Source organism: Aegilops tauschii, chromosome 7 (assembly GCF_002575655.3).
Source record: "Aegilops tauschii subsp. strangulata cultivar AL8/78 chromosome 7, Aet v6.0, whole genome shotgun sequence".
Classification (NCBI taxonomy): Eukaryota; Viridiplantae; Streptophyta; class Magnoliopsida; order Poales; family Poaceae; genus Aegilops; species Aegilops tauschii.
In genome coordinates this window covers 583592911-583664999 of record NC_053041.3, presented here as the reverse complement: position 1 = coordinate 583664999, position 72089 = coordinate 583592911, and the positions used below count along the sequence as shown (strand labels likewise).

Below are 72089 nucleotides of genomic sequence, written 5' to 3'. Positions count from 1 at the left end.
GTTGATCAGAAAAAGTGAAATATTATTATTTGCAACAAAAATCTAAATTGTTAACAAATCATCTAATGAAATACACATTTCCATCTATTAGTCGAATATAAAGGATACAAAAATCACACTCATTATTTAATATCCTTTTTTAGGGGAACTCATTATTTAATATCACTCATTAAGCTTTCAATTTGCGCGTACATGCATGATTGCATGCCATTTGAGCGTGATAGGTATGAAGGCTCCTGTTTTTTTTCTAAACACCAGTTCGACTCAGACAACACACACATTCACATGAGGACACGGCAACAGAATAGCTCGGTCGTGGCCATAATTTAAGCATCCCTGCTTCTTTTTTATGGGAGGTCTGCTATTTGATCTACTACATAAAAACGTAGAACAGGACATGGTAATGGGAAAGAGAAGATGTTTAAACGTCAATGTGTTCCATGTTAATGAAAGAAACCTATTAGTGTCCACAAGCCGTGTTAATTTGTCGTTCATGAAAACTGCAAGTACACATCACTAATTCCTCCAGCCTGTTCGTCGCTGCTACCACAATCGTCTACTTATCCTCTGAACCCCGCCGCCCCGGCAACGCCACCTCTGCCTCCCGCTGTGCTGTCTTGGCCGCTGCCGCCGGGCACGAGACGGCTGGAGTGCGGATGCAGTCCGTGGAGGTGTCTTACATGCGAAATCATTGTCCTCCTACGGTGCGACCTGATCGGGAAGGACAGGCGTGCGCAGTCGTGGCCACACACGATGCCGAGTGTTGTACGATATCTCGTTCGACCAGTGCATCGGCTGGCGGCGTTCATCGCGGACCGGGACCATGCAGGCATGGCACGACGGCGAACCGTCTGTTGGCGAGGCGGATGGAGGGCATCTTGCTCATGCGCCGGCGGATAGCATGACGGCGGTCCGACTGTCGGCTAGGAGGAGGGAGATCCTCTGGCTCCTCGACTTTCAGCTGATGATGACACAACGGACGACATCGGCAAGTTCCTATATGGCACCTATCATTGCCGGCACGGCCGTCTGTTGCTGCACCGCCTTCACATATCCAGGCCTCCGTCTCTGCCGAGACGATATTTATGGGAGGAATTGGGAAGTCGGCCAGGGATATCGGTGTTCGACTCCACCTGTCCTCGTCCTCTAGAGTCATGAAGAAAAAATAGTACGTGTTGGGTAACACGGTAGCAGGGAGCGATGTACGAAAAGACCAAGCAGATAAAGTCAGGTCGTGGTTATCTCCAATTCATCGTTCGTCTAGCTTAACTAGACGTGGCCTTGTGGGCCAGTCTTAGTTAGAAAAAAGAATCGAATTTGGCATATAACTTGGCTGGATGAGTTGCCCGACTGCGTGAACAATCGTGAGGTGGGCAGAAAAATAGTACCATCGAAAAAATATAAGGACTTTTTCGCAAGCGTTTTAGTACCACCTCGTTTATTTTACGATTTTGTCTATACAAATCGTAAAAGCATATTATTACATAAGAAAAAAGCATATTGTGACGGTGAACCCGACAAAGTGAATCCGTGCTTATATATATATATACTAGCAAAACATGCCCGTGCGTTGCAACGGGAGAAAAATAATATCACACATCCCTGACGAGCATATCCTAAGACCTCAAGAATGTGCACCTCCCTATTTCAGCACCACCACATTTTAAAAGTAATAGCTGGCTCAGTTATATTGGGTCAGACTCTAACTGATTAATTCTTTTTTTGTGGTAAACGGTTTAATTCCTTTAAAAGTTATAATAGTATTTTTATTCCTTTGAATAGTGAGGCTTATCTTTCAAGATGCTTGGATTGGATGGTGAACTTGAACATTACATCAACATTCAATTGTTTTCAGTGTGGTACACAAATTAATATTTTTGGAATGGTAAATAAATATCATAAGATTGTTTCTAGTCTATAAAAAATTATCAAACTACTGGATGAGATGAATTGCTGAAAAATCTAGAATTATTCGATTGAAGCTACCAGAATTGATTCATGAAGCTGCCGTATGTTAAGTTGGCAAAAAGGGAATAAAATCTTCCAGTAGGTCCGTTCACATGAAATCAATCCACATATTTGGCATGTTGTGGACGGTTTACCTCTCTTAACTAAGAAATTTATATTACCAAAAATAGTTGATTTCATTCATCAAGGAAAAGCAAACAAAATCAACCAAAAGGATAGGCATCCCTTCATCCGTCCCTCTTATTATTCCCTCTCCCGGCCTTACGCCGATTAACATTACCCAGAGTTCATAACGTCACCAACAGTTTCTGGACACATACACAGGCTGATTGATCTTTGCGGCCGGCTGGAACACACAAGCACACACGTACAATACACCAAAATCGTTCCTTTAATACCTCCCTGAAATCCAGTAGATTTAATTTAAATACCCAGCCCTCCCTCCTTTTGCCTCGGTGTGGATTGCTTTCCTTATTATCTATCCCCCGTCTCAATTCCTTTTCCTTCCTTATTATTTCCCTTGCCGCACAAATTTGCTTCGGCGTGGAAGGCCTTCCTTATTAGTATCCCCCGTCTCAAATCCTTTTCTTTCCTTATTATTTATCTAGCTGCACGTTGCAATGTCGGCTGAAATCATATATAAATTAGGAGGATGAGATATAAAGTGGCGAGGTGGGATTAATCAAAACACTCGGCTAGCTAAGTTGGTGGCGGATTAATTACAGGAGAGGGAGGTTGCGAGTTCGAAATCCTGCAGTGGCAAATATATTCTATAACGGCCTTTTACCCCTTTTGTGGGCCGCCTTCGTTGGGCTAGACTCGCTATAGGACGCGGCTAGACGAACGACTTCATGGGCCAGCCTCGTTGGGCTCATATCGGCCTATGTTAGTGCGATCTTAAGGCATAAGGAGAACGCAAGCCATTAGATTAAAGTAAGTACGTAACCTCTACGGGCACGGACTGCTGGTTTGATTAACAAAAAAGAGACGGTTCCCGAATTAGTACCACCTTGTGTATATGTTTTAATATCAAACTGAAAACGTAAATTCACAGGAAGAAAGCGTATTGTGACGGTGAACCCGACAAAGTCGATCCGTGCTTTATTATTTAAAAAATTAATTATTATTAGGGATATATATAGATTATATTTATATATATATATATATATATATATATATATATATATATATATATATATATATATATATATATATAAAGTCTATTAGTAACCCAGGGTGAAGAATTACTCATGCCTCACCCGGGTCGAACGGCCGCACCCAACCGAGACCCTGGCTCCATCGCAATCGCTCTACACGGCTCAAGCCGCACCGCTGTCCGGTCAAGTTTTTTTTTGAAGGCGACGGTTAACCCACTCTTCCCGTCGATCAAAAGTAAAAAAAGAAAAAAGAAAAGAAGAATGGATAACCCCGGCATTTTGGATCTAACCGGCGAGCAGTTTTTCGGAGGCGAGCGGCGGGAGGTTTCGACGGCGAGCTGCCGGCAGCTGCTGCTGGACACGGATGCGTGTGGCACTGGTGGTGCCCCGTTTGCCGGAGGCAGCACCGAGGCGAGCGGCTGGTGCTGCAAGAGGCTTCACGGCGGGTGGCGGCCTCTTCGGCGGCGACAGTGTGGCGACCCGCCTCCATCCCCCGCTCCCTTCCTTGCCCGTGGCGATGGACGAGGACCATGGCCCGACCTCCTTCTCCATAACCCGCACCCGTGCTCCCCTATTTTTGCCACTGGACTCTCGTCGCCACGGCGGCGGCGGCCCCTGCCTCCACTCCACGCTCCTCTTCTCTTCGTCGCGCACGGCGGCAGAAGGAGGGGTTCTGATGGGAGCAAGGCTTGCGACCCCTCCGTCACAACTGCTCCGGAGCCCGGACAAAGCCGAGGCCGTCTCTGTGAACTCTCCAGCGAGCTGACCATTGCCCTCCTCCATCTAAGATGCAAGGTAGCAGCAGCAACACAGGTTCCATGGCCTCTGTCGCATAGCTGCCACCCAAGCCGTCCCCAGGTTCTCTCTCTCTCTCTCGATGCTTGTCTGTATCTTCTTATTAGTCACTTTGCTACTGCATTTAGATTAATTAGCATATTATATAGGAAGAGAAGTGTGCACCAAGCCTCATCAGTGAAGTGATAAAGAATTGCAATCATATCTGACTACCTTAGACATTTACTTACTTACTTGCTAGGTTCATGCTTCGGCTGTGCTTTCTTGTATAAGGTTGTTCCCAGTAAGGAAACATCTACTGTATATTCAGGATCTAGGAGAATGTTTTCTCACTCAAGTTCAGGTTGGGTTGTTGATTAAATATCAGGCTGCTGAGGCGGGGGTAGACAGACCCAGGGGGGCCTTCTAACTCCCTCCTTTAATCTCCTATTGCTCTCCCCATCATTTGCCAAACATGCCATATATGAGGTGCTCTGTTTGATGGTAGCCTGAACCTGAAGCAAAACCAGAACCATTGGTATTCCGAATGTTAGGAGTGTTGTTTGAATGCTCTTCGGTTTATTAGTCCCAAATTTTGGTTTGCATCAGCCGCTTCAGGAGATGGCCATGGTGCGCCACAAAATTAGCTTGATCTTAAGATAGTACGAGTAGGCATACTCCCTAGCTCCTAGTGTAGCAGGCTGTACTATGCAGCTATCTAATTGGAATTCGGAACTATTGTCTTTGGTTGTTCCAACAAATCAGGGATTCAGTATAAAGCTTATGGGTGTTTTTCTGTATTCGAGTTTGCTCTCCTTAGTACAGGGATAGCTTTGCCTCCAAAATATATAGTGATAACTTTACAAACCAATGAAAAAAAATTGTTTGCTCAAAGTTCCACCATTATCCTGTTCAAACTGTAATATTTAGATGACATGAATCGTGATCTAAGAGTTCAGTTCAGATTTAAGGCGTGGAGAAAAATAATAATCAAATAGACTTATGACCATCGCCGTGTTCACTTTGTTTTGGTTTCAGCTAGCCTGATGTCTCTGCGTAAATACTGAATTAGCTGCCTGAAACTTTCTTCATAACATGAAAATTTATGAAGGGCTACCAGGTCATCTATAACTGGATTAAGGAAGTGCTGAGTTAGCTCGAACAGTCTCCACATATATTACTGGATAAATAAGAAATTGTATGAAGTAATAACTTCAAAAAGGAAATCCCAGTGCACTTTTACTTATCACTTGCTATGACCATAGTAATACAATCAGTATCGCCCCCTCTCCATCAATTTATATGAGCATGTGTCTTATTCTCCCATCCAATATATCTGCTCGAATTATGTGTTTATTTGCTGTTTTCATATAGAACTTCTGTTCTTGTATAATATTTTAACATCACTGGCAATCATTGTTAGGGTACGGTGGTGGTTGGCATTATGTTTGATGCGGGCTGCATCTACTCCCACGACAACAGTCAGCAACTAGGTGTTCACCATCGGAGTTCTTCAGTATCGCCCCCTCTCCGTCATGTATGTGTAGTTTACTCTCCCATGCCAAGTATCTGCTTGAATTAAGTTAGATTCAGTAAGAAAATTGGTTAGCTATATTTGGATGGATTGTGTCCCCAAGTGCAGAGCTGAAACATTATGTATTTTATTTTGGTCTCGTCCCCAAATATATTTGTTTTGGGCATAGCTATCCTACAAGCTTAGTACTCGGGCTGTCATAATTTCTTTTGCGTAGTTTGTATGTGCTTAATCAGATATCTTATTACTTTTGTTCATAGATAGAGTCATTTATTGAACCATCAAACAGAGCACCTCATCTATGGCCTGTTTGATGGTGGCCTGAAGAAAAACAAGAACCATTGGTATTCGGATTGGTTAGGAGTGTGGCTCGATTCATCTTCATTTTAATAGTCCCAAATTTGATTGCATCAGCCGCTTCAGGAGATGTTCATGTGCGCCACAAAATTAGCTTGATCTGACGATAGTACGAGGCTACCAGCCAGCTACTCTATAGCTCCCAGTGTAGCTGGCTGGACTATGCAGCTATTTATTTGGCGTTCAGAACTAGTGCCTTTGGTAGTTCCAGCAAATTGGGGATTCAGTAGCGCTCTTCCGTTTTCGAGTTTGCTCTCGTTAGTACAGGGATAACATTGCCTCCAAAATATATAGTGATAGCTCTACGACCGAAGAAAAAAAAATTGTTGGCTGAAGGTTCTACAATTGTCCTGTCCAAACTGTAATATTTAGATAACATGAATTCTGATCCCAGAGTTCAGTTTTGATTTTCAGGAGTGCAAAATAACTGTAATATCTGCTTGAATTAAGTTAGATTCTATAAGAAATATAGTTTCCTGAATTTGGATGGATTACGTCCCCAAATGCAGAGCTGAAGCATTTTGTATACTATTTTGATCTCGTCCCCGGATATATGGCGTTTTGGGCATAGCTCTCCGACAAGCTTAGTACTGAGACTGTCATATTTTTTTTCCCAGTTGTATGTGCTTAGTCAGAGTTTTTTCTTGTTTTTGTTCATAAATAGTGTCATTTCTAATTTAACTTTACTCGACATGTACATGTCAATTCATAGTTTATGACTATGGTTATACATTCATATTACTTTGCGCCCATCTCCTTATAATAAGAAAATGCTATTGTTTCCATCCTCCATTGATTACGGGAGGAAGAGTGTTCAGCGTTGTCATATACCACACACGTGATGTCTTAAAAAGCTTGATACAGTGCATGATTGAGGGGGGAAGAGGGGGGGGGGAGTATTAGTACCATTTCACAGAACCAAACCTACCCTAGGGCCCTTTATAAACTCTTTTGTAAATTCTCTAGTTTAGAGCTCCTTCTCTTTGCGGTTACTCTATAACCTTTTCCTCAGTCATGGGGAGAGAAGGAATAGGGTGAGACTCCAGCATTTAATTGTAAATTGTGATTCATGAGTTAATACATGTCAGCAGGATTGTACGAATCTTTCCTACTGTCTTTGATGCTTCAAAAAAAAAGGTTTGATTTCTCAATAAATGAAACTGTAGATTTAGGTGACCGAAAAGAGTAGGTTTTGTCCCCAAAAATCAATCTTCAGTGACTTCGGGCTTCCTGTGATGGTTTATTTTGACTACTAGCTTGTTTTAATCTAGACTAGATAGACTGATGGCATGCATCTCCATTACTGATTGAAATTCCCGGCTACAGACTAGTTTGTATGATTCCTTTTCTTATGTTCCTTGAAAAAGAAAATGTTGTGTACAAATTTGGGTATGAGTTTAAATTATCATGACAAGCTTTTAGCTCATAATCTTACAGAATTTTTATTAGTATACGAAGAGGAAATCAGAAGTTTAAGGTTCCCTTTGTTCTTGTATAATCTGCTCATTTTGATCATTTGCATATTTATATTAGTTTTTGCTCTGTTTGGTTTACTGCATCATTCAGATAATCCACGAATGTTATATGTTCTTGCGTGTTGGCGCCTTGGCGGCCTCTACCTGTTTGTTGGTATACTTCTCACAGCGGAGTATGTTTTTTCAAGTGTCTATTCAAGTGGATGACTGCTAATATACAAGGGATAGAATGTACAGTATTTTATTTCAAACTGGAGTGGATTTCTGGAATATGTCTTCTTATTTTATTGTTTGGCGGGTGCAAGTAATGTTAGATTCAAATTTTGGGACCTTCCTTTACAGTAGCAAAATTCAGGATTGGCGAGAAGAAAAGTGAACATAAAGGCTTCAGATCTATTAATAGGATACGATGTTGCTTCCAACCCATGGATATGAATGTTCCGGTCGCCGGAGAGATTGTTGGACAGATGAAGTTGATGAGAAATCTTTGCCCCCCTGCAAATTAAGCAGCTTGAAGACCAAGCTGAAACCTGTACGATGGCACTGAAGTTGCGCCTCCAAATCTCTTTGCATCTTGATGTAATTAGCCCAGTAGTATTCAGTTCTGTAGTAATGATTTGTGATTTTTCCTGCTGCTGGTTACCGAGTGCCAAGTGGCATTTAGTTTCTCCAATGGAATTTCATTTGTACTCGTATGGATGATTTTTATTACGTGAGATATTTTGTGGAATCATCAGTTTTTTTTTCTACATGGAATATATTTATTTGGCTTTGTTATTCCTGGGCCATGTCGTTGTTATTCCATGCAGTGTGATTTAAAGGCCACCAGGTTAGTTCTTGTCTTGCTCTCAAATTCTGTACATTAATGCCTCTCACGGGCCTGATTATCACCTTTTAAGAGGTTCCAATAATCTGTACGTTGGCTACAGATTTTTCTTACGTCATGGTTGTCCAAATGCCTCCTGTACAGATTTTTCTCACGCCATGGACGTCCAAATGCCTCATGTATGCTATTTTATACGGGTCATAAAATTACTTAAGAGAAAATACAATATAGGAATGCAGGCTTCTTATATCATATAAAGAAAATTATGAACACCTCCGCATTCATTGCCGTAACTATCTTTCGTTTTTATAGCATGATTTTGGTGCACGTTTCATGGACATGACGTAACTTACAAGCATGCATTCCGTAAGATTACGTGTTTCTCTTTGTGCGATGGGAGACCAGTCTCTTTTCTCCCCACTGTAATCTTACCTTAAGTATTTTCTTTCTCACGCTTTCAAGTCTTGCCGGTGAGATTGGACTGGGGTGAGGAATAAGAATTCCTCACCCTGGGTGACAAATAGCGCGACCCTGGATTGACTATTCGTCACCCTGGGTGAGGAATAGTTATTCTTCACTCCCTTCTATTTTACCACCAATGATTTTACGTTCCGTAAGTTTTGTCTTATTTTTGACATAAAAAGAGGCCGTAAGAAAATATATAATCACCGTCAAAAATATTTTATGTAATATAAATTACAAACGTAAAAACATAGTGTAAAATATACATAAACTTCTAATTTTCTTGTCTTATGACCTATATTTTTTTCTCATATACCAATTTTTACGTAGTGAATCAATAGGAATGTAACTATTTGAATTCCAAATGTAATTTAATTATGAAGTGATCGTAAGATTACCTCGGGTGAAGAATAACTTATTCTGCACCCTGGGTGATGAATAGCATTAATATATATTTTTTGTCTTATTTTTGACATAAAAAGAGGCCGTAAGAATATATATATATATATATATATATATGTATATATATATAGAGAGAGAGAGTAACACTATTCTAATCCAGGTTAGAATAACTATTCGGATCACAACCCCCTATATAGGGCCCAATAGGGCCCTCCCGAACTTCCCAAAACAAAAAGAACACCCCGTCTTATCTCCCTAGATCCCCCGCTGCCGCGGCGACCTCCCAGATCCTCGCCACCGCGCCCAAGCAGCCCCGTGCCCGCCCCGCCACATCCCTGCGTCGTCGCCTGCGCACCACCGCCGCCGCGACCCACCTTCCTGCACCGCCAACTTCTCACCAACGCCGCCACCGGGATCCACACACCTCCACGCGTCGCTGGCACCTGTGCTCGCACGTGTCGTCGTTCCTGAGCTAGTGCGCCGCCATAGCCATTCCTGAGTTCGCCCGCCGCCGCCGTTCCCGAGCTCGCGCCCCGCCTCTTTCCACCACTCGCCTCTCTTGGATGATGCCGGCGCTCCAACCTCCCTCCCCCAAGCGAGTCGCCATACATCACCGTGGATCCCCATGGCGAACCACGCCGAGACCCTGATCTGGACTTCCAGCTCCTCCCACCTCACCATGGGTTGGCCCCGTATCCCGCCTCCTTTCTCGGGTCACCTGCGCACCGGGCGCCGTGCGCCACCCCCGCAGTCTGCCTTCTCCCATGCACCGCCTCTGAGCTGGTCATCGCGCGCCGTCCGAGCTTCCAGCCTCGTCCCTCCGCCGTCTGACGCCTCCGCAGGTCGCCTTAGTCATCCCTTGTACAGGTCGTTGTCGATGATGCTGTTCTCAGCCCCTCCTACCTCATCCACTCCATGCTCCCCTTGGTTCCTCTGCATCTCTCGTGCGCAGCCACGACTTGTCCTCTAATGGTTAGCGTACGACAGTGGTTGTTAATGGAAAATTAGACCCACCTGTGCTACTGTTGTTGTTGGTCGTCAGGTTGGCCGTGCCCAAATCCAACGAGGAGCAGTAGTAGTAGCAGGTACCAGAGGAGATCAAAGTATGTGCTGTGGCGAGGAGTGTTGTTTGCAAAATTTCCGTTGGCCTTTGATACGTCTCCGTCGTATCTATAATTTTTTATTGTTTCATGCCCATATTATACAACTTTTACATACTTTTGGCAACTTTTTATATGATTTATTGGACTAACCTATTGATCCAGTGCCCAGTGCCAGTTCCTGTTTTTTGCATGTTTTTTGTATCACAAAGTATCCATATCAAACAAAGTCCAAATGCAATAAAATTTTACGGAGAATTATTTTGGAATATATGTGATTTTTGGGAGTTTGAATCACCGCAATCAGAGGCCCACACAACCCACAAGACACCAGGGCGCGCCAGAGGCCCCTGGCGTGTGGTGGTGGGTTGTGCCCTCCTCGAACGTCGGTTGGAGCTCTACTTCGGGCGCAAGGAAGTTTATATCCGAAAAAAAATCGTGTTAAAATATCAGCGCAATCGAAGTTACGGATCTCCCGGAATATAAGAAACGGTTTTCGGCCAGATCTGGGGAACGCGTAACAGAAGAGAACAGAGAGGGAGATCCAATCTCGGAGGGGCTCCCGCCCCTCCGCCGCCATAGGAGACCATGGACCAGAGGCAGAATTCTCCTCCCCATCTAGGGGGAGGCCAAGGAAGAATAAGAAGTAGGGGGGCTCTCTCCCCCTCGCTTCCGGTGGCGCCGGAGTGCCGCCGGGGCAACGATCGGGACGACGATCTGCATCAATAATCTTGCTACCGTCAACACAAACTTTCCCCCCTCTATGCAGCGGTGTAACACCTCTTCTCCCCGCTGTAATCTCTACTTAAACATGGTACTCAACTCCGTATATTATTTCCCAATGATCTATGGTTATCCTATGATGTTTGAGTAGATCCGTTTTGTCCTGTGGGTTAACCGTGATCTTGTTGGTATGATTGTATATTTTATTTATGGTGTTGTCCTACGGTGCCCTCCATTCTCGCGCAAACGTGAGGGCCCCCCGCTGTAGGGTGTTGCAATATGTTCATGGTTCGCTTATGGTGGGTTGCAAGAGTGACAGAAGCTTAAACCCGAGTAGGTGGGCTATGGCATATGGGATAAAGAGGACTTGATACTTAATGCTATGGTTGGGTTTCATGACCTTAATGATCTTTAGTAGTTGCGTATGCTTGCTAGAATTCCAATCATAAGTGCATATGATCCAAGTAGAGAAAGTATGTTAGCTCATGCCTCTCCCTCATATAGAATTGCAAGAATGATTACTGGTACTTGTTATCGATTGCCTAGGGACAAATAACTTTCTTGTTGACAAAAACCCTTTTACTAAACACCTAACTTTTATTATCTTGCAAAATACTTCTCGTTTTATTCTCGCAAAGTACTCGTAGTTTTATTATTGCAAACTAGTTTCATAGTTGTTCTAGGTAAAGCAGACGTCAAGTGTGCGTAGAGTTGTATCGGTGGTCGATAGAACTTGAGGGAATATTTGTTCTACCTTTAGCTCCTCATTGGGTTCGACACTCTTATTTATCGAAGAAGGCTACAAACGATCCCCTATACTTGTGGGTTATCAAGACCTTTTTCTGGCGCTGTTGCCGGGAGCAATAGCGTGGGGTGAATATTCTCGTGTGTGCTTGTTTGCTTTATCACTAAGTAGTTTTTATTTCCTGTTCTAAGTTGTTCTCTATCTTTAGTTATGGATATGGAACACAAAACACCAAAAAAATAGTGGTACTTGCTACTCACGAGATGGGGAACCTCCTAAAACCCTCGATGCTTGTTATGTGAAAAATATTATGCACTTCTTTAATAATCCTGAGAAAACCCCATTCAACATGATAATGGGAGTAACGTTGGATCAACATGAATACTTTAGGGATTATCGCTTGACACAAAAAGGGAAACTTTTATGGGATCAAATTTATATGTTGCATTGGTATGCTCGGGATTTATGCTTGAGATATGATTTTACTTGTTGCTCTAGGATGAATGCTCCACACCTTCCCTTTTCATGCAAATTTAATGATAATGAAAGCTTGGCTTCTTATGCTAATGGTATATATGATTATTATGATGTGGAACGAATAGAAGAATTTGTTGCTTTTAAGGATGCTTATGAAATTGAATCTTTGTTTGAAAAATATGAAGCTTTTGATGATGATGTTTATAGACCTGAAAATTTTGCCATCCTTAAATATTGCTATGATAATTATAAATATAATTCCGATATTGATGAATTTATTGAGAAAGTCTCCACTGTCCAAGAAGAGACTAATAATTTGCCGGAGTCTATGGAAGAAGGAATTGATGAAACTGTGAGCTCATTGGATGAAAAAGATGATGAGGAGAGTGAAGAACAAAAGGAGGAAGAGCGGATTAGCTACCCGTGCCCACCTTCTAATGAGAGTAACTCTTCAACTCATACATTATTTAATTTCCCTTCGTTCTTACCGAAGGATGAATGCCATGATAATTGCTATGATCCCGTTGATTCGTTTGAAATATCCCTTTTTGATGATGCTTGCTATGCTTGTGGCCAAGATGCCAATATGAATGATGCTTATGGAGATGAACTTGCTACTGTTCCTTATGTTAAAAATGAAATTTTTGCTATTGCACCCACATATGATAGTCCTATTATCTTTTTGAATTCTCCCGACTACACTATATCGGAGAAGTTTGCACTTATTAAGGATTACGTTGATGGGTTGCCTTTTACCGTTGCACATAATGATTTTGATGAATATAATAGGCATGTGCTTGCTGCTCCTACTTGCAATTATTATGAGAGAGGAACTACATCTCCACCTCTCTATGTTTCCAACACGATAAAATTGCAAGAAACTGCTTATGCTATGTATTGGCCTTTACTTGATGTGCATGAATTGTTCTTGTATGACATGCCGATGCATAGGAAGAGAGTTAGACTTCGTCATTGCTTGATATATGTTGCTTTGTGCTCACTACTAAATGCCAAATCATTGTTAATTAAAATTGGCTTTGATATACCTTGGGATCCGGGTGGATCCATTACTTGAGCACTGTATGCCTAGCTTAATGGCTTTAAAGAAAGCAATGCCAGGGAGACAACTCGGAAGTTTTAGAGAGTCATTTATTTCTATTGAGTGCTTTTATAAAGTTTAAAAACAAAAAAAAATATAGAAGGGAACTTAAAACTTCACAAAAAGAAAAGTGAAAGTGAGAAGGACGAGCACCGTGGAAGCGGGAGCTAGCCTTGAACTTTGTTCATGCCCTTGGAAACTTTGTGAATCTTAATTACAGAAAATTTTCAAAAAAAATAATTATCCCCTTGTACAATTCCATTGTATTATAAAAATAATGTGCCAAGATTTGCCTTTAGGATGTTTAAATTGCTTGTTGGTTTGTGCGGTGCAAAACAGAAACTTTGGCTGTAGTGTGCGATTTTACATTTTTTACTGGAATATCAAACGGTTCTGAAACCTTTTGCACTGTCTTGCTATACGAAATTTTTATTTTTCCTATTTTTTCAGAATTTTTTAAGTTACAGAAGTATGGTGGATGTTCAAATCTTTACAGACTGTCCTGTTTTTACAGATTGTTGTTATAGCTTCATTATTTGCATATGTTTGAATTCTTGTTAAAGCCTCCTTGACTTGAGGCCATAGAATTGTGATAGCATACAGTGGGTAATGTTTTTTATAATTATACAATAATGTTTTGGCAGTACATGATGGGATTTCATTGCCATATTCACTAACCCCGCCACTAAAAGTTCGGTTAAGTTTTGTGTGGATGAAGTGTTCGAAGATCGAGGAGGTCTCGATGTGAGGAGAAGGAAGAGAGGCAAGAGCTCAAGCTTGGGGATGCCCAAGGCACCCCAAGTAAATATTCAAGGAGACTCAAGCATCTAAGCTTGGGGATGCCCCGAAAGGCATCCCATCTTTCTTCAACAAGTATCGGTATGTTTTCAGATTCGTTTCATTCACGTGATATGTGTAAATCTTGGAGCGTCTTTTGCATTTAGTTTTCATTTTTCTTTTATGCTCCATGCTGGTATGAGATAGTCCATGGTTGATTTATAGAATGCTCATTGCACTTCACTTATATCTTTTGACTATGGCTTTATAGAATGCTTCATGTGCTTCACTTATATCGTTTGAAGTTTGGATTGCCTGTTTCTCTTCACATAGAATACCATTGTTTGAAGAATGCTCTTTTGCTTCACTTATATTTATTAGAGCATGGTCTTTTGTAGACAGAATTAAACTCTCATGCTTCACTTAGATCTATTTAGAGACTCAACAGGAATTGGTCAATTGCATGGTTAGTCATAAAATCCTACATAAAACTTGTGGATCACTGAATATGATATGTTTGATTCCTTACAATAGTTTTGCGATATAGAGATGGAATATGTGGGAGGTACTAGTAAACGGTTGTGGTTAGTAGGAATATTGGTGTTAAGGTTTGTGATTCCCGAAGCATGCACATATAGTCTCTCGTTATTCTATGAAGTTGGAGCATGATTTATTATTGATTGTCTTCCTTATGAGTGGCGGTCGGGGACAAGCGATGGTCTTTTCCTACCAATCTATCCCCCTAGGGGCATGCATAGTAGTACTTTGCTTCGAGGGCTAATAAACTTTTGCAATAAGTATATGAGTTCTTTATGACTAATGTGAGTCCATGGATTATACGCACTCTTACCTTTCCGCAATTTGCTAGCCTCTACGGTACCGTGCATTGCCCTTTCTCACATCGAGACATGGTGCAAACTTCGCAGGTGCATCCAAACCCCATGATATGATACGCTCTATCACACATAAGCCTTATTATATCTTCCTCAAAACAGCCACCATACCTACCTATTATGGCTTTTCCATGGCCATTCCGAGATATATTGCCATGCAACTTCCACCGCTTCCGTTTGATGACTTAAGCATTCATTGTCATATTGCTTTGCATGATCATATAGCTGACACAGTAGTTGTGGCTCAGCCACCGTTCATCATTTTTCATACATGTTACGCTAGATCATTGCACATCCTGGTACATGCCAGAGGCATTCATATAGAGTCGTATTTTGTCATAGGTATCGAGTCGTAATTTTTATTTATTTTGAGTTATAAGTAAATACAAGTGTGATGATCATCATTAATCATTTTTAGAGTAGTGCCCCAGTGAGGAAAGGATGATGGAGACTATGATTCCCCCACAAGTCAGGATGAGACTCCGGACAATAAAAGAAAAAAAAAGAAAAGAAAAAAAGAAAAAAAAGAAAAAAAGAAAAGAAAGAAAAAGAAAGAAAGAAAGAAAAGAAAAATAAATAAATAAACAAAGAGAGAAGGGGCATTGTTAGTATCCTTTACCACACTTGTGCTTCAAAGTAGCACCATGGTTTTTATATGGAGAGTCTCCTGTGTTGTCACTTTCATATACTAGTGGGAATTTTTCATTATAGTATTAGATGCACACCCACTTAGTTTTCATATTGAGCTTTCATACACTTATAGCTCTTAGTGCATTCGTTGCATGGCAATCCATACTCCTCGCATTGATATCAATTGATGGGCATCTCCATAGCCCGTTGGTTAGCCGCATCGGTGTGAGACTTTCTTACTTTTTTTCTTCTATATACTTACCCCTATCATCATACTCTATTCCACCCGTAGTGCTATATCCATGGCTTGAACTCATGTATTGCGTGAGGGTTGAAAAAGCTGAAGCGCGTTAAAAAGTATGAACCAATTGCTCGTCTTGTCATCGGGGTTGTGCATGATAAATACTTTGTGTTAAGAAGACAGAGCATGACAAGACTATATGATTTTGTAGGGATAGCTTTCTTTAGCGTTGATATTTTGAAAGACATGATTGTTTGTTGGGATGCCTGAGTATTGATGTCTTTATGTCAAATTATAGACTATTGCTTTGAATCACTTATGTCTTAATATTCATGCCATGATTAGATATATGATCAAGTTTATGCTAGGTAGCATTCCACATCAAAAAATATCTTTTTTATCATTTACCTGCTCGAGGACGAGCAGGAATTAAGCTTGGGGATGCTTCGTATCTATAATTTTTGATTGTTTCATGCCAATATTATACAACTTTTACATACTTTTGGCAACTTTTTATATGATTTATTGGACTAACCTATTGATCCAGTGCCCAGTGCCAGTTCATGTTTTCTGCATATTTTTTGTATCGCAGAGTATCCATATCAAACGAAGTCCAAATGCAATAAAATTTCACGGAGAATTATTTTGGAATATATGTGATTTTTGGAGTTGGAATCACCGCAAACAGAGGCCCACACAGCCACAAGACATCAGGGCGCGCCAAAGGCCCCTGGCGCGTGGTGGTGGGTTGTGCCCTCCTCGAACATCGGTTGGAGCTCTACTTCGGGCTCAAGAAAGCTTATATCCGGGGGAAAATCGTGTTAAAATCTCAGCGCAATCAGAGTTACGGATCTCCCGGAATATAAGAAACGGTTCTCGGCCAGATCCGGGGAACGCGGAAGAGAAGAGAACAGAGAGGGAGATCCAATCTTGGAGGGGCTCCCGCCCCTCCGCCACCATAGGAGACCATGGACCAGAGGCAGAATTCTCCTCCCCATCTAGGGGGAGGCCAAGGAAGAATAAGAAGTAGGGGGGCTCTCTCCCCCTCGCTTCCGGTGGCGCCGGTGTGCCGCCGGGGCAACGATCTACATCAATAATCTTGCTACCGTCAACACAAACTTTCCCCCCTCTATGCAGCGGTGTAACACCTCTTCTCCCCGCTGTAATCTCTACTTAAACATGGTACTCAACTCCATATATTATTTCCCAATGATCTATGGTTATCCTATGATGTTTGAGTAGATCCGTTTTGTCCTGTGGGTTAACCGTGATCTTGTTGGTATGATTGTATATTTTATTTATGGTGTTGTCCTACGGTGCCCTCCATTCTCGTGCAAACGTGAGGGCCCCCCGCTGTAGGGTGTTGCAATATGTTCATGGTTCGCTTATGGTGGGTTGCGAGAGTGACAGAAGCTTAAACCCGAGTAGGTGGGCTATGGCATATGGGATAAAGAGGACTTGATACTTAATGCTATGGTTGGGTTTCATGACCTTAATGATATTTAGTAGTTGCGTATGCTTGCTAGAGTTCAATCATAAGTGCATATGATCCAAGTAGAGAAAGTATGTTAGCTCATGCCTCTCCCTCATATAGAATTGCAAGAAAGATTACCGGTACTTGTTATCGATTGACTAGGGACAAATAACTTTCTTGTTGACAAAAACCCTTTTACTAAACACCTAACTTTTATTATCTTGCAAAATACTTCTCGTTTTATTCTCGCAAAGTACTCGTAGTTTTATTCTTGCAAACTAGTTTTATACTTGTTCTAGGTAAAGCAGAGGTCAAGTGTGCGTAGAGTTGTATCGGTGGTCGATAGAACTTGAGGGAATATTTGTTCTACCTTTAGCTCCTCATTGGGTTCGACACTCTTATTTATCGAAGAAGGCTACAAATGATTCCCTATATTTGTGGGTTATCAGCCTTCTCTACTTGCGTCCTCGTTACTGCTGCTCCAGACAAGTATGGACTGCAGGACGCCTTCGCAGCATGACCAAGTGTCAGTCTTTTTCTCTGAACCTCTTCCTTTCTGCTTGCACACTCTGAACTTGTTGCACCTGCCGTTATGTGCTCCACCAAGGATGGCAAAAGAAATTTCTATTTTTCCTTTATAGTGTGTGTTTTTATTAGAAAAAAAAGAGAAGTTCAGTTTGTAACGATGACATAAAAAGGGCATGAATTCCACTTAGAGAAACCAAGGATTGTTCCCTGTTGTAACCTCCGTTAGTTCAAGACTAAAAATGTATTTGTATTGGGAATTTGATTTTGTATCCCTCCAATTTAATGAGAACTAGCGGTAGCATCTGGAATCTCTTCCAAAACATTTTCTAATGCAGGGCAAACAAAAATGGGCACATTATTTTGCTCGGCACTGATGTGCATGTCGTCGCCGCCATTGCATCCTCCAGCTCAACCCCACCGTTGCAGTCCAACGACTCCAGTTGCAGTCGTTCGTCACTGTCGTGCGAGGTAAGATGGATCTCAACATCTTGCTCATCCCTGTCGCAGCCATGGCTCCCGGCAGGCCGCTGCCTTGTGACGAGGATGTCGGTGTCCCGCACGAACCCCACAGTGCTCCGCCACCGGGACCCGGCCTGCAAAGCACTGGTTGTTCACCGCCGTCGGGCCACCACTCCCTGGATCGGGGCCGCTATGCTCGCGAGATGTGTGTGCGCTAATTGACGCTGATCGATGCTCATCTCCTCCCTCATGTATGCATCAACAAAAATTGTGTGGGTCGTTGCAGTCCAAGTCGTGCCACAGCAGCAGGGCGACTCTTCCAGGACGCATCTCATCTCAACCAGCTCCAATTTTGCGTGCACGGGGTGGTGGGTGCTGCTCTAGCGAGCTCCTTCGTCCCCGGCCCGTCCCTGAATGTGGATGCATCACCGCAGGTTCCCTACCCACCGTGCCTCCTCTCTGCTTCTTCACTCTCCAATTCTCTAGTTTTTTGTGTGTGCACACAAAATGTTGGCTAAAATGTCTCAGTGCACTAGTACTAGTTTTGTGTGTTCGTTTTCCCTTCTAGCTTAGTCCTTACCTGCTAATTGATATGGCTTGGATTACTTAAGAGTGTTTTTCATGTATGTTCTACACTTCAGGTACAAGTTCACCCTGCATCCCTGACGTAGCGCTGCTCCGGCTCCTCCCCCGCTTGCTGCCAGGTCTGTCTCTCCTTCCTCCCCTACTCGCTATCTTGTGCGGAGGTGGACGCGGCTACCTGATGGAGCGAAGCCGGCCTCCCAGCACTGGCAGTTGCAAAAGAAAATAACAATAGCAAGTTCAGAATAAGAAAAATGAGAAATTCAAGAAGAACAAAGATGTTTCCTTCACTCAAGTGCTTGCAAATTGCTAGGCTGTAGCTCGTATATTGTTTGCAACTATCTTCAATTTCTTTAGTAGCTCGTACACATTTTGCCAAAAGCTATTACTTTCATAATCGTAAAGTTGATAGTTGGCTCGCAGGGACAACCATGTTGATCGTGATTTAAAAAGGATTATGAAATAATATTATTGAGACTGAAGGCCAACTTTGATGCATGATGTCAGAGGATTCCAAGTCTTTTTCTGAGGCGGTCGATGGCTTTCGAGAGATGCATTCATATCTCAAAAGTTTCCAGGGGTTCAAGTTCATCTATATAAGAAGGAATGCCAATTTTGTTGCACATTTGTGTGTGAAAGAGGCACTAAAACTTGATGTACTCGCTATTTCTTTTCTTGTAACGCCTACCTACCTGATTGAGACTATTCAATCACAGTTATTTTTGCCTGCCATGCCCTGGCACCTCCTCCATCTTAGACTAGTCACAGTGGGGAGTAACTTAGAGTAGTAACATGCATATGTTACTAGTCTATGTTACTACCTCCACAGTGGGTAGTAACATATATGTTGTGTCATGCATCACTTCATTTATTAGGTTGTAGACTCATCTTTTCTTCATATGTGTGATGTTACAGTAACTAGCTATGTTACCACATGTCTCTCTTTCTTTATTAATTACATGCCACATCATCTATCTTGCCTAGATAAGTGTGATGTTATCACCTATGTTACTCCCATTGTGAGTAATCTTAGTGCCGCCGTCACGACCCAGCCTCCATTTGCTGGTCGCTGCTTGCTGTTGTTGCTGTGGCCTGCCTCGCCCTCTAGCTACTATTGAAGTTCAACTAGAATGCTAGAGAGAGATTTCTGCGAGAGTTTAGCTACTATAGTCCTTGGTTTTGTGTTTGAACTTGCTGTTGTCCATGGTTAAAGATTATGATGTGGCTTTTCTGCAGATGGTCTTCCTGTAGATATATCATTTTCCATCCTCATTATGTCATCGTTACGGAGGTGGTCGGGAGGATCAGGAGAGAGGTGGTGCGGGAGGAAGGGTGGGCCGCTCGGAGGGGTTAGATGGACCCACCAGTTTTTCTTTTTCGGTGTTTCTGCGGTCTCAGAAACATGTGCATCGCCCCTAGGGGATGATGAGTATTTCTGTACGCATATAAAAGAGAATACAAAGAAATCGATCTATTTTTTGTGCTTGTACAACCGTGTATTTTTCTATTTTTTATTTATTTTCCTAAGGCCAAGAAATTGTGTTCGAGAAGGTCAAGTTTGAGGTAGTTCATGAATTGTTTATTCAAAACAAAATGTATGTAAGTACGTCTCCCATCAAGAAAAAGGCGAAGGTATATTATTAAAAGTTAAAGCAACTATGATTTTTGTTCTAGAAATACATCCAAGATATACAAAGTAAAAAAAGCAATTGTGAGCCACGTTAAATTGTTGTTTCTTATTTTAGCTAAAAGAAAAAGATATTTCAAAGCACTAAAATAAAATAAAAACACCCACATCTTTGTAGTTCTATTTCATCATGCGTGAGAGTCCAAAATGAATAGTTCTTGAAAAGTGCACGTCCACAAGTGCGTTAAAAATGCACACATAATGTTCATATACGATATTTGCAAAAAGGTCAAAATATGAAATGCAAAAATAAAGTTTGTACATGAATAAATTCAGATGGTATCATGTAAAAAAATTATCAAATACAAAAACGGTTATATGTGTGCGAAAAAATGTTTAGTTCTTATTTCCCCAATCATAACAAAAAAGAAAACTCAGAAGTTCAACTTTAATAAAATGAGTAGTTCAAACTTTACTTATTCTCTAAAACCAAGAAGTCCAAATTTAAAAAATGGAGTGGTATGATGTTTATAAAAACTCAGATTTTACTCTTTACAAAAATCCTCCGAAAAGTTTCGTTAGTAAAGTGGTTTTATGTTTATTACAAGACTGAATTTTTTTCTGCTACCAAGAAATAAAACCAAGAAGTCCAAAGTAAAAATATGGAGAAGTTCGATGATTATAGGAACTATTATTTTCCTCGTTATTTAAGAATGAAAACAAGAAGTTCAAAATAAAGTAAAGCAATATTTCAATGAATAAAAAATGGAAAATCTGAATCTGCTGATGGGAAGAACATAAGAAGTTCAGACAAAAATAACGCAATAGTACAAAAATAGGAGCGCACTTTGAAACAGATATTTCACCGTTTCTAATAAAAAAATAATAAGTTCAAATTTTAAACATAGAGTAGTTCAAAAAATCGTAAAAAACGGATCATCAGCATTTCTAAAAAACTCTAGAAGTTCAAATTTAAATAACGGAACTATTCAATATTTATTACAAAACTAGGATTTTGCCGTCACTGAAAGAATAAACCAAGAAGTCCAAATTACAAAAATAGAGAAGTTCGATATTTATAAAAAACTCAGATTTTCCTTGTCACCAAAGAATAAAAATGACGAAGTTCAAACTAAAAAAGAGGAGTAATTCGATGTATATGGGAAACTCAAATTATTACCGTTTCTATGAAAAATAAAACAATGAAGTTCAATTTTAAAAAGAATGTTTGATGCTTATTTAAACACATATTTCCTTTCTAAGAATATGACTAAGAAGTTGAAATTAAAATAACAGAGAAGTTTGAAGTATATAAAAAAACTCAGATTTGTTGCAAGAAGTTCACGTCACCTCCGTGCACGGTTCATAATTTATATTGCGGGACGTCCGTCCTCCAATTAAATGTTTTAAAAAATGGTAAAAAATGACGTCCAGCCTTCAATTGCGTGTAATTCGACGTATACACAAAAATGTTGGCTGAAGTTCATAGTGAAAACAACGAGAAGTTCAATTACTTCAAGGAATGCATTTCCGGTGAAAATAAAAGTATAGAAAAATAAAAGCTTAAAAAGTTTGTTGAAAGAAGTTCAAGTGCTCTTTCCAGGGAAGTTAAAAAAAATTTGCAAGAGAGGTTCACCTTGTATTTTCATGTTTAAAAACACACAAAAAATTGTGTTTTAAAACAATTCTCTCAATCCACAAAGAAGTTCAGTTATTATTTGGGAGTAATTTGATTTAAAAAATAAAATAAAAAATTCAAATTATAAAAACGGAAAAAGTTTATGTACTACATGGTGTGTGTTTAATATGAGATTTTTTTTGCTATAAGTTCAGGTTGTGACGCCGCCGATTTGACCGTACACTAATCATGCACACAAATGTGTACGATCAAGATCAGGGACTCACGGGAAGATATCACAACACAACTCTAAAACATAAATAAGTCATACAAGCATTATAATACAAGCCAGGGGCCTCGAGGGCTCGAATACAAGTGCTCGATAATAGACGAGTTAGCGGAAGCAACAATATCTGAGTACAGACATAAGTTAAACAGGTTTGCCTGAAGAAGGCTAGCACAAAAGTAGCAACGATCGAAAAGGCAAGGCCTCCTGCCTGGGACCTCCTAACTACTCCTCGAAGCCGAACTCCATGTAGAATCATCCTCGGGATCTCTAGCTCCTGGACTCCAGCATCTGGTTGCGACAATCCGGTATAGAAAAAGGGAAAAGAGGGAGAAAGCAACCGTGAGTACTCATCCAAAGTACTCGCAAGCAAGGAGCTACACTACATATGCATGGGTATATGTGTAAAGGGCCATATCAGTGGACTGAACTGCAGAATGCCAGAATAAAAGGGGGATAGCTAGTCCTGTCGAAGACTACGCTTCTGGACATCTCCATCTTGCAGCATGTAGAAGAGAGTAGATTGAAGTCCTCCAAGTAGCATCGCATAGCATAATCCTACCCGGCGATCCCCTCCTCGTCGCCCTGTTAGAGAGTGATTACAGGGTTGTATCTGGCACTTGGAAGGGTGTATTTTATTCAGTATCCGGTTCTAGTGGTCATAAGGTCAAGGTACAACTCCGGGTCGTCCTTTTACCGAGGGACACGGCTATTCGAATAGATAAACTTCCCTGCAGGGGTGCACCACATAACCCAACACGCTCGATCCCATTTGGCCGGACACACTTTTTTGGGTCATGCCCGGCCTCGTAAGATCAACGCGTCGCAGCCCCACCTAAGCACAACAGAGAGGTCAGCACGCCGGTCTAACCCTATGCGCGCAGGGGTCTGGGCCCATCGCCATATGCACACCTGCACGTTGCGTACGCGGCCGGAAGCAGACCTAGCCTAGTGGCGTTCCAGTCTAATCCGGCGCGCGCCACTCAGTCGCTGACGTCACGAAGGCTTCGGCTGATACCACGACGCCGGGATACCCATAACTACTCCCGCGTAGATGGTTAGTGCGTATAGACCAAATGGCCAGACTCAGATCAAATACCAAGAACTCGTTAAGCGTGTTATGTATCTGCGAACGCCGACCAGGGCCAGGCCCACCTCTCTCCTAGGTGGTCTCAACCTGCCCTCTCGCTCCGCCACAAAGTAACAGTCGGGGGCCGTCAGGAACCCAGGCCCACCTCTACCGGGGTGGAGCCACCTGTCCTTTCAGCCCCCTCATCAGAATCACTTGCGGGTACTCCTCGAGCCGACCCGACTTTAGTCACCACATGTGTCATGTATATAATGTATATAGTATATACCCGTGATCACCTCCCAAAGTGATCACGGCCCGGTAGTATAACCTGGCAGACGGACAAGAGTGTAGGGCCATTGATGGAACACTAGCATCCTGTACTAAGCATGTAGGATTGCAGGTAAAGGTAACAACAGTAGTAGCAAGGATAGGCTATGCATCAGGATAGGATATCGGAAAGCAGTAACATGCTACACTACTCTAATGCAAGCAGTATAGAGAAGAATAGGCGATATCTGGTGATCAAGGGGGGGGGGCTTGCCTGGTTGCTCTGGCAAGTAGGAGGGGTCGTCAACTCCGTAGTCGAACTGGGCAGCAGCAGTGTCGGTCTCGTAGTCTACCGGAGAGAAGAGGGGGAAGAAACAGTAAATACAATGCAAACATAAACATGACGATGCGTGACATGACAATGAGCAGTGAGAGGTGTGTCCTAACGCGACAGTAGGTGGTACCGGCGAAGGGGGGAACATCCGGGAAAGTATCCACTGTGTTCCGCGTTTTGGACAGATGGACCGAAGGGGGAAAGTTGCGAGTTCGATAGGTTAGGGAGGTGTGGTGGACGAATGGACTGCGTATCCGGATTCGTCTCGTCGTTCTGGGCAACTTTCATGTAGAAAGTATTTTCAACTGAGCTACGGTTTATTTTATATGATTTTCTAAAGTTTTAAATCATTTTAGAATTTATTTAATTAATTTAATTCAACATTATCCAGAATAGTATTTGCTGATGTCAGCACGACATCAACAGTCAACAGAGGTGTTGACTGGGTCGCTGACGTGTGGGTCCCACTGGTCATTGACTTAGTTAACTAAACAGGTTTAGTTAAATTAATTAAAGTGATTAGGTTAATTAATTAGTCTTATTTAGATTAATTAACAGGATTAATTAATTAATTAATTCAATTATTTTAATTATTATTATTATTATATATATCATTATTTTTTATTTTTATTTTTTTTTTCATTTCATTTTTTTTGTTCTCAGGGGCGTGGGCCCCCCTAGTCAGTGGCTCAGGAGGAGCCATAGCGGGTGTGGGCTACGGGCACAGCCCGAACGGGCGAGGGGGATACGGGCGACGGGCGCCAGCCCATCGGGGCCCTTGCCCAGGCCAGCAGCAGGGCGCCGGCGGCCAAGGGCGGCGCTAGGCGAGGCTGCGGCCGGTGCGAGGAGTAAGGCAGGCGTGGCGGTTGCCGAGGTCGGGCGCGGGTGGAGGTGGCCGCGGACGGCAGTGGCTGGGGCGCGAGGCAGGCGGGCGGGCACCGCGATGGTGGGCGCGAGGAGCGGGACGACGCGGGGACGGCTGGTGCGATGCGCGCGCTGGAGTTAGGAGGGGATGGTGACCGCGACGGGGACAGCGCGGGCGCGTGGCCACGCACCGGCGACGGGTGTGTGCGAGGAAAGTAGTGGGAGGGGGGAAGGGGCTCACCCCCGATGCAGGGGTACGGGCGGCGAGGGTTGACGGAGTCCGTCGAGGGGGAGGTCGAGGACGCGGTTCCGGCGAACGGCGATGGCAAGGCGGTCCTAGGGCGTTGGGGACGGCGGCGAGGTAGCCCTGGGCGGGGTGGCAAGGGCGAGGTGGCGGTCTGGTGAGGCGGCACCGACACCGGCGAGGTGGTGGCCTGACGAGGCGGCGGCGGTGAGCGCCGACGGAGGCTCCGGGCGAGGGACGGGGGCGACGGGATCGGGATCCGCGGCGACGATGTATGGAGCCAGATGCGGGGCGGCGATGGGGCGGGCCGGCGGAGGAGCTTCAGCCGACCTGCGGTGGGTGGCGATGGTCGTCGAGGGCGGCAGGGGCTAGCGGCGGGCGTCGGTGGTTCGTCCCCATCCCGATCCAGATCGGGATCGAGAGGGGGAGACGAGGGAGTGAGAGGGGAGACGAGTGGGGGAAGTGGGGGGTTATGGCTAGGGTTTACTGGTGGGGGGCCTAGTAGGCCAGGGGCGCGGGGGGGTGGGCCGGCAGGCCGCTCGGCCACACGGCCAACTGGGCCAAGGCCCAGTCAGGGTGGGGGGGCAGTTGTTTTTCTTTTTCTTTTTTGTTTGTTTTAGTTTTAGTTATTTTTCCTTTTTATTTATTTATTTTAGTTAGCAAACCATTTTACAAAAGTATAACCCCAGCTCCTAAATTAGCAAAATAACGTAGGCCACCTCCTCAACAAACTTGGTGACCAAAAGAATTAGTTTAATATTTGTTTAGTATTTAAAAGTATTTAAAAAAAGGTTTGGTCGCGGTTTTATCTACTATCGGTATTTTATTTTAAATATGGGTTCTTCACCATAACTACCTACGCAATATTTGTCACGATCCGAACATTTTAGTTTTAACATCTGATAACTTTTGTTGTTTGCTTTTATTTAAATTTTGAATTTGTTTCGGTTCTGAACCATCGAGAGTTTATCAACAGTAACGGGGTGACGTGGCATCGTTAACGAGGGATTACTGTAGCTTAATTATCCGGGCGTCACAATTCTCCTCCACTACAAGAAATCTCGTCCCGAGATTTAAGAGGTGGGGTAAGGGGGAAAGTTCTGGTTACGAAATTATAACGGATCTTCTCGAAGAAGTTAATCCCTTTCATTGATGTCTTCAATTCTTTATTCCTATGCATCATGATGATGTTGTCGTCCTTTCTTCGGGGAACTCCATCGTACTTACGAATAGGTAAGGGGCAGCTCTTCAACGATAGGATGTTATAAGGGAAAATCATCTAGGGGGTATCCCAAGAATGAACATATGAGTGTCTCTCGAGTTTGAACAAATGAAACACATCGAGAGCAGAGTAGGACAGTGCAATAAGAAGTTTCGAGCGGATAGGCAATCGTTCATTTCCTGAAACAGAGTGCAAAGGGGTTCAGAGCAACGGGAATAAGTATTGTGTCCGATACCAGAATTGATCACTAGGAAGGTGGCCCGTGAATTACATACGAAATCAAGCGCGAGGAATAACTTTGGGAATAGGGGTGTACAAGAGAGTCAGGTTTCGATCCTGTGGAACTGTGGGTTATGGGCCCACCATGTGGGTTTTTTTTTGTAGCAGCAGTGACATCTTGCACGGTCATGATAGCAAGGTATGTCAGAGAATACCCTGTCAGTTATGTCGGCAACACGTTGGTACCAAGGGCGAGGGACGAAGAGAACCATTTTCCTGCTCGTTAAAACGAGGCGGACCATTAGGCAAAGTTCTCGTCCATCGGTGGTTACCGAAATGTCACCAACAATAGTAACAGGGTCTTACTGACAGAGTTGTACACCGAGGTGTTTACATAAGCAGGAGAATATTACTGCTTAGATCATATAGATCACCAGAAAGGTTAAACCAAACAATGGAAAGGAAAATATGATTATCAGATTAAACAGAAGAATGGAAAGGAAAATGTGTTTAAACACATATTTCAAGGGTATATCCTTCCCAAGGACAAGCAGCGTATCATATCCATGACAGGATAGAAAGTGGAAAACCATTTAGGTAAGGGGAGAGGAATTTCATGACATAACCCATACAGCGGTGTTTGGATAATTGAGCAAGAAACATTGAGTATTGGGCTTCAAATGTTCTTGTTGAAAATCGGAGTACCACAGTCATGCTTCGAGATAGCATTGACATGGTCTTCAAGCAAAGACAGACTTGGAATACACAAGGATTCATCAGGAACAACATATAGAATAAGTCTTTCAATTTCCTCATGGAAGAATAGGTCCTCCAGCCAGGTGTGCGAGCCATGACATCATCTTACCGGGTCATAAATAGACCAATGTTATAACTCTTGGAAATATGTTCCCACCATCATATCTGACCGAGATTCAGATCTGATTGGTGTTAGGATAACTCAGACTTAGGATGTCTGAGAAGAAAGGTGCAACACAAATTGATGGGATGACATTGTAAGATTCTCGGGAAATTAACTATGAAAGCAAGTTCCGAAACAAGAGTTCATCATTAAACCAAGGAGAGGTGAGGAGGTGACTGATTGACTCAGCGACAATCCATTGAGACTTCCAAAAGGTGGATTTCCACAACTATGTGAACAAGGAGATAACATTAGCTAGATCGAATGACTTAATGATGTATGCTCGAGGAAAACATACACAGTTAAACATTGGTTGAAATGTGCACCCGAAATATGGGCTAGGTAGCACAATCAATGTTCGAATGATGATTCATTAAGCCATAGACGTAGAATGAAACTATAGACCAATGACTTCAAAGCAATAGGGTTGCTAGAAGTTTAGAATTTACACATCACAGACCATTTGTTGGTATTCCTTTTAGAAACAACACGGGGACCAAGAAAGAATGGTGATGGTGAGAAGTATCACTGTACCAAGAATTCTTAAGAGGTGGAGTAATTCTTACGACATACTTGATATAAAAGATGGTAATACTCCAAGGTAGAACATATCATAAGCTAGATAGCAAGGAAATCAAGGTACAACACAAAACACGAACAAGTTTGTGTTGAATGGAAGGCGATAAAATGGTCGATGATAAAACAAATCATCGAGGGCAAGGATGGTATTTCTCATCCAGAATTCGATAGATATCTTGGAAGAGCTCAGAATGTTGATGATGTTCACGACACATTTGTAGCGAGAATTTATGAAGAGGTAATCGATCGGCGATGACATCAAGTCAAAGGAATGATGAAGCGAAAAGTTATTGGAACCAGGGGTACGACACAAACTCGAAATCAAGCTTGCTGTTCAAGGCGAAATGATATGACGAAGAAAATCGACGTAAGCTTAGCTCAGCGTCGAAGGTGGTGCTCCGGGAATAAAGACCAGGTAGCATAGTTAAAATCGGCACGATAATAACATAACCGAGCAGGCTAGGGATGACGTGATCGAGTACGAACTCGTAAACAAAGGAGATTATTAAGAGTTGTTTAATCATGATGCGGACTCGATTCAGTTATCGATGTCCTTGAGTGTTTAATAACTCGGAGCCCGTGAAAAATTGGAATCCATGAGAATGTAATACTTGATGGAGAACTCATAAGAAGTTATGCAGTTCCGTGATAATCTCGAGATACCAGGGGGTAATACTCGACGACAAACCAAAGTAGAGGTTGGACTGGGGTATTGCTCTTACAGAAGACAAGTGCTTAAACTTGTACGAGAAATGGTATTTAAAGGAGAACATGGTCGGAACGACGTCCACGGATACCAGATGAACTTATTACAAGGGGACAATTATTTTAAGAGAAGCTTCCATGATAAGGTATACATCGTGTCCATGGGCATGAACACAAAGTTCAAGGTCGACTCCCACTTCTTCAATGCATAACCTTTCATTTACTTCTCGCGTTTGACGAAGTTGTAGTGTGGAAAATTTTTATCTGGCAAAATACCAGAAGAGTATTACTCATGAAAACTTTCGAGTTCACACGTATTATGAAAGGCATAGGTTCAACCCATCTAGGCATCTTAGGAACATATACCACAAACTTCGGAGTAAATATTACAAGCTCGAAAGAAGGGCATTGTTCAAAATCAGATGATACAATTTACCAAAGGCATTATATACCCATGGAAAGGCTCACAAGGTTATTCAATAGGAAGGACACTGTCGGATAAAATCCAACAAGGGAACCGATGGTCCACAAGGGATCTGATGTGAGCATCGGTACTCAACCAGAGGAAGAAGAATGCCAGGAGATCTGATTATAGAAACAACTGACTAACTCAAAGTTCAAATGCAAAAGAATTATGATTTCCAACTCAGGGGGGTCAGAAGCAACGCTCTGATCAAGGATGGATAAGTTGAATAGGCTTAGAGGTACAATCGATGGCAATTTGATAGGTCGAGATCCAGCTCACGTTTAAAATGACGTCTGAGCCGGAAGAGTGAATTCTAGGATATGATTGAGGATTGCGAGCATTCGCAACAAATTGAATCAACGGACTCAAAATGATCATGACAAGAGATGCCAATAAGATTACGAGAATTTTGGGATTAACCATAATACAAGCAAACAAGAATTTCAAGAGCAATAGGCTCCTGAGGATTTTCGGAAGATCGAATAGTATTTTGAAGACTATTGTGGAATACTTGAAACAACTGGGGATGACCGGATACTCGGTAAGTGCGAGAATTATCCGTAGGGGTATTCAGGTGACAAAGAACAGCAAGGCAGTAAGCTCAAAGGATTCTCGGAACAACAGAGAGAATTTCGGGGTATCTTGTAATAACAAGATCAACTGGGAAACATTGTATGAATGGCGAGTATACGTGGTTATTCATAGGAGTTTATCGATAAAAGGGAATTGCAAAAGCAATGAACACAAGTTCTCGGGTTATCAGCGGAGAGTATCTTCAGGGTCTTCACGTGCAGCAGACGATCATCAGTAATAAGGGGCTCTCCGGGTGAAAGTGATAACGAGATCCTAATGTTAGATTTAGTAAAATCATTTAAGCCGAATAGAAGAGAGATCAGAGTCCCAGAGTATAGGCAAGGAGTAAAAGATCCTAATACCACCCAATGGCGACGTGGGCCCGTAAGCCACACAATCATGTTAGTAAAACAGTTTTCACTGACTAGACTCACCTTCGGCCAAGGAGTTGGAAAGGGGGATTCCTACAGGCAGTCGGCTCTGATACCAACTTGTGACGCCCCCGATTTGACCGTACACTAATCATGCACGCAAATGTGTACGATCAAGATCAGGGACTCACGGGAAGATATCACAACACAACTCTAAAACATAAATAAGTCATACAAGCATTATAATACAAGCCAGGGGCCTCGAGGGCTCGAATACAAGTGCTCGATCATAGACGAGTCAGCGGAAGCAACAATATCTGAGTACAGACATAAGTTAAACAGGTTTGCCTTAAGAAGGCTAGCACAAAAGTAGCAACGATCGAAAAGGCAAGGCCTCCTGCCTGGGACCTCCTAGCTACTCCTCGAAGCCGAACTCCATGTAGAATCATCCTCGGGATCTCTAGCTCCTGGACTCCAGCATCTGGTTGCAACAATCCGGTATAGAAAAAGGGAAAAGAGGGAGAAAGCAACCGTGAGTACTCATCCAAAGTACTCGCAAGCAAGGAGCTACACTACATATGCATGGGTATATGTGTAAAGGGCCATATCAGTGGACTGAACTGCAGAATGCCAGAATAAAAGGGGGATAGCTAGTCCTGTCGAAGACTACGCTTCTGGACATCTCCATCTTGCAGCATGTAGAAGAGAGTAGATTGAAGTCCTCCAAGTAGCATCGCATAGCATAATCCTACCCGGCGATCCCCTCCTCGTCGCCCTGTTAGAGAGTGATCACCGGGTTGTATCTGGCACTTGGAAGGGTGTATTTTATTCAGTATCCGGTTCTAGTGGTCATAAGGTCAAGGTACAACTCCGGGTCGTCCTTTTACCGAGGGACACGGCTATTCGAATAGATAAACTTCCCTGCAGGGGTGCACCACATAACCCAACACGCTCAATCCCATTTGGCCGGACACACTTTTCTGGGTCATGCCCGGCCTCGTAAGATCAACGCGTCGCAGCCCCACCTAAGCACAACAGAGAGGTCAGCACGCCGGTCTAACCCTATGCGCGCAGGGGTCTGGGCCCATCGCCCTATGGACACCTGCACGTTGCGTATGCGGCCGGAAGCAGACCTAGCCTAGTGGCGTTCCAGTCCAATCCGGCGCGCGCCACTCAATCGCTGACGTCACGAAGGCTTCGGCTGATACCACGACGCCGGGATACCCATAACTACTCCCGCGTAGATGGTTAGTGCGTATAGACCAAATGGCCAGACTCAGATCAAATACCAAGAACTCGTTAAGCGTGTTATGTATCTGCGAACGCCGACCAGGGCCAGGCCCACCTCTCTCCTAGGTGGTCTCAACCTGCCCTCTCGCTCCGCCACAAAGTAACAGTCGGGGGCCGTCAGGAACCCAGGCCCACCTCTACCGGGGTGGAGCCACCTGTCCTTTCAGCCCCCTCATCAGAATCACTTGCGGGTACTCCTCGAGCCGACCCGACTTTAGTCACCACATGTGTCATGTATATAATGTATATAGTATATACCCGTGATCACCTCCCAAAGTGATCACGGCCCGGTAGTATAACCTGGCAGACGGACAAGAGTGTAGGGCCATTGATGGAACACTAGCATCCTGTACTAAGCATGTAGGATTGCAGGTAAAGGTAACAACAGTAGTAGCAATGATAGGCTATGCATCAGGATAGGATATCGGAAAGCAGTAACATGCTACACTACTCTAATGCAAGCAGTATAGAGAAGAATAGGCGATATCTGGTGATCAAGGGGGGGCTTGCCTGGTTGCTCTGGCAAGTAGGAGGGGTCGTCAACTCCGTAGTCGAACTGGGCAGCAGCAGTGTCGGTCTCGTAGTCTACCGGAGAGAAGAGGGGGAAGAAACAGTAAATACAATGCAAACATAAACATGACGATGCGTGACATGACAATGAGCAGTGCGAGGTGTGTCCTAACGCGACAGTAGGTGGTACCGGCGAAGGGGGGGACATCCGGGAAAGTATCCCCGGTGTTTCGCGTTTTCGGACAGATGGACCGGAGGGGGAAAGTTGCGAGTTCGATAGGTTAGGGAGGTGTGGTGGACGAACGGACTGCGTATCCGGATTCGTCTCGTCGTTCTGGGCAACTTTCATGTAGAAAGTATTTTCAACTGAGCTACGGTTTATTTTATATGATTTTCTAAAGTTTTAAATCATTTTAGAATTTATTTAATTAATTTAATTCAACATTATCCAGAATAGTATTTGCTGACGTCAGCACGACATCAGCAGTCAACAGAGGTGTTGACTGGGTCGCTGACGTGTGGGTCCCACTGGTCATTGACTTAGTTAACTAAACAGGTTTAGTTAAATTAATTAAAGTGATTAGGTTAATTAATTGGTCTTATTTAGATTAATTAACATGATTAATTAATTCAATTATTTTAATTATTATTATTATATATATTATTATTATTTTATTATTTTTTTCATTTCATTTTTTTTGTTCTCAGGGGCGTGGGCCCCCCTAGTCAGTGGCTCAGGAGGAGCCATAGCGGGTGTGGGCTACGGGCACAGCCCGAACGGGCGAGGGGGATACGGGCGACGGGCGCCAGCCCATCGGGGCCCTTGCCCAGGCCAGCAGCAGGGCGCCGGCGGCCAAGGGCGGCGCTAGGCGAGGCCGCGGCCGGTGCGAGGAGTAAGGCAGGCGCGGCGGTTGCCGAGGTCGGGCGCGCGTGGAGGTGGCTGCGGACGGCAGTGGCTGGGGCGTGAGGCAGGCGGGCGGGCACCGCGATGGTGGGCGCGAGGAGCGGGACGACGCGGGGACGGCTGGTGCGGTGCGCGCGCTGGAGTTAGGAGGGGATGGTGACCGCGACGGGGACAGCGCGGGCGCGTGGCCACGCACCGGCGACGGGTGTGTGCGAGGAAAGTAGTGGGAGGGGGGAAGGGGCTCACCCCCGATGCAGGGGTACGGGCGGCGAGGGTTGACGGAGTCCGTCGAGGGGGAGGTCGAGGACGCGGTTCCGGCGAACGGCGACGGCAAGGCGGTCCTAGGGCGTTGGGGACGGCGGCACGGCGGCGAGGTAGCCCTGGGCGGGGTGGCAAGGGCGAGGTGGCGGTCTGGTGAGGCGGCACCGACACCGGCGAGGTGGTGGCCTGACGAGGCGGCGGCGGTGAGCGCCGACGGTGGCTCCGGGCGAGGGACGGGGGCGACGGGATCGGGGTTCGCGGCGACGATGTATGGAGCCAGATGCGGGGCGGCGATGGGGCGGGCCGGCGGAGGAGCTTCAGCCGACCTGCGGTGGGTGGCGATGGTCGTCGAGGGCGGCAGGGGCTAGCGGCGGGCGTCAGTGGTTCGTCCCCATCCCGATCCAGATCGGGATCGAGAGGGGGAGACGAGGGAGTGAGAGGGGAGACGAGTGGGGGAAGTGGGGGGTTACGGCTAGGGTTTACTGGTGGGGGGCCTAGTAGGCCAGGGGCGCGGGGGGGTGGGCCGGCAGGCCGCTCGGCCACACGGCCAACTGGGCCAAGGCCCAGTCAGGGTGGGGGGCAGTTGTTTTTCTTTTTCTTTTTTGTTTGTTTTAGTTTTAGTTCTTTTTCCTTTTTATTTATTTATTTTAGTTAGCAAACCATTTTACAAAAGTATAACCCCAGCTCCTAAATTAGCAAAATAACGTAGGCCACCTCCTCAACAAACTTGGTGACCAAAAGAATTAGTTTAATATTTGTTTAGTATTTAAAAGTATTTAAAAAAAGGTTTGGTCGCGGTTTTATCTACTATCGGTATTTTATTTTAAATATGGGTTCTTCACCATAACTACCTACGCAATATTTGTCACGATCCGAACATTTTAGTTTTAACATCTGAAAACTTTTGTTGTTTGCTTTTATTTAAATTTTGAATTTGTTTCGGTTCTGAACCATCGAGAGTTTATCAACAGTAACGGGGTGACGTGGCATCGTTAACGAGGGATTACTGTAGCTTAATTATCCGGGCGTCACACAAGTACTCTGTGGGAGAAAGTTAAAAAAATATTGTGAGAGAGGTTTGTAAAAAAGGAATATCATTTGTGTAACACCGACAAATGGATGAGAAAATTACAAACAAAAATACGTCACAGAAGTTCAACATGAAAACAATAGGAAGTTCAACTACTACACTGAATGAATTTCAGACGAAAATTTTTAAAATCGTCGCGAGTATGAAAAAATATCAACACGGAAAAGTTGCGTGTTTACAGCAACTTTCCATCGGTATATCACTTGCTCAATTCCGGTGAGTGGATAGAGAGCTACGAGCCAAAAAACACGTGAAAAACAGATTGAAGTTCAAGTAGACATGCCGAGAAGTTCAAGTTCTTCACAAGGTGCATTTTTGAATAATCTGTTTCGCAATAAAGGCAGAATGCATGATCTCACTATTTTAAAATTTATTTCAAAACAGCTAGGAATCAGAGAAAACCAATAACATGAAAAAAATTCGCATTTTTCGTAGCTTTTTAACAGTGTATTATTTACCCCATTCCGATAATGTTTGTAGAAATTACGGCGAAAATATGCTTTTTGCCATTTTAAAAATTGATTTAAAACCGTAAAGATTTAGGAGAAACAATATATAAGAAAAAATTTCGCATTTGTCCTAGCTTTCCAACGCCATATCATTCGCTACATTCGGACATACGGTTAAAAAATTAGCTGGAAAATAAGAACTCGGTGAAACTTGTACCTTTTCTAAATTACTTTTAAACCATTCAAATTAGAAAAATATTTCAAAATGAAAAAGTAGCGCATTTTCATAAGCTTTCCAATGCCATATTATTTGCCTCAATTGGATTAGCCGTTTAGAAATGATATCGAAAATACGAACTCAGCTGTTCGGTTTGTGAAATTTTACGATTTTCAAAATTACTCTTTAACCATAGGGAATTAGAGAAAACTATCAACATGTGGAAGGAGCGGTTTTGCAGCAGTTTTCCAACGTCATATTATTTGCCTCATTCCGACAAACGGTTTAGAAATGCGATAGAAAATACAATTCACGTATTTTGTATGAAGAAAAAACGATTTTCAAAACTACTCTTAAACCGCTGACATTTTGCCAAAAATTCAACTTGGGTCATGATACTCGTGTCCATAGCTTTTCAACGGTATATCGCAAGCCCCATTTTGCAATGTTGGCTGAAGTTCAACCTAACCCTTGAAGAAGTTTAGGTCGAACAACTCAGACAGTAAAATTGTAACAGACGCATGTTCATCACGACCCCAGAGTAAAATCCGCCAATGAGCGAGATTCCTATTTAAAACGGACATTTACTTCCTAAAAACTATTTGGAGATTACACTTAGATCACATAGAACACAACTAACAAAAAAATCACGCGAGGAGACACGGTTGCGAAGATAGCCCGAAGGTCAGGTTCCTACAGCGGAAAGTTTAGGCGTGTAAGCCTTATATATATATATGTAAACTCTATTAATAACCCAGGGTGAAGAATAATGGTCGGTCGATCGAGCTGAATAGCCGATTCCTCCGTCGCATCCGTGGGGTGGTGTAATTTTACCTTTTCTTTATGACGGTCCCTCCTTTTACTTTTTTTTTGCTTGGTCGTGCTGTTTGGATCACGCCCACTACCAGCCGAATCAAAAAAAAAAGATCCAAGGGATTCAGTCATGTTTTAATCAACAACTGCGGCGAGCGGTTTGGGGCTAGGCGAGCGGCGGCCATCGTCCGACAGTGATACGAGTGGGCCCGGCAGGAGCTCGGCCTCCAGCGCCGTTCTCTCAAGCCCGGTGTGGTGGACGACGCCTCGCCGGCGACGAACACCTGGCCACATCGCCACAGTCGGGCGCAGTCCGCGAGTCAGGGGTTGGAGGCGTCCTCGTCTAGTCGACGAGCTGGTTATGGTCGGGAGGGCAGCGCGTCGTGGCTGCTGCGTGAAGAGGTACTTCATTGCTTTTCGGTAGATGCCCCCAAATGATTATGCTTTAGGATCCAGCCCTTTCAATTTGATTCTATTTTACGGAGCTATGTTTGATTCTCACTACAACTTCACCATCGATTGCTTTATTATGCCTGACTACCTACGTAAATCAAGATCCCGCAGGCTGGCATCCATGGCTGGATATGCTTCAGTAGCCTCACTTTATTTTCTTTATTTTTTTGCGGGGTAGCCTCACTTTATTGCCTCGATGTTGCCGGTCGATGGCTGTAGCCTTATTCGTGTTGCCTCAGATCTTGGACTATTGCTTCAGGAGCAAACACATATAACAATAAATCAGACGCATGCAGGCAATACTTCACTGCACACGATATATTTGATCCGGCAACTAGTTTATCCATATCGTTGATTGATGCGGAACAAACATACTAATGGTCAATTTCGCAATTCAGTTCTTGTTCTCGCCCACTAATAATAATGAAAAGCGACGAAATCCTTATCCGTCACTTGCTGCTAGTAATCCCGAAAAGAAACCAAGCAAAGGTTTGGGAGTAAAAACTAATTCCTTGCCCAATACACTACTAAGTCCCTCCTCTAAAGTCATATCCCTCTTCCCATTATTGCCAAATAGGCTATAGATGAGTTGCTCGGGTGGCCTGAAGCAAAACAAGAACCATTTGTACTCCAATTGGTTAGGTGCGTGGTTTTATTGTTCTTCAATTTATTAGTGCGAAGTTGGTTGCATCATCCGCTTCAGGAGATAGTCATGTGCGCCACGAAATTAGCTTCACCTGGAGATAGTATGAGCAGGCATACCTCCTAGTCTAGCTAGCTGGGCTATGCAACTATCTGATTGTTTTTTTTTAGAAAAGGTGGATGACCCCCGGCCTCTGCATCTGGGAGATGCATGTGGTCATTTTATTAATTATTCTCGAGGACCTTACAAAGTAGAACAACAATATGCTTGAATCCGCCATCTTGGCAACTTCTGCCGCTACTCCTATCCAAATGATGAAGGGGTGCAAGTTGGGCCACATACCCAGAGCTCTCACCTAAGCCTAACATCTAAAGCCGAAGTCCCCGACCGAGCCATCTGCCGGGTCCGGGGCTCAAACCGGTCCGACGCACTCACATCCGTCGTCGCCGCCATCTTCCACTGGTCCATCTTCAGAGCAGCTATCTGATTGTAATTGAGAACTAGTGTCTTTGGTAGTTCCAACAAATCAGGGATTCTGTACGAAGCTTATTGGCATTCGGTATTCGAGTTTGTTTGTTTTGCCTCCATAATATATGGTGATATCTATATAAACCCAAGAAAACATATGTTGGCTTTTCAGCTCTACCATTGTCCTGTACAAACTGGAATAGTTGGATAACGTGAACCGTGAATAAGGGTTCAGTTATGTTTTAAGGAGTGGAGAAAGAATATTTCAAGTAGGCTCATGACGATCACCTATTCACTTCGATTCTGTTTTCAGCGGCTTGAATTGGGCAATTAAGCGTTGGCTATAAGATAAATGGGTACCCACTGATTTTGGGATTTATGTTAGCTTGAAGACAACAGTTTATACCCAAATAAAGTGAAACAAACATTATCTCTAGTACTGAGATGAGAAGTATCTCAGGTCTGTAGGTGCAGAATCAGGGTGGACTATAATGGAGCATATGCATTAGCTTGAAGACAATAGTTCAGCTCAAAGAAGATGAATCAAACATTATAACGAGCACTGAGATGAGAAATATTTCGGATCTGTAAGTGCCGAATCAGGATATATTATAATGTGGCTTAGCTATATTTTATTTTGGTGATGCCGACTAACCTATGACTAGCTATGCAGCTTTTCATGTAAAAATAAAGGAAAAACTTGGCTTATTTTCTACTCCCTCCGTTTCAAAATATAAGCCCTTTTAGAGATTTCAATGCAAACTACATACGGATGTATATAAACATATTATAGAGTATAGATTCACTCATTTTGCTTCGTATGTAGTCTATATTGGAATCTCTAAAAAAGGCTTATATTTAGAAACAGAGGGAGTACATGCCGCCAAGGCATAATTTCTGATCCATTGTAGAACGGAATTTTTTCTGTTCATGCATGAGAATACACACATAAACCATTTATTACTGAACGAAGAATCCTTTTATCAAGTTTCTACTTTGTACTGGAGCTTTCAGATTTAGCATCTGTTTTGGCACCTTACGGAAACAAACATAATTTACTGTTTATTTCCAGCCATTGATTCTACAGCATATCTACGCACCACTTCTTTTTCAGATTCTTGTAAACTGTATGACATTGATTTTGATCTTCTATAACATTTCTCCTGTCTTTCAGAACTATCCATTCAAATATCAGGTATTCTGGGTAATCTTTTGTGATGTCATGTTTAGCACAATAATTTTCTGAGTAAATCCAACGTTCCAGGAATCTTTATATTTTAGTTGCATTTATTGCACGATCTAGAAGAGAAGCTTCGATTTTGGCAATAGACGCTGCAGAAAGTTGTTGCTAGTTTTGGAGGTTTATATGTGATAGTTCTCGTGTCCTATGTGTGAGCAGCAGTACAAGTGAGTTAACATGTTTATGAGTTTATCACATGGTTTTCTCAAACAAAAAAGTAGCTTCCTGATGAATCAGATGTATTTCTGTGTGGTGCTTCAGCTGATGCGTCGCTTGTCAGGCCTGTCGTGGATAATCGGTGCATGGTAGGAAGAACAATGGCAAAACGAGGACGGACTGAAGGCAGCAGATTCCGTGTTGGTCGGAGGGGAAGACGTTGTCTTTATCTAAGTGCCTCCTGCAACCATCTCCTTGTAGCCTCAGATAATGACTTCAGGTAGGGCAGACCGAGTGACATAACTGTAACTGTGATCATCATTTTAGTAATCTTATTTGATGACATTTCTGGAGGGATATGTTCCTCAGCTGTTCATATTAATGTTTCTTACTGTCGTCGGCTAAAATTTCACATTCAAACTGAACTTGTTATCACAGAAGTTAGGACGAGATTTTTTTTGTTCAATAGTAGCTTCTATTTTTTTTCATTTATTTGTTGTGTCTGGTACCCACCATATTGTTTCTGGGAAGAAGTATCCTCCATATCCCAGTCACACATTGACTTTCTTGGTGGTCGTCTTGTCGTTGTCGTTCCCCCTTGTAGATGGAGATGGCCGTATAAATGGCATGCCCAATGTTTCACCAACCTCAAGCAGGGAGCCACCATTACCTTGTGTTCGGATTTGTTACCATAATCAAATCCTTTTTTGCCTCACCCGCAAAAAAAAGAAATCCCTTTTTGCCCATTTAAATTAGTTGGCTCGATTTTGTTGATAATTGAGTTTGATTGGCAGTATATACTCCAGTGTCTTCGTTGTTCTGTTTTATAATCTAATTGCCAGGATGTTTGCTATATTTTTAGTATGTAGATCGTGGGAGATAAAAATGGCTTCATGTGGTGGTTAATGTTAAATCATATTCCACCTGCTCACGATGTGCAAGAGATAAAAATGGCTTCATGTGGTGGTTAATGTTAAATAATAACCCGGACGCTGCTACGCAGCGCCCGCGCGCGATGCGGGTGGATGTCGCGGCCGCCATATTAGGAAAGTCAATCCTGTCGGTCCCCACCCATGTGCTAAAAAGGCAGGCCCACCTCCCCCTCGTTTCCACGTCCCAACAAGCAGCGACCGATCTGCCTCACGTGATCTTTCCCCTCCCCCACTCACCCACCACAAGAAAAACCCTACGTCCCACAAGCGCAGATATGCAACTTCTTGTTTCCATCCCCAGCCGCCGCTGGACGCCATGGCCTAGCGTTGGGGACCTCCCCTCCCACTGCGAAAAACAGAGTAAAAAAGGCCAAAAATCAAAGCGAAAAATCCTGGGGGAAATTCTGGAAAACACAATTGTGTCTGCAACTCTTTCGTGCTGACCAGGCAAAAATTCTGGAGATCGAGGGCAATTCAATTGCCAGAGCTGGGCAAATTTCTCCCAGTGAACAGCAAAAGGTAAACAAAGTTGTTCCAATGTTTATGAACTTCTTTTAATTCTAGAACTAGTGGATTTCCCTCTCTATACCTACCCCCCCCTGATATACTACTTGCAAAAATTGCCCCTGTACCTGAGTGTTTCAGAACCTGGCTTGATTCTTGTCCCTGTTCTTGCCTCCCCCTTTACACATGTATAACTTGGATGCTAGATAATAAAAGCTGCTGACTCTTGGCTCTTGAATTGCATCTTGTCTATTGTATTGCACCTTGCTTCTGTAAGCAAAAAGAAACAAAAAAAAGCACATTTGTGTTACTAATCAGTGTACAGGAAAAACTAGTCAAAAAACTATTGAGTTGCTTACAAAAAAAGCTAGTAGTAAAGTCTAGTTGCCTACTAAAACAAGTATCCAGGAAAAAAGCCTGAGAAACCAGTACTAGAAAAAGATTCCTGCAAACCCTATAAAGGCTGCTCATTGAGTTTGGTGTGTTTTGGTGAATTATGAAAAAAATTGCCCTTGTTCATTCAGTTTTGCTTGCATGATGGAAAGGGGGGGGGGGGGGGGGGGGGGATGCTAAAAGTGTTTCATTTACATTATGTCGCTTACGTATTAATTCCTTGCCCCCTATTTTGGTCTTCTAAAATGTGCAGATGGCTGGCATTGATCTCAATGAGCTATGCGACATAGCACCGGACATGTGGATGAGTAGGGTCGATGGGCTATGCGACATAGCACCCGGGGGTGGGCGAGTTGGTTGGACAGGCTTAGGCGATTTCTGCAAAAAAAAAGAGGGGTGTGGTGTTGTAGGAGATCATGGTAGATGGGCTAGGCGACATAGCACCTGGGGGTTGGCAAGTTGGTTGGACGGGGTTAGGCGATTTTGCAAAAATAGAGGTGTGTGGTGTTGTAGTCGATTGGGGTTGACGGGCTAGGCGACCTAGCACCAGGCGTGCGGGCGATTTGGTTGGTCAGCTTAGGCGGTTTTGCACAAAATAGAGGTGTGTGGTGTATCTAGGTGAGTAGGGTCAAATGGGCTAGGCGTCGTAGCACTAGGCGTGTGGGCGAGTTGGTTGATCGACCTTAGGAAATTTCTACAAAAGAGAGGGGTGTGGTGTATGTAGGCGAGTAGGGTCGATGGGCCAGGCGACATAGCATCGAGGGTGGGCGAGTTGGTTGGACGGGCTTAGGCGATTTCTGCAAAAGAGAGGGGTGTGGTGTATGTAGGCGGCTAGGGTCGATGGGCTATGCGACCTGGCACCGGGGGATGGGCGAGTTGGTTGGCCGGGCTTAGGTGATTTCTGCAAAAGAGAGGGGTGTGGTGTATGTAGGCGATTAGGGTCAATGGGTTATGCGGCCTGGCACCGGGGGTGGGCGAGTTGGTTGGCCGGCTTAGGCTATTTCTGCAAAAGAGAGGGGTGTGGTGTATGTAGGCGAGTAGGGTCGATGGGCTAGGCGACATAGCATCAAGGGTGGGCGAGTTTGTTGGACGGGCTTAGGCGATTTCTGCAAAAGAGAGGGGTGTGGTGTATGTAGGCGGTTAGGGTCGATGGGCTATGCGACCTGGCACCGGGGGATGGGCGAGTTGGTTGGACGGGCTTAGGCGATTTCTGCAAAAGAGAGGGGTGTGGTGTATGTAGGCGGTTAGGGTCGATGGGCTATGCGACCTCGCACCGGGAGATGGGCGAGTTGGTTGGCCGGGCTTAGGTGATTTCTGCAAAAGAGAGGGGTGTGGTGTATGTAGGCGATTAGGGATTAGGGTCAATGGGTTATGCGGCCTGGCACCAAGGGTGGGCGAGTTGGTTGGCCGGCTTAGGCTATTTCTGCAAAAGAGAGGGGTGTGGTGTATGTAGGCGAGTAGGATCGATGGGCTAGGCGACATAACATTAAGGGTGGACAAGTTGGTTGGATCGGCTAAGGCGATTTCTGCAAAAAATAGAGGGGTGTGGTGTGGTCGGCGATTATGGTTGATGGGCTAGGCGACATAGCACTGGGCGAATTGGATGGACGGGCTTAGGCAATTTCTGCAAAAAATAGAGGGGTGTGGTGTGGTAAGCAATTATGGTCGATGGGCTAGGCGACATAGCACCAAGAGGGGTGGGCGAGTTGGTTGGACGGGATTAGGCGATTTTGCAAAAAGGTGTTGTGGTGTTTGTAGGCGATTATGGTCGATGGGCTAGGCGACATAGCGTCGGGGGTGGGCAAGTTGGTTGAACAGGCTTAGGCGGTTTTGCAAAATGGTTGTGTGGTGTTGTAGGCGATTAGGGTCGATGGGCTTGGCGACCTAGCACGAAGGGGTGGGCGAGTTGGTTGGACGGGGTTAGAAGGTCTTGCAAAAAAGGTGTCGTGTATGTAGGCGATTAGGGTCGATGGGCTGTGCGACATAGTGTCGGGGGGTGGACGAGTTGGCTGGACAGGCTTAGGCGGTTTTGCGTAAAAGGTGTGTGGTGTTGTAGATGATAAGGTTCGATGGCTAGGCGTCGTAGCACCTAAGGGTGCGCTAGTTGGATGGTCGGCTTAGCCGATTTTGTAGGGTGTGTGTTGTTGTAGGCGAGAAAAATTGGTGGGTTAGGTGACCTAGCACCGGTTGTGGTGCGAGTTGGTTGGATGGGTTAGGCGGTTTCAAAAGTGTATATAGTTTAAGGCGACTTTGGATTGAATGGGTGGGATTGCCTGATTCTGAACGGGATAGGTTCCAGGCTCGTTTAGCATTTAAAAACGTGTGAGATTGCCTAATTCTGAATAGGACGGGTTCTGAATAAATTCCGTGCTGATCTAGTTTGCAGGGTTTTTTGCCTGATTCTCTACCTAAGGCATGTAATAATGTTGTGAAAAAAATAAAGAAAACCAAAAAAATGTGTAGTCAGTAGCTTGCCATCGTATTGATCTGGGGAGTCCTCCATCTTAAAAACTGCCATGCCAGGGATGGTGGGAAAGTTGTGCTTGGCTAGTTTTCACTATTTCTGTTGCCTGCAGAGAAGCAAAAAAGAATGGATTATTTCATGACTTCTACACTGAACCAGTTTCTCATTTATTTCCACAGGGAAAAAATCTAACAAAAGCACATGCAATATACATAAGTAATCGACATGTATAAAAGATGCACTCTGCTATCTGCTCAAAAATGGAGCAGTAATTTGGCTCTAGAGACTATGCAGTGCTTGCTATCTGCTCAAGCATTGTGCCAAAAAATGCTAACATTTCAGGGAGCAATAAACGATACTCTGAAGAAATATAGTACGTTCAGAGCAAAATTCTTAACTCAAAAAGCCTGCATGTACATACATCAAAAAACAGCAAACCACTAAAACATGTATGTATATTTCTGGCAACGTTATATCCACTCTCCATACCACTTCCCTTCTCTCGTTTGTGCCGTGCGGGGAGAGCCACGTTAATATCTCTGTTCCCGGCTTGCCATAACCTACTTAACATCAACCGCGATAGAGAAATTTGCCCACTGTAAATAGTCTCTGGTGCATCAGCTCGAAAAAGGGATCCACTGCGACAGAGAAACATGCCCACTGTAAACTTGCCCCACAACCTGCTGAACATGAACCGCAAAACAGAGCCACATTGCCCGGCTTGGCACTGAATTGACGACTGTAAGTAGTAGCATTGCCTAATTCTGGAGGAAAGAATATGCTACAAAAGTGCCCACTGTAGGTGCTAACATTGCCTACAAAAAAGTGCTTGGGGTCATCAGGGATGGGGTAGGAAAAACCTGGAAACACTACGCTGTAAAAAGTGAAGTGAGAAACATTGCCTGTAAAACTAAACTTGCCTGTGAATTGCTACAGATTTGCACGCAAAATCTGCAAACAATTGCCCAGTGTAACCTGACATTTGCCTACCTATTGGTGGAAAACAAACCTACAGCGTACAAAGCACCTGGGATCGATTCCTTGCTTGCGATGCACTACACAAAAAATCACGCGAGAAAATTCCTCTCTGCTTGCTACTGTTTGATATCAAAATCGAAAATCGGTTTTGGTTGGTATTCTGCGCACGGGCTTGCCGGGGCATCGATTCCCCGTCTCCTTACTCCTCTGCCGGCATCCCCGCCGTCCCCGTCCTCCCCCTCCCCCCGCTCATCCATGTAGATGACGCCGCCGTGTCAGCGAAACACCTCCCCCCTAGTTCGCGAAAATTGGGGGAAAATGGAGGACTAGGGCGAGTGACTTACGTACTCTCTTCCTGACGGGGATGAAGCAGCTCGCCGCGCCCTCGTCGTCTTCGCGTCGCCGATTTGTCCGCCTGTACCTTCTCCCTCCCCTTCACTGGCCGCGCGGTCGCCCTCTCAATCGAAACTGGTGGTGTTTCGCCTCCGCGCGGAGCGATGTGGTCGACCTCCTCGCCTGTGCGGGCTGCCCCCGTGATTTTTCGCCGCCGTTTGTTCTCTCGCCGGCTGCGGTCGCCGACGACCTAGGGATTTCTCTCGACCTGCTGCTGAGGAGGTGGGTGTGAGGAGAGGAGGGGGCGAATGCGTGCGAGACGACAGGCCGGTTGGAAACGTAAAACACGACAAAACGCCACCGCTCTCTCCCCCTCCCGTGTCGGATCTGTCCACCACGTGGCAGGATCATGTCGCGTGATGGACGGCTGGCGTTTGGCCACGCGAGAGTGCTAGATCGCGCACACTCGTTAGACAGCGTTTGGGTAAGACTAGTCACAATGGGAGTAACTTGACTAGTAACATCACACATTTTAATATAAGATTGCTTATGTGGCAGCTAATTAATAAGGAAAGAGGGGTTTGTGGTAACTTAGCTAGTTACTGTAACATCACACATTTCAAGACATAATGAGTCTATAACCTAATAAATGAACTCTTTCATGATACCACTCATATGTTATTACCCACTATGGAGGTAGTAACATAGACTAGTAACATCGGCAAGTTACTACTCTATGTTACTCCCCACTGTGAGCAGTCTAATAACCCTTACGGTTATTAGGTATAATCCCTGCTCCCATCTCTCCGTGCTGGCGGTTCCAAATGTTGAAAATAATAACCCAGTGGTTATTAAGGGAAAATCTCCGCTTCTCATACCGGCAGTTGTCTCCTGAGGAGGCGCCTCATTGAACCGTTGCGTCTCATGGACGCGTCCGTTCCCCTCGTATACAAGTGTACATTCATGATTAATAAAGGATACTGGAATCATTTGTTGTCATTCTCGATTCTCTCTCGATTACTCTTCTAACACGTTATCATGCACTTTGCTATGCCAAGAGCGAGAAAGCCAACCAACTCGCTGGCCATGGCGCCCGCCCTCGCCGCAACCACCCTGGCTCCAGCACCGGCCGTGCCCGCGCCGCGCGGGCCTCGCGCCCCGCCGCCTGGCTGCCTCCCGGCCGTCCGCGCCACGCCGTCGGAGACGCCATCCGGGGCGCTCAGCACGCCTCTGGACGCGGCCTTGACGCCGCCGCTCGCGCTGCATACAACCGTATGCGCGCCTGCATACGGGGCTCCGCCCCCACCCGCTCTTCCACCAGCGGAATGGCTTGCGCCGCTGTCACCGACGCCCGCCCTCGTCGTCCCGTCCACGCTCGGTCGTGCGCTGCGCCGCACCCCAGGCTACGGCTTCCACGCCGGCTACCCCGGCCGCACCCCACGCCCGGCTGCCCTGCTTCAGCGTCACGCCCCACGCCCAGCGCACCCGCACGCCGTCGCCGCATGGCCGCGCCGGCCGTGCCACGGCCTCCGCGCCGTCGGCCGCGCCCCTCGCCCGGCCTCCACCATCGATCGCCACTCGGGCCGTCGATCTGGGGCGTGGGCTCCGGTGCGCCTCGTCCTCATCACCGCCCCGCCGCTCGGAGCTTGTCAAGGCCCCGCCGCCGCTGGCGACAACCGCGGGCTCGAGCAGCCGCGCGGAGCGGCACTTCAGCCACCTCTTCAGGCACTCCGTGGCCGCCATCGACCGCTACCCTGGTCGCCTGCGCCGGTGATCGCCTGAGATGCAAGGGATGCGGCGACCACTCCATCCGTCGGCGGCGCTGGGTAGGAGGTGGGGATCAGGGTGGTTCGGGCTTCGGGTCTCCTACCCTTACCCGTAACCGCTGAGGGATTCCTGGACTAAGGGGTCCTCGGGCGTCCGGCCTATTATCCATTGGGCCAGACTGATGAGCCATGAAGACATGAAGGCCGAAGACTATACCAGTGTCCGGATTGGACTCTACTTGGCGTGGAAGGCAACCTAGGTGGCCGACTATGAAGATTCCCTCTGTTGTAACCGACCCCATGTAACCCTAGATCTCTCCGGTGTCTATATAAACCGGAGAGCGTAGTCCGTATAGGACAGATTCATTACCATATACTCATAGGCTAGACCTCTAGGGTTTAGCCATTACGATCTCGTGGTAGATCAACTCTTGTAATACTCATATTCATCAAGATCAATCAAGCAGGAAGTAGGGTATTACCTCCATAGAGAGGGTCCGAACCTGGGTAAACATTGTGTCCCCTGTCTCCTGTTACCATCGATCCTAGACGCACAGTTCGGGACCCCCTACCCGAGATCCGCCGGTTTTGACACCGACATTGGTGCTTTCATTGAGAGTTCCACTATGCCGTCGGCGAAGGACTCGATGGCTCCCCCGATCGTCAGTAATGACGCTGTCCAAGGAGAAACCTTTCTCCCCGGACAGATCTTCGTGTTCGGCGGCTTCGTACTGCGGGCCAACTCGCTCGGCCATCTGGAACAGATCGACAGCTACGCCCCTGGCCATCAGGTCAGATTCGGAAGCCTAAACTACATTGCGGACGTCCGTGGAGACTTGATCTTCGACGGTTCGAGACCGCGGCAATCGCCCCCCTTCACCCCGACGAACATGGCTTAAACCTGTCATCGGGCCGCATCCAGGAGATAGCTCCTGTAGCTGCTCTGGCCTTAGATCCGGAGCAGATCGAGTCGTCCACATATGGGAAGGTCAACCCCATCATGGGGGCTACCGATCCTGCGGCGTTGGAGCCACCCGCAGATTCCACTCCAAACGGCATCTGCATCAACGGAACCCCGGACTCTCCTCCGGTGTCGAGTTCCGAACCCTGCGAGCCTGCGGATACCGAACTCGACCGGTTATCGATCTTCAAGTTCACCGCCGCGGATGTCTTCCAGCACTCGCCCATGGGCGATCTACTAAACTCATTGAAAAACTTGTCCCTGGCAGATGACTCATCACCGAACTATGTTCGGTTTGAGTTTACGGCGGATGATGGAGAATTTTTCTTCCCACCCGCCACCCACTTCATAGCCACTGTCGACGATCCAGCCAACACGCTGGACCCCGGCTCCGAAAACATTGACGGTCTGGACGACGATGAGGGGCAAGGCCAGAACTCGCTACCCACTAGTCGCGGGACGGCCAATTCCTGGTATGACATGTGTACGGTAGACACACTCAACGATGCTCTCGACGATAACAAGGAGGACCCAGTTGAGGATACGCCTCCTGGCATACAATCCGAACACCGGCGCCCCCAGCGCCGCCCTCAATCTTGTCGCTCAAGAGAAAACAATACTTAAGCCGAAGAGGATTACACTCTGAACAATGAAGACCCTGTTGAGGTAGGATCCGAACAGGAGGAACTAGAAAGCGGGCAAGATAGCCCTGATGAACAGGCCACATACGGAGACTCAAAGGATAGCAATTATCTCCCACTCTCCGAGGAGGAGGAGATCCTCGGCAACGAAGATTTCATCGTGCCTGAGGAACCTCTCGAGCAGGAGCGCTTTAAACGCCAGCTAATAGCCACCGCAAGGAGCCTAAGGAAGAAGCAGCTGCAGCTTCAAGCAAGCCAAGATTTGCTCAATGATAGATGGACCGAGGTCCTAGCCACCGAAGAATACGGCCTTAGCGGCCCTTACAGAAGCCACCCCAAGCATAGGTGGCCCCCTTGATACAATAGCGAGGCGTTGGAGCCCGCGCCACCATCGCACAATGCGGAGGGTCAACCACAGATCGGTCCGGATAAAGCAGCAGCTCAAGAGAGACAACATACCAACCCATCCGGCCGTCCAAACAAAAGCAAAACAGCCCGGGGGAACACTCGTGACATCCAACAAGACCTGGAGGGCAGAACAGGACAGACAAGATTAAGGTACAGATCGCGGGGACATACCCCGTCCAGCAATGATGGTCACTTATTCAGACGTAGCAGACCGGAACATACCCGGTCTGAACAAGTAAACGGAGTACCGGAGGTGCTTCACAGCGTGGCTCAACATAGAGGAGCCGCACACCCTCTCTGCTTCACGGACGAGGTCATGGAGCATGAATTCCCAGACGGGTTCAAACCCATTAACATCGAATCATACGATGGAACAACGGATCCCGCGGTATGGATTGAGGACTATCTCCTCCATATTCACCTGGCTCGCGGAGACGACCTTCATGCATCAAATACCTACCTCTCAAGCTCAGAGGGCCAGCGCGGTACTGGCTAAACAGTTTGCCAAAAAATTCTATTGGCAGCTGGGAAGAGTTGGAAGATGCCTTTCGAAACAACTTCCAAGGAACATATGTCCGGCCACTAGATGCCGATGACTTAAGTCATATTGTCTAGCAGACCGGCGAGTCAGCCAGGGAGCTTTGGACTAGGTTCTTAGTCAAAAAGAATCAAATTGTCGACTGTCCGGACGCGGAAGCCCTTGCGGCCTTCAAGCATAGCGCCCGGGATGAATGGCTAGCACGCCACCTCGGCCAGGAAGGACCTAAATCCATGACAGCCCTTACTTCTCTTATGACTCGCTTCTATGCGGGAGAAGACAACTGGCTTGCTCGTAAAAGCAACAATGCCAGCGACCCGGGCACCTTCGAAATCCAAGACGGCAACGGCAAGCCACGACGAACCGAATACAACAGTCGCAGTCACAATGAAGGATCATGCGACACAGTGGTCAATGCCGGATTTCACAATCCAAAACCCGGTCAACGGAAGAAGCCATTTAAGGCCAGCCAGGATGGACCGTCCACCCTTGACAGGATATTGGACTGACCTTGTCAGATTCATGGTCACCCTGATAAGCCAGCCAATAACACCAACAGAAACTGTTGGGTCTTAAGGCAGGCAGGCAAGCTTAACGCCGAGCACAAGGGGAGGAGGCCACCAAGCGATAAAGACGACGGAGCGGCTCGTCAGCCGAACGCCAGGGGCCAGAAGCAGTTTCCCTCCGAAGTTCGACCACTCCCAGAACGTAAATAGCAGTTCGGCTTCCGTCGCCCACTTCCTACACTGGCAAGATTTACACCACGCGTACATCATTACGCGCTCAAAATACCATGGGCATCGGCGGAAGCGCAATACGGACAACCCCGCAAGCATTCCCGTAACGTCTTTTATCTGTTTTCTTTCTTTATTGTAACTTAAAAATTGGTGACCAACAGGACAGTATCTACAACGGACTCTATCGGAGTTCGGATCCGTACACTCACCTCAGGGGCTACCTCCGTTAAGGATTCCCCTCCAAGAGGACAGGCGGCGCAGACGTGCGACAGGAGGTCCAAAACAGCTTTTGTAGACCGCACTCTTTATTTTTGAGCCTGTACTATGCCTTTTTCCTCCGTTCCCGACCCCGGGCATGTCAAATAGCCGGGTTGTGGTTTTCCTTTATATATATATATATATATATATATATATATATATATATATATGAATTTATTATTGGCTTATTGCTCCGCTCCCAGTAAACTTCATCCGAACTATATCTTCCATACTCCTTATGGAATGAGTACGACCGTAACGGCTGTGTTACAAGATACACCTCGGCATAACTTGCCAGGGGCTCGGTATGGGAACAAATGAGTCTCCAATAAAAGTCCGAACAGCTCTAAAGCATACTTCAACGTCGCAAGTTTGGCCTTATATGCATCAGCTCCGAATCATTGTCTTTGGTCAATAGTTGGGTTGCCCGGCTCCTGTGCTTGCTACTCTACGTTCCGCTCTATCGGCTAGGGTAGTAAAGGGAGAACTACTGCGATTGTGCCCTGGCTTTGACCGGATGAGCACCTCAGTAGAGAAAGCCGAAAACTGACTGTCATGATGGGGCGAGAGCTGGTCAACCACTTGACGACTTATTCAAATCCTTAGCGATTCTCCGTGTCGAGGGATCTTTTTCAGATCAAATATGTAAGGCACCATATGATAATACTGCCGAATACATACCAGGGGCTATGTCGTAGCCCCACCATAAAACTCCTATGGCTAATGAAAGTGTTAACGCCCTATAGTTCGATTGCCTGGTTCGCCGCATTATCACCTCCTTCAGGGACCAAGACGTTGGATAAAGAGTGATCAAATGCTTTTTCAAAAACCCCCGTACTTCCTACGAGGGGGCTGAAACTGACGACTGGAAAACTTTCAGATTACATTAAAATGGCCGCACAAGAGGAATTTAAGCTTTTCAACAAAATACAAATAGATTAACTATAAAGCTGTTTGTTACAACCCTTATACATTACTCGAACATTATGTTTTTCGAGCACTGACCCTATATCAAGCGGGCAGCCTCTAGGACGTCTTCAAAATAATGCTCCGGTTCGGGATGGTCCTTGCCTTTGGGTGGACCCTTTGCCGCAACATAGATGGCCTTCATCTTCCCCCAGAATGTCTTGACTCGGGCAAAAGCCATTCGTGCACCTTCAATGCACGCCGACCGCTTCACCGCGTCGATACGCGGCACCGCGTCGACAAGCCGCTGCACTAGTCCGAAGTAACTACTCGGCACAGGCTCAGTCGGCCACAACCGGGCTATGACGTCCTTCATGGCAGCGCCGGATATCCTATGCATCTCGGCCCACTGGGACATCTGTTCGTTCAGCAACAGAGGGCGCTTTGACGCGCCAAATTGCGACCAGAAAAGTTTCTCCTTTGCATACCCCTCTTGCGCATGATAAAACTGCACCGCATCGGAAGAACTCTTCGGCAAGTCTAGAAATTTGTCCGGAGAACTCCATACTTGGTTAAGCTGAGCATAGTTCGGATCGCTCAATTTGGCCTGTAGCAAAAAGGGCTTGCCAGCCGCAATTTCCCCAGCTTGCCGGATTTCCTCACGGGCTGCTCTGGATTCAGACTGCGCTTCTCCTGCCTCTCGTAAGGCTTATCAAGTTCAGCCGTTTTGGCTTCATTCTCTTTCTCAAGAAGTTTACAACGGCTAGCCGCATTCTCTAACTCATGCGCCATGGTGGACATCTATTGGGGAACGTAGTAATTTCAAAAAAAAATGCTACGCACACGCAAGATCATGATGATGCATAGCAACGAGAGGGGAGAGTGTGTCCACGTACCCTCGTAGACTGACAACGGAAGCGTTGACACAACATAGAGGAAGTAGTCGTACGTCTTCACGATCCGACCGATCCAAGTACCAAACGTACGGCACCTCCGAGTTCTGCACACGTTCAACTCGATGACGTCCCTCGAGCTCCGACCCAGCTGAGTGTTGAGGGAGAATTTCGTCAGCACGACGGCGTGGTGATGATGATGATGTTCTATCGACGCAGGGCTTCGCCTAAGCACCGCTGCGATATTATCGAGGTGGATTATGGTGGAGGGGGCACCGCACACGGCTAAGAGATCAATGATCAATTGTGTGTCTATGGGGTGCCCCCTGCCCCCGTATACAAAGGAGCAAAGGGTGGAGAGGCGGCCGGCCAGGAGGAGGCGCGCCAGGAGGAGTCCTACTCCCACCGGGAGTAGGACTCCCTCCCTTCCTTGTTGGATTAGGAGAAGGGGGAAGGAGGAGAGAGAGAGGAAGGAAGGGGGGCGCCGCCCCCCTCCTTGTCCAATTCGTACTAGAGGGGGAGGGGGCGGGCGGCCTGCCCTGGCCGCCTCTCCTCTTCTCCACTAAGGCCCATGTAGGCCCATTAATCCCCCCCGGGGGGGTTCTAGTAACCCCCGGTACTCCGGTAAAATCCCGATTTCACCCGGAACACTTCCAATATCCAAATATAGGCTTCCAATATATCGATCTTTATGTCTCGACCATTTCGAGACTCCTCGTCATGTCCGTGATCACATCCGGGACTCCGAACAACCTTCGGTACATCAAAATACATAATCTCATAATAACCATCATCGAACTTTAAGCGTGCGGACCCTACGGGTTCGAGAACTATGTGGACATAACCGTGACATGTCTCCGGTCAATAACCAATAGAGGAACCTGGATGCTCATATTGGCTCCTACATATTCTACGAAGATCTTTATCGGTCAAACCGCATAACAACATACGTTTGTTCCCTTTGTCATCGGTATGTTACTTGCCCGAGATTCGATCGTCGGTATCTCAATACCTAGTTCAATCTCGTTACCGGCAAGTCTCTTTACTCCTTCCGTAATACATCATCCCGCAACTAACTCATTAGTTGCAATGCTTGCAAGGCTTATAGTGATGTGCATTACCGAGTGGGCCCAGAGATACCTCTTCGACAATCGGAGTGACAAATCCTAATCTCGAAATACGCCAACCCAACAAGTACCTTTGGAGACACCTGTAGAGCACCTTTATAATCACCCAGTTACGTTGTGACGTTTGGTAGCACACAAAGTGTTCCTCCGGTAAACGGGAGTTGCATAATCTCATAGTCATAGGAACTTGTATAAGTTATGAAGAAAGCAATAGCAGAATACTAAACGATCGTGTGCTAAGCTAACGGAATGGGTCAAGTCAATCACATCATTCTCCTAATGATGTGATCCCGTTAATCAAATGACAACTCATGTCTATGGCTAGGAAACATAACCATCTTTGATCAACGAGCTAGTCAAGTAGAGGCATACTAGTGACACTCTGTTTGTCTATGTATTCACACATGTATCATGTTTCCGGTTAATACAATTCTAGCATGAATAATAAACATTTATCATAATATAAGGAAATAAATAATAACTTTATTATTGCCTCTAGGGCATATTTCCTTCAGTCTCCCACTTGCACTAGAGTCAATAATCTAGATCACATCGCCATGTGATTTAACATCAATAGTTCACATCATCATGTGATTAACACCCATAGTTCACATCGTCATGTGACCAACACCCAAAGGGTTTACTAGAGTCAATAATCTAGTTCACATCGCTATGTGATTAACACCCAAAGAGTACTAAGGTGTGATCATGTTTTGCTTGTGAGAGAAGTTTAGTCAACGGGTCTGCTTTATGCTTTACAGAAAATTCTACATCATTTCCGATCAACAATATGTCATTCACATATACTTATCAAAAAGACTGTAGTGCTCCCACTCACTTTTTGTAAATACAGGCTTCACCGCAAGTCTGTATAAAACTATATGCTTTGATCAACTTATCAAAGCGTATATTCCAACTCCGAGATGCTTGCACCAGTCCATAGATGGATCGCTGGAGCTTTGCACACTTCGTTAGCACCTTTAGGATCGACAAAACCTTTTCGTTATATACAACTCTTCTTTAATAAATCCATTTAGGAATGCAGTTTTGTTTATCCATTTGCCAGATTTCATAAAATGCGGCAATTGCTAACATGATCCGGACAGACTTAAGCATAGATACGAGTGAGAAACTCTCATCGTAGTCAACACCTTGAACTTATCAAAAACCTTTTTGCGACAATTCTAGCTTTGTAGATAGTAACACTACTATCAACGTCCGTCTTCCTCTTGAAGATCCATTTAATCTCAATGGCTCACCAATCATCGGGAAAGTCAATCAAAGTCCATACTTTGTTCTCATACATGGATCCCATCTCAGATTTCATGGCCTCAAGCCATTTTGCGGAATCTGGGCTCATCATCGCTTCCTCATAGTTCGTAGGTTCGTCATGGTCAAGTAACATGACTTCCAGAACAGGACTACCGTACCACTCTGGTGCGGATCTTACTCTGGTTGACCTACGAAGTTTTGTAGTAACTTGATCCTAAGTTTCATGATCATCATCATTAACTTCCTCACTAATTGGTGTAGGAATCACTGGAACAGATTTCTGTGATGACCTACTTTCCAATTCGGGAGAAGGTACAATTACCTCATCAAGTTCTACTTTCCTCCGACTCACTTCTTTCGAGAGAAACTCCTTCTCTAGAAAGGATCCATTTTAGCAACAAAGATTTTTGCCTTCGAATCTTTGTTGCTAAAATGGATCCTTTTCTGACAAATCTCGGGCAAGTAACATACCGATGACAAAGGGAACAAACGTATGTTGTTATGCGGTTTGACCGATAAAGATCTTCATAGAATATGTAGGAGCCAATATGAGCATCCAGGTTCCGCTATTGGTTATCGACCGGAGGCGTGTCTCGGTCATGTCTACATAGTTCTCGAACCTGTAGGGTCCGCACGCTTAAAGTTCGATGACGGTTATTATGAGTTCATGTATTTTGATGTACCGAAGGTTGTTCGGAGTCCCGGATGTGATCACGGACATGACGAGGAGTCTCTAAATGGTCGAGACATAAAGATCGATATATTGGAAGCCTATATTTGGATATCGGAAGTGTTCCGGGTGAAATCGGGATTTTACCGGAGCCCCGGGGGATTAATGGGCCTACATGGGCCTTAGTGGAGAAGAGGAGAGGCGGCCAGGGCAGGCCGCGCGCCCCCTCCCCCTCTAGTCCGAATTGGACAAGGAGGGGGGGCGGCGCCCCCCTTTCCTCCCTCTCTCTCTCCTCCTTCCCCTTCTCCTAATCCAACAAGGAAGGGAGGGAGTCCTACTCCCGGTGGGAGTAGGACTCCTCCTGGCGCGCCTCCTCCTGGCCGGCCGCCTCTCCACCCTTTGCTCCTTTATATACGGGGGCAGGGGGCACCCCATAGACACACAATTGATCATTGATCTCTTAGCCGTGTGTGGTGCCCCCCTCCACCATAATCCACCTCGATAATATAGCAGCGGTGCTTAGGCGAAGCCCTGCATTGGTAGAACATCATCATCGTCACCACGCCGTCGTGCTGACAAAACTCTCCCGCAACACTCGGCTAGATCGGAGCTCGAGGGACGTCATCGAGTTGAACGTGTGCAGAACTCAGAGGTGCCATGCGTTCGGTACTTGGATCGGTCGGATCGTGAAGATGTACGACTACTTCCTCTACGTTGTGTCAACGCTTCCGTTGTCGGTCTACGAGGGTACGTGGACACACGCTCCCCTCTCTTTGCTATGCATCACCATGATCTTGCGTGTGCGTAGGAATTTTTTTGAAATTACTACGTTCCCCAACAGTGGCATCTGAGCCTGGTTTTATGCGTTGATGTAATATGCACGAGTAGAACACAAGTGAGTTGTGGGCGATACAAGTCATACTGCTTACCATCATGTTATACTTTGGTTCGGCGGTATTGTGAGATGAAGCGGCCCGGGCCGACATTACGCGCACGCTTACGCGAGACTGGTTTCATCGTTGCGAGCACTCGTTGCTTAAAGGTGACCGGCGGGTGTCTGTCTCTCTCACTTTAGTTGAACCGAGTGTGGCTACGCCCGGTCCTTGCGAAGGTTAAAACATCACCAACTTGACAAACTATCGTTGTGGTTTTGATGCGTAGGTAAGAACGGTTCTTGCTCAGCCCGTAGCAGCCACGTAAAACTTGCAACAACAAAGTAGAGGACGTCTAACTTGTTTTTGCAGGGCATGTTGTGATGTGATATGGTCAAGGCATGATGCTATATTTTATTGTATGAGATGATCATGTTTTGTAACCGAGTTATCGGCAACTGGCAGGAGCCATATGGTTGTCGCTTTATTGTATGCAATGCAATCGCCCTGTAATGCTTTACTTTATCACTAAGCGGTAGCGATAGTCATGGAAGCATAAGTTGGCGAGACGACAACGATGCTACGATGAAGATCAAGGTGTCGCGCCGGTGACGATGGTGATCATGACGGTGCTTCGGAGATGGAGATCACAGGCACAAGATGATGATGGCCATATCATATCACTTATATTGATTGCATGTGATGTTTATCTTTTATGCATCTTATATTGCTTTGATTGACGGTAGCATTATAAGATGATCTCTCACTAAATTATCAAGGTATAAGTGTTCTCCCTGAGTATGCACCGTTGCGAAAGTTCTTCGTGCTGAGACACCACGTGATGATCGGGTGTGATAGGCTCTACGTTCAAATACAACAGGTGCAAAACAGTTGCGCACGCGGAATACTGAGGTTAAACTTGACGAGCCTAGCATATAATAGATATGGCCTCGGAACACTGAGACCGAAAGGTCGAGCGTGAATCATATAGTAGATATGATCAACATAGTGATGTTCACCATTGAAACTACTCCATCTCACGTGATGATCGGACATGGTTTAGTTGATTTGGATCACGTGATCACTTAGAGGATTAGAGGGATGTCTATCTAAGTGGGAGTTCTTAAATAATATGATTAAATTGAACTTAAATTTATCATGAACTTAGTACCTGATAGTATCTTGCTTGTCTATGTTGTTGTAGATAGATGGCCCGTGCTGTTGTTCCGTTGAATTTTAATGCGTTCCTTGAGAAAGGAAAGTTGAAAGATGATGGTAGCAATTACACGGACTGGGTCCGTAACTTGAGGATTATCCTCATTGCTGCACAGAAGAATTACATCCTGGAAGCACCGCTGGGTGCCAGGCCTGCTGTAGGAGCAACACCAGATGTTATGAACGTCTGGCAGAGCAAAGCTGATGACTACTCGATAGTTCAGTGTGCCATGCTTTACGGCTTAGAACCGGGTCTTCAACGACGTTTTGAACATCATGGAGCATATGAGATGTTCCAGGAGTTGAAGTTAATATTTCAAGCAAATGCCTGGATTGAGAGATATGAAGTCTCCAATAAGTTCTATAGCTGCAAGATGGAGGAGAATAGTTCTGTCAGTGAGCATATACTCAAAATGTCTGGGTATAATAATCACTTGATTAAGCTGGGAGTTAATCTTCCGGATGATAGCGTCATTGACAGAATTCTCCAATCACTGCCACCAAGCTACAAGAGCTTCGTGATGAACTATAATATGCAAGGGATGGAAAAGACTATTCCCGAGCTCTTCGCAATGCTAAAGGCTGCGGAGGTAGAAATCAAAAAGGAGCATCAAGTGTTGATGGTTAACAAAACCACCAGTTTCAAGAAAAAGGGCAAAGGGAAGAAGAAGGGGAACTTCAAGAAGAAGAACAAACAAGTTGCTGCTCAGGAGAAGAAACCCAAGTCTGGACCTAAGCGTGAGACTGAGTGCTTCTACTGCAAGCAGACTGGTCACTGGAAGCGGAACTGCCCCAAGTATTTGGCGGATAAGAAGGATGGCAAGGTGAACAAAGGTATATGTGATATACATGTTATTGACGTGTACCTTACTAATGCTCGCAGTAGCACCTGGGTATTTGATACTAGTTCTGTTGCTAATATTTGCAACTTGAAACAAGGACTATAGATTAAGCGAAGATTGGCTAAGGACGAGGTGACGATGCGCGTGGGAAATGGTTCCAAAGTCGATGTGATCACGGTCGGCACGCTACCTCTACATCTACCTTCGGGATTAGTTTTAGACCTAAATAATTGTTATTTGGTGCCAGCGTTGAGCATGAACATTATATCTGGATCTTGTTTGATGCGAGACGGTTATTCATTTAGATCAGAGAATAATGGTTGTTCTATTTATATGAGTTATATCTTTTATGGTCATGCACCCTTGAAGAGTGGTCTATTTTTGTTGAATCTCGATAGTAGTGATACACATATTCATAATATTGAAACCAAAAGATGCAGAGTTGATAATGATAGTGCAACTTATTTGTGGCACTGCCGTTTGGGTCATATCGGTGTAAAGCGCATGAAGAAACTCCATACTGATGGACTTTTGGAACCACTTGATTATGATTCACTTGGTACTTGCGAACCGTGCCTCATGGGCAAGATGACTAAAACGCCGTTCTCCGGAACTATGGAGCGAGCAACTGACTTGTTGGAAATCATACATACTGATGTATGTGGTCCAATGAATGTTGAGGCTCGCGGCGGGTATCGTTATTTTCTCACCTTCACACATGATTTGAGCAGATATGGGTATATCTACTTGATAAAGCATAAGTCTGAAACATTTGAAAAGTTCAAAGAATTTCAGAGTGAAGTTGAAAATCATCGTAACAAGAAAATAAAGTTTCTACGATCTGATCGTGGAGGAGAATATTTGAGTTACGAGTTTGGTCTTCATTTGAAACAATGCGGAATAGTTTCGCAACTCACGCCACCCGGAACACCACGGCGTAATGGTGTGTCTGAACGTCGTAATCGTACTTTACTAGATATGGTGCGATCTATGATGTCTCTTACTGATTTACCGCTATCGTTTTGGGGATATGCTCTAGAGACTACCGCATTCACGTTAAATAGGGCACCATCTAAATCCGTTGAGACGACGCCTTATGAACTGTGGTTTGGCAAGAAACCAAAGTTGTCGTTTCTTAAAGTTTGGGGCTGCGATGCGTATGTGAAAAAGCTTCAACCTGATAAGCTCGAACCCAAATCGGAGAAATGTGTCTTCATAGGATACCCAAAAGAGACTATTGGGTACACCTTCTATCACAGATCCGAAGGCAAGACTTTTGTTGCTAAGTTTGGATCCTTTCTAGAGAAGGAGTTTCTCTCAAAAGAAGTGAGTGGGAGGAAAGTAGAACTTGATGAGATAACTGTATCTGCTCCCTTATTGGAAAGTAGTTCATCACAGAAATCTGTTCCTGTGACTCCTACACCAATTAGTGAGGAAGTTAATGATGATGATCATGAAACTTCAGATCAAGTTGTTACTGAACCTCGTAGGTCAACCAGAGTAAGATCCGCACCAGAGTGGTACGGTAATCCTGTTCTGGAGGTTATGTTACTAGACCATGATGAACCTACGAACTATGAAGAAGCGATGGTGAGCCCAGATTCCAAAAAATGGCTTGAGGCCATGAAATCTGAGATGGGATCCATGTATGAGAACAAAGTGTGGACTTTGGTTGACTTGCCTGATGATTGGCAAGCAATTGAGAATAAATGGATCTTCAAGAAGAAGACTGACGCGGACGGTAATGTTACTGTCGATAAAGCTCGACTTGTTGCAAAAGGTTTTCGACAAGTTCAAGGGATTGACTACGATGAGACTTTCTCACCCATAGCGATGCTTAAGTCTGTCCGAATCATGTTAGCAATTGCCGCATTTTATGATTATGAAATTTGGCAAATGGATGTCAAAACTGCATTCCTGAATGGATTTCTGGACGAAGAGTTGTATATGATGCAACCGAAAGGTTTTATCGATCCAAAGGGAGCTAACAAAGTGTGCAAGCTCCAACGATCCATTTATGGACTGGTGCAAGCCTCTCGGAGTTGGAATAAATGTTTTGATAGTGTGATCAAAGCATATGGTTTTATACAAACTTTTGGAGAAACCTGTATTTACAAGAAAGTGAGTGGGAGCTCTGTAGCATTTCTCATATTATATGTAGATGACATATTGTTGATCGGAAATGATATAGAATTTCTGGATAGCATAAAGGGATATTTGAACAAGAGTTTTTCAATGAAAGACCTCGGTGAAGCTACTTATATATTGGGCATCAAGATCTATAGAGATAGATCAAGACGCTTAATTGGACTTTCACAAAACACATACCTTGACAAAGTTTTGAAGAAGTTCAAACTGGATCAAGCAAAGAAAGGGTTCTTGCCTGTGTTACAAGGTGTGAAGTTGAGTAAGACTCAATGTCCGACCACTGCAGAAGATAGAGAGAAGATGAAAGATATTCCCTATGCTTCAGCCATAGGCTCTATCATGTATGCAATGCTGCGTACCAGACCTGATGTGTGCCTTGCTATTAGTTTAGGAGGGAGGTACCAAAGTAATCCAGGAGTGGATCACTGGACAGCGGTCAAGAACATCCTAAAATACCTAAAAAGGACTATGGATATGTTTCTCGTTTATGGAGGAGACCAAGAGCTCGTCGTAAACGGTTACGTTGATGCGAGCTTTGACAATGATCCGGACGATTCTAAATCGCAAACCGGATACGTATTTATATTGAACGGTGGAGCTGTCAGTTGGACAAGTTCTAAGCAAAGCGTTGTGGCGGGATCTACGTGTGAAGCGGAGTACATAGCTGCTTCGGAAGCAGCAAATGAAGGAGTCTGGATGAAGGAGTTCATATCCGATCTAGGTGTCATACCTAGTGCATCGGGTCCAATGAAAATCTTTTGTGACAATACTGGTGCAATTGCCTTGGCAAAGGAATCCAGATTTCACAAGAGAACCAAGCACATCAAGAGACGCTTCAACTCCATCAGGGATCAAGTCTAGGTGGGAGACATAGAAATTTGCAAGATACATACGGATCTGAATGTTGCAGACCCGTTGACTAAGCCTCTTCCACGAGCAAAACATGATCAACACCAAGGCTCCATGGGTGTTAGAATCATTACTGTGTAATCTATGTTATTGACTATAGTGCAAGTGGGAGACTGAAGGAAATATGCCCTAGAGGCAATAATAAATTTACTATTTATTTCCTTATATCATGATAAATGTTTATTATTCATGCTAGAATTGTATTAACCAGAAACATAATACTTGTGTGAATACATAGACAAACAGAGTGTCACTAGTATGCCTCTACTTGACTAGCTCGTTGATCAAACATGTTATGTTTCCTAGCCATTGACATGAGTTGTCATTTGATTAACGGGATCACATCATTAGGAGAATGATGTGTTTGACTTGACCCATTCCGTTAGCTTAGCACACGATCGTTTAGTATTCTGCTATTGCTTTCTTCATGACTTATACATGTTCCTATGACTATGAGATTATGCAACTCCCGTTTACCGGAGGAACACTTTGTGTGCTACCAAACGTCAGAACGTAATTGGGTGATTATAAAGGTGCTCTACAGGTGTCCCCAAAGGTACTTGTTGGGTTGGCGTATTTCGAGATTAGGATTTGTCACTCCGATTGTCGGAGAGGTATCTCTGGGCCCACTCGGTAATGCACATCACTATAAGCCTTGCAAGCATTGCAACTAATGAGTTAGTTGTGGGATGATGTATTACAGAACGAGTAAAGAGACTTGCCGGTAACGAGATTGAACTAGGTATTGAGATACCGACGATCAAATCTCGGGCAAGTAACATACCGATGACAAAGGGAACAAACGTATGTTGTTATGCGGTTTGACCGATAAAGATCTTCGTAGAATATGTAGGAGCCAATATGAGCATCCAGGTTCCGCTATTGGTTATTGACCGGAGACGTGTCTCGGTCATGTCTACATAGTTCTCGAACCCGTAGGGTCCGCACGCTTAAAGTTCGATGACGGTTATTATGAGTTTATGTATTTTGATGTACCGAATGTTGTTCGGAGTCCCGAATGTGATCACGGACATGATGAGGAGTCTCGAAATGGTCGATACATGAAGATTTATATATTGGAAGCCTATATTTGGATATCGGGAGTGTTCCGGGTGAAATCGGGATTTTACCGGAGCCCCGGGGGATTAATGGGCCTACATGGGCCTTAGTGGAGAAGAGGAGAGGCGGCCAGGGCAGGCCGCGCGCCCCCTCCCCCTCTAGTCCGAATTGGACAAGGAGGGCGGCGGCGCCCCCTTTCCTTCCTCTCTCTCTCCTCCTTCCTCCTTCTTCTAATCCAACAAGGAAGGGAGGGAGTCCTACTCCCGGTGGGAGTAGGACTCCTCCTGGCCGGCCGCCTCCCCCCCTTTGCTCCTTTATATACGGGGGCAGGGGGGCACCCCATAGACACACAATTGATCATTGATCTCTTAGCTGTGTGCGGTGCCCCCTCCACCATAATCCACCTCGATAATATCGCAGCGGTGCTTAGGCAAAGCCCTACGTCGGTAGAACATCATCATCGTCACCATGCCATTGTGCTGACGAAACTCTCCCTCAACACTCGGCTAGATCGGAGCTCGAGGGACATCATCGAGTTGAACGTGTGCAGAACTCGGAGGTGCCGTGCGTTCGGTACTTGGATCGGTCGGATCGTGAAGACGTACGACTACTTCCTCTACGTTGTGTCAACGCTTCCGTTGTCGGTCTACGAGGGTACGTGGACACACTCTCCCCTCTCGTTGCTATGCATCACCATGATCTTGCGTGTGCGTAGGATTTTTTTTTTGAAATTACTACGTTCCCCAACACTATTATCCATTGGGCCGGACTGATGAGCCATGAAGACATGAAGGCCGAAGACTATACCAGTGTCTGGATTGGACTCTACTTGGCGTGTAAGGCAAGCTAGGTGGCCGACTATGAAGTTTCCCTCTGTTGTAACCGACCCCATGTAACCCTAGATCCCTCCGGTGTCTATATAAACCGGAGAGCGTAGTCCGGATAGGACAGATTCATTACCATATACTCATAGGCTAGACTTCTAGGGTTTAGCCATTACGATCTCGTGGTAGATCAACTCTTGTAATACTCATATTCATCGAGATCAATCAAGCAGGAAGTAGGGTATTAGCTCCATAGAGAGGGCCCGAACCTGGGTAAACATTGTGTCCCCTGTCTCCTGTTACCATCGATCCTAGACGCACAGTTCGGGACCCCCTACCCGAGATCCACCGGTTTTGACACCGACACCTCCTCCCCATATGCGGTGCGGCAGCGGGTGGGCCGGCCAAAGGCCGTGGAGGTCCAGGCCCAGGCGCCTGGGGTGACCTCCGGCTGCCCTTTTCCCCCTTCGCTCGGCTGTGGGCCGGATGGCCATGGGGCGTTCTTTTTTCTTTCTTTCTTTTCTGTTTCAATTAAAATAGTTCTAGCAGTGATTTCATTCCTGTTTTAGACCTGTTAAATCCAGTACATATATTTCAGTATTGTTTTCTATTGAGTACCGAGATGTATTCCAGATCTTAAGTTGATGTAATACATTTCCACGTTTGTTACGTGTTGAGATTAATTACATCCATTTGCAATAGAGATTTTTTTTAACCTCTTGCAAAGATAAATTTAGTACCTCTGCAGTACTGTTTCTCCGTTGAGTACGAGGTATTCCGGAGTATTTCTATGATGTATTTATTTCCATGTTAACCACATGTTGAGATTAATACGTCTATTTGCAATTGAGATTTTCAATTTCTTGTAAATACATATGCAAAATTCAAGGTGTCGTCCTTAGCATTTTGAGATTCGCACTACTGATTTCGAGCCACCTTTCTTGAAATCTATTAATTTTGCAACATTAAGATGTATTTATATTACACAACCTGTAATATAAATAAATTACCGGTTTTTCACCGGGGATGATATGTTCTATGTGTTTACCACATTGACATTCTTCATAACCATGTCACAGCGGTCGAGATTGATTTCTCCCGCAGAATAAAATTCTAAATTTTTGACAATAACATCTCCCTCATTATATTAGGAAAAAACAAGGTAATGAGTTGGATCTACTGCCCATGTGCAGACTATCTCTATTACTGTGAGATCTGTATGATCTTCAATGTGTTATGTTCCCACAATTGAGGTTGAGCATTTTCAAGTTATACACTTGAGTCAAATTTTTGCATTCATATACAAAACCATGATGGTTTTTAATTTACTTCTTGTAAATTAATTACCTCTGGCTTGCCCCTATAAGTAATCGATGGCTAACAATTTGAGGCTTTTTCCCTCAATGGCCACAACTTACTTAAGTAGGTCATGGACATGAAGATCAGTCTTGCATCCCATGGGATAGCGCGTGCAATCCAAGCCACGCCACCAGGACGCAATGGACCTCAAGGGTAATTGTTTGAAAATCATTTCAAACCCTCAACCTGACACCATCAAGCTGTCATGAGACCCTATGAGCATGGAGAGCATGATGGTTGAATATGCATCAACCGACATGTTTGGAGACTATACATTTAGTCCCTTAGTCTCCTTAGTGATCTACTTATTTATGTCCATTTATGATGTTCTAATAAGAACATGATTATTGTTGTCATCATATATTGTATATCACAAAATATTGTGTCAGCAGTTCGATACAAATTCATTTGTATGTATTCTATATATCCGACAGTGATTTTCTTAAGAATCTTCATGTCTGTATATAGATTTCTACGGGAGTCAATCCAATGAAAAATGATATGTGCCTTGTGGACATATGCACCACAAACTCTATACTCAGGGAAGTCCAATGTTTCCACTCTCATTGAGAGAAAGGAGATATTTTAAAATCGCTAGATGCGATGAGGTATTTGTTGGCTCAACTCGAGTCATATTTACTATCCCTGTGGGTACTCGAGTAACGTCGGGATGCTTCATTGCTTCCCAAGTTTAACTCGTACCCTACTAAGCTATAGAGATGTTCGTCAAAATGGTTTCCGTAGCGAAACTTATGCTGACAAGAAAGAGAAATACATTCTCTTTATCATATGCAACGGATATGGCAAGCACATTATCTATGTATCATCTGGATTGTACTACACATACTACAAAACCCGTAGCACATGTTGCGCCCAAGATAGTTTCCAAAATGTCTTGTACATGAAAAACTTGGCATACTCGCCTTGGTCATCGAGACATTGGGTTGAAACCGAAACTATCAACAATTCCAATAGTTTATGATTATTATGATGCTAAATTCTAACACCATTTGGATTTTATGTGCACTACAAGTGACACAGGGAAGCTAATTTTAAGGCTCGCACACCTTAAAGTCCACGCTGAACCACTCAGACTCCTTGAATGCATCAAGTTGAGGTAAGTGGCTCTTCCCATCCATTGACTAGACGATTCAGGTGTTCCATGGTTCTAAAAGACATATCTACATGATGGTCTTAAGTGTGTGCTTTATTCACACGAAACCATTGGCTCATTATCCTGACATCGATTTCAAGCAAATCGAATGGATAACATTGCTGAATTCTCCTTGAGTGCCTTCTCTATGGCCCTTGGATTGAGTTTAGCAATTTGTCCTAAGGACTAGACTCAAAATGGTTTGGTAGAATCCTATCCAAAGGGTTAAGCTCCTTGCATTATCTTCACTTTGGAATTGCAACTTGCCAACTTTACGTTGGAGTCATGCAGTTTTACACGCTCATGACAGAACTGCATAATATTATTCCCCTCTATCTTTGATATGTGGATATCTACCAAGTATTTCCTATCTGCGGTAATTCGGTTGCATACCGATATCACCACCCGACATACAGCATTGGCCCCTCAACATATAGTTGGGATCTATGTGAGGAATAACTGTATTTCCGTCAATAACTCAAGCCCGTCGCATGGGGAGTTATTCAAGGCCAGTATGCTGATTCAATGAGGAACATTTCCAGGCATTAGGGGGAGATTTCAAGTACCATAAAGAATGCCAGGAAATTAGTGGAATGTTCAACACATTTCTGCCTCAAATCCACGTACTCAAAGATCTGAACTATGCGTTCAGAAGATTTGCAACACATTGCAAATAACCTGCTAGATTCATTTACTGACTATAAAGGTGTCACACAATCCTACAATCCTGCAATAGTATGCCTGAAAGAGTGGAGGTACCAACAAAATCCACTCCACTCCCCGTTCAAAGCAACAGGGGGAGATGTATGGCAGAAGTACATCAGGATTCAGCTTCTCGCAAGCAATGATATCAAGGCCGGTGAATCAATAAATGCAAGTCAACTTCACGTTGACAAACACCTGATGGGTAGTATACACCCAGTGGACGGGAAACCTCCACCAACTCAGGTCATAGTGCACAAAATGACCGGGACATCGGAATACCCGACTCAATCGCATCGGAATACACCCAGTAGCTATGTGTTTGATCTCTCTCTCTCTCTCTCTCTCTCTCTCTCTCTCGTGTTCTTGATTCGACATGATCTTGATGTATCGCGAGCTTTGCTATTATAGTTGGATCTTATGATGTTTCTCCCCCTCTACTCTCTTGTAATGGATTGAGTTTTCCCTTTGAAGTTATCTTATCGGATTGAGTCTTTAAGGATTTGAGAACACTTGATATATGTCTTGTCGTGCGTATCTGTGGTGACAATGGGATATCACGTGATTCACTTGATGTATGTTTTGGTGATCAACTTGCGGGTTCCGCCCATGAACCTATGCATAGGGGTTGGCACACGTTTTCGTCTTGACTCTCCGGTAGAAACTTTGGGGCACTCTTTGAAGTACTTTGTGTTGGTTTGAATAGATGAATCTGAGATTGTATGATGCATATCGTATAATCATGCCCACGGATACTTGAGGTGACATTGGAGTATCTACGTGACATTAGGGTTTTGGTTGATTTGTGTCTTAAGGTGTTATTCTAGTAGGAACTCTTGAATAGATCGATCCGAAAGAATAACTTTGAGGTGGTTTCGTACCCTACCATAATCTCTTCGTTTGTTCTCCGCTATTAGTGACTTTGGAGTGACTCTTTGTTGCATGTTGAGGGATAGTTATATGATCCAATTATGTTATTATTGTTGAGAGAACTTGCACTAGTGAAAGTATGAACCTTAGGCCTTGTTTCCTAGCATTGCAATACCGTTTACGCTCACTTTTATCATTAGTTACCTTGCTGTTTTTATAATTTTAGATTACAAAAACCTTTATCTTCTATCCATATTGCACTTGTATCATCATCTCTTCGCCGAACTAGTGCACCTATACAATTTACCATTGTATTGGGTGTGTTGGGGACACAAGAGACTCTTTGTTATTTGGTTGCAGGGTTGCTTGAGAGAGACCATCTTCATCCTACGCCTCCCACGGATTGATAAACCTTAGGTCATCCACTTGAGGGAAATTTGCTACTGTCCTACAAACCTCTGCACTTGGAGGCCCAACAACGTCTACAAGAAGAAGGTTGTGTAGTAGACATCAAGCTCTTTCTTGGTGCCGTTGCCAGAGAGGTGAGTGCTTGAAGGTATATCTTTAGATCTTGCAATTGAATCTTTTATTTTCTTGTTTTATCACTAGTTTAGTTTATAAAATAAAACTACAAAAAAATGGAATTAAGGGTGCCTCATATGCATAATCTTTTTAATGTCTTTCGTGAAAATGATGGGAAGGTAAATTGTGCTCAAGTACTAGAAGAAGAATTACATAGAATGCTTGGCATAAAATATGTGAATGATGAGCATGATTGCAATGTTGTTAGTATGAATGTTTTTAATACCCATGATGCTAATGATATGCAAAGCCACAAGCTTGGGGATGCCATGTTTGATGAAGATGATATGTTTAGCCCCCCAAGTTTTGATGAGCAAATTTATTATGATGAAAGCATGCCTCCTATTTATGATGATTATTGTGATGACACGTATGCTATAAAGAATAAAGATAACCATGAAACTTGTCATCATGATTTTAATTTTCAATTGGACTATGCTTCACATGATAATTATTTTGGTGAGTTTGCTCCCACTACTATTGATGAGAAGAAATTTGCTTATGTGGAGAGTAATAAAATTTCTATGCTTGTGGATCATGAAAAGAATGCTTTATGTGATAGTTATATTTTTGAATTCATTCATGATGCTACTGAAAATTATTATGAGGGAGGAACATATGCTTGTAGGAATTTCAATAATATCAAGTTTCCTCTCTATGTGTTGAAAATCTTGAAGCTATGCTTGTTTTACCTTCCTATGCTAGTTGATTCTTGTTCCCATAAGTTGTTTGCTCACAAAATCCCTATGCATAGGAAGTGGGTTAGACTTAAGTGTGCTAGTCATATTCTTCATGATTCTCCCGTTATGTTTCAATTCTTATCTTTTATGTGAGCATCATTGAAATCATCATGCCTAGCTAGGGGCGTTAAACGATAGCGCTTGTTGGGAGGCAACCCAATTTTATTTTTGTTTCTTGCTTTTTGCTTCTGTTTAGTAATAAATAATCTGTTTAGTCTCTGGTTAGATGTGTTTTTATGTTTTTAATTAGTGTTTGTGCCAAGTAGAACCATTGGGAAGACATGGGTAAAGTTTATATGATCATGCTGTAAAAAACAGAAACTTTAGCGCTCACGAGAATAGCTGTCATTTTTTATCAGAGAGTGATTTTTAGTTGATTCTTTTTGCACCTGATCACTAGGAAAATTCCTCACGTCCACCAATTTATTTCAGAATTTTTGCAGTTCCAGAAGTATACGTTTGATACAGATTACTACAGACTGTTCTGTTTTTGACAGATTCTATTTTCTATGTGTTGTTTGCTTATTTTGATGAATCTATGGGTAGTATCGGAGGGTATGAACCATAGAGAAGTTGGAATACAGTAGATATAACACCAATATAAATAAAGAATGAGTTCATTACAGTACCTTAAAGTGGTGGTTTGCTTTCTTATACTAACGGAGCTTACGAGTTTTCTGTTAAGTTTTGTGTTGTGAAGTTTTCAAGTTTTGGGTAAAGATTCAATGGACTATGGAATAAGGAGTGGCACGAGCCTAAGCTTGGGGATGCCCAAGGCACCCCAAGGTAATATTCAAGGATAACTAAGAGCCTAAGCTTGGGGATGCCCCGGATGACATCCCCTCTTTCTTCTTCGTTCATCGGTAACTTTACTTGGAGCTATATTTTTATTCACCACATGATATGTGTTTTGCTTGGAGCGTCATTTCCTTTTATTTTGTTTTGCTTGTTGTTTGAATAAAATATCAAGATCTGAAATTATTAAATGGGAGAGTCTTCACATAGTTACATAATTATTCAACTACTCATTGATCTTCACTTATATCTTTTGGAGTAGTTTGTCATTTACTCACGTGCTTCACTTATATCCTATGAGTAAATGGTTGAATGAATTGAATATCATAAATCTGAATTTATATATGTTTCATATGCTTATACCATGGGGAGTAATGACTACACATATAAGAAGTAGAGGTGGTAGATTTATTGAAGGTTAGCAAATATAGCATTGGTCACTTGAACAATTCATGAAAGAATATTGAAGGAAGAGAGGTTTCACATATAAATATACTATCTTGGACATCTTTTATGATTGTGATCCCCATTAATTATTTTACTTGAGCAAATTAGTTGAAGTTGAACAAGGAAGACAACTTAATGAGTTATGGTTGGGTATATTTGTATATAAGTTATATTGTTATAGTTCCTCCAACATGTGGTGCTTGCTTTTTTAGAATCCTTTGCTAGCCAAAATATCTGTACTAAGCGGGAATACTGCTTGTGCATACAAATTCCTTGAACCAAGTTTCTTCCATGAGTGTCCACCATATCTACCTATATGCGGTATTTACCTGCCGTTCCAAGTAAATTTGCATGTGCCAAACTCTAAACCTTCAAATAATAATCTATTTTGTATGCCTGAATCGCTCATGTAGCGACTAGGGGCTGTCAGTATCTTCCATGCTAGGTGGGTTATTCTCACGATGAGTGGACTCTGCTCATCATTCACGAGAAAATGGCTGGTAACTGGGATGCCCAGTCCTATGATCAAAAGATCAAAAACAAAATTGCAAATAATTTAAACAAAAATCCCCCAGGAATGTTGATAGTTGGACGACACCCGTTGTTTCGGACAAGCCATGGAGTGTGAATGTTGGTGGAGGGGGAGTAAAAAAAACTTTACCTTTCTGCGTGGGAACCGCCTATAATGTATGTAGCATGGAAGATATTGGGAACTCTTGGTTGTTATGTTGACAATGAAAGCATACCTCTCAAAATTATTTTCATCTCTGTTTTTGCTTCGACCTCTGGCCCCTCTGCAAATCCCTGCTTCCCTCTGCGAAGGGCCTATCTTTTACTTTTATGCAAGAGTCAGTAGTATTCCTTCTCTCCAACGTACTCTTTAGTTGGCAAGCATCATGTGGTGGAGAAAGATCTAAGCATATATGGCCATTCAAATATATTTGATCATGAATTATTATTGTTGACAATTATCTATATGATAAATAAGTTGGGAGGCAAAACATTAAGCCCCTATCTTTCTCTGTGTTCGATGGATGCTATTTGTTATAAAAATATGCTTTGAGTGGTAGCAATCATGGAAGACTATATGATAGTTGAGTATGTGAAGTTTGCTGAATCAAAGCTCTGACATAGACTCTTCCTGAAAATAAGATGAATTGCAATTGTTTGATGACCGAGAACTTAGTTTGCTAGAAAGTTTATGATCTATGCTTTAACATGTGAATAGTTTTCTACTTGATCATGAAAAGCTTTATGATATGAGCCACTATTATGATATATAATGATGCTAGAAAAGGTGATTGAAATTATCATTGATCAAACTTGTGCACCTGCTAGCATTCACACTTCATAAATTATTTCTTTTATCATTTACCTATTCGAGGACGAGCAGGAATTAAGCTTGTGGATGCTGATACGTCTCCAACGTATCTATAATTTATGAAGTATTCATGCTATAACATTATCCATCTTGGATGTTTAATGGGCTTTATTATACACTTTTATATTATTTTTGGGACTAACCTATTAACCCAGATCCCAGTGGCAGTTTCTGTTTTTCTCCTTGTTTCAGTATTTCACAGAAAAGGAATATCAAATGGAGTCCAAACGGAATGAAACCTTCGGGAGAGTTATTTTTGGAACGGAAGCAATCCAGGAGACTTGGAGTGCATGTAAGGGAAGCAACGAGGAAGGCACGAGGTAGGGGGGCACGCCCACCCCCCGGGCGCGCCTGTAACGCCCGGATAATCATGCTACAGTAATCTCACGCTAATCTTGCCACGTCACCTCTGTTACTGTTGCTAACCTCGCAGCATTTCAAAACGGAGTCAAATTCAAATTTAAAATTAAATCAAACGATAAAAGTTTTCAAACGTCAAAACAAAAATGTTCGGTGGGTGCCAAATAATACACTGGTAATTATTGTGGAGAAAACTCCTTTTTAGAAAATGCCTAAGTATTTTAAAATGGATTAAAAAAAATAAAAATAAAAAAATAAATAAAAATAAAATAAACTAATAATAATAATTAATTAATTAATAAAAATAATAAATAAAAATAAAAAATAAAAATAAATAATAATAATAAATTAATAAATAAAAATTAATAAATAAATAAATAAAATAAAAATAAAAATAATTTTAATTAATTAATTAATTAAGTTAATTAATCCTGTTTAAATTAATTAAACAGTAATTATTTAGCTAGACCCTAATTAAACTAAACAGGGAATGACAGGTGGGTCCCACTGGACCCACATGTCAGTTTGACTTAGTCAACCCCTGTTGACTGCTGATGTCAGCATGACATCATGCTGATGTCATAAATCCAGATTTCGAATTAAATTAAATAAATAATTAAATTCTAGAAATTAATAAAATCTTTAGAAAATCATATCTTTTAATCCGTAACTCGGATTAAAATATTTTCAACATGAAAGTTGCTCAGAACGACGAGACGAATCCGGTTTCGCAGTCCGTTCGTCCACCACACCTCCCTAACCTATCGAACTCGCAACTTTCCCCCTCCGGTCCATCTGTCTGAAAACGCAAAACATCGGGAATACTTCCCGGATGTTCCCCCCCTTCGCCGGTACCACCTACTGTCGCGTTAGGACACACCTCGCACTGTTCATTGTCATGTCACGCATCGTCATGCTTATGTTTGCATTGTATTTACTGTTTCTTCCCCCCTCTTCTCTCCGGTAGACTACGAGACCGACACTGCTGCTGCCCAGTTCGACTACGGAGTTGACGACCCCTCCTACTTGCCAGAGCAACCAGGCAAGCCCCCCCTTGATCACCAGATATCGCCTATTCTTCTCTATACTGCTTGCATTAGAGTAGTGTAGCATGTTACTGCTTTTCGATATCCTATCCTGATGCATAGCCTATCCTTGCTACTACTGTTGTTACCTTTACCTGCAATCCTACATGCTTAGTATAGGATGCTAGTTACCATCAGTGGCCCTACATTCTTGTCCGTCTGCTGTGCTATACTGTCGGGCCGTGATCACCTGGGCGGTGATCACGGGTGTATACCTTATACTACATACATGACACATGTGATGACTAAAGTTGGGTCGGCTCGAAGGAGTACCCGCAAGTGGATCTTTGTGGCGGAGCGACAGGGCAGGTTGAGACCGCCTAGGTGAGAGGTGGGCCTGGCCCTGGTCGGCGTTCGCGGATACTTAACACGCTTAACGAGATCTTGGTATTTGATCTGAGTCTGGCCATTTGGTCTATACG

At 44.2% G+C, this 72089-nt stretch overlaps 3 long non-coding RNA genes across 4 annotated transcripts; 2 read left to right on the top strand and 1 right to left on the bottom strand.

The window, feature by feature from the left end:
• The first annotated feature begins 3368 nt into the window (after positions 1–3368).
• On the top strand, positions 3369–9029 carry LOC141027816 (uncharacterized). The gene is made up of 3 exons (XR_012189761.1): positions 3369–3983; positions 5323–5436; positions 7608–9029. It is a non-coding gene; the product is annotated as an uncharacterized lncRNA (long non-coding RNA).
• A 26671-nt stretch (positions 9030–35700) lies between these two features.
• Positions 35701–38964, top strand: LOC141027815 (uncharacterized). Its single transcript, XR_012189760.1, has 2 exons — positions 35701–35985; positions 38668–38964. It is a non-coding gene; the product is annotated as an uncharacterized lncRNA (long non-coding RNA).
• A 515-nt stretch (positions 38965–39479) lies between these two features.
• On the bottom strand, positions 39480–44471 carry LOC141027814 (uncharacterized). Of its 2 annotated transcripts, XR_012189759.1 has the most exons (4): positions 44159–44471; positions 42848–42942; positions 40108–40249; positions 39480–39821 (listed from the first exon to the last, which is right to left on the bottom strand). It is a non-coding gene; the product is annotated as an uncharacterized lncRNA (long non-coding RNA). The 2 variants fall into 2 exon arrangements; XR_012189758.1 differs by lacking the exon at positions 39480–39821 and having other exon boundaries at positions 39853–40249.
• Between the last annotated feature and the right edge of the window lie 27618 nt (positions 44472–72089).